The following is a 60,948-nucleotide window of genomic DNA, read 5'->3' as shown; positions in this document are numbered from 1 at the left end:
TTCAAGCTAAGCAACAAGACAATAAATATAATTCAATATGATCTTTCAATTTTTTTCAGTCTTTGTTTTAGCATACAAGCCCCTGTATGACAGTATAACCCAAAATATTACCAAATGTCAAGTTCCATTACTAAGTTACAAAAACTAAGGAAAAACTAGATAGTTGTAATGCCTGAAATACCCCTGCAGGCAGCCAAAATTTCAAATGCCACATTTAGTTTACATTTCTATGCACAGAAGATTTCTTTCCTTTTCCAGGTTCAAGGGGCATAACTAAGATAAAACTATACAATGTTAACACTATTAAAACTGGAATTTCTTAATAAAAAAAATCAGACAATGTTACTAGAATTGTCAGACAGAAGGAAGGTAGATTTTGGATTAAGTAATATGTTTATGTACCACTTACACTGAGGGCAGACGACATGAAAATACATGAGAAACCGATATGTAATATATATCAGGAAATAGTTTCTCAAAATGGACAAAAATTCAAGCTATTATTATCAGTCTTTAACATATTATGGATCATACATGAAATTCTATCTTAGATTTTTTATTTCTATTGATTATTGATTGGAAATTGAGATGTTTAAAAATCTTCTCTAAGTTCAAGGGGCATAAAAGTACTGCATAACCATCTAATATTTGAATCTTGACAACTTGGGGGTAAGTCTAGTTTTGTTTGACCAACATGTTTGACACTTTTTTTTTTAAAGTTTCCCATTTCCTTTTAAAAATTGCTCCACCATTTTCTTTGCTTTTTTTAAGAGCATCAAGGCAATGCTCCCTTGAGGGGCATTTCTTCTGTAGATGCCCATCAAAATAACGGGAGAAGTATTTTTTTAATCTCATCTTCTTCATCCCGTGACCATCTGACCCTTTCAGCTACAAAAAAAAGAGTATAGTTACATTTTACCTATGGGTACTGAACATCTGTTCCTGGGGTCATATGTCTTAAATTATGCTTTTAAAATCTCATTCTTCTTGTCAAAAGGAGTATTTAACCATTTTAACACCCATGATTCCATTTCAATGCAAAAAACATATACAGGTACTTACATTTCTTCGCCTTTTTTCTAGACACAAAGTCTTCTTCAATGTCCATGTCTGAAAAAAGAGATATGATTTCAACCAAATTTGGATTTTGATTATGACAAACTAAAAAGGTTATGACAAAAGTCCACAAACTTTCCCAACAACCCTAGTATTAAAATTTTATGGGAATTAAAACTTTTTAGCAATCCAAACACCCACACTCTTAACTCTTGAAAATTATGATCTTTATAAATTTCTAGTACACTGAATGAAGTATTTAATAATTAACAACAAAAAAACCAATGATTAACATTACGTATAATTTTTTTTTATCAAAACATTAGGTATAAATTTAAAAATGCATCACCAAATTTAAGAATTAAAATTACCGGTATTCTATAAATTTAAAAAAAAAACATTGGAGCAGACCCCATTAACAAATTCAAAGAGATTTAATTAATTGCTGGGCAGATAATCCAGATACTTATGTTTAACTCTTACATTCTGTAAGATACTATCTTAACAAGCTATTTAAGCAAATGAATGTGAAATTTAAGTCAAGGTGTTTATTTGCACCTTACAAATGCTATAATTTTGAATGCAAATATTAAGTAAGTGCTCTGCTACTGTTCATGAATACACAATGAAAATGTTTCCTGTCTTAAGTTATCAACATTTTTTGATAAGACAACCTACAGAATTAACTTGTACATACCATCATCAACATTGTTTGATTGAACAGCAGTACTGTCAATATCTGCAAAACAATATAAATTACTAGTTTAATGAATAAACAAATTAATAACAATGTTAAAAATAATACATACTGTAAACCAAGAATTATCTGCATGCAATTAAATTCATAAAAAATCCTCTGCTCATCAGTATTTATTGTTACTTTTTATATGAAATAATGACAACATACAAAATTGTTACATATCTGGATTTTTAAAAAGAATTACACCGAATTACAGAATACCGGTAGAGTTTTCAATAGCTTGTTGTATTGCTCAATAGGGTATTCAATTTGGTCAGCAAGGTATCACACTAGGTTTAAATCTAATATTGTCAATGATATTTTAGATGTTGGAATTTTTAATTTTACATTCATTTTTGTAATACTGAATGGTTTATACAAATTTATATTACGGAAAACCATACGCACTTAGTTTCTGAGCAGTCTGACTTTTATCTTGATATACTCCCCATTGTCAAGTAATGTGGACTTTTACTACTAGAGTATGGTTTCATTTATTAGAGGGTATACGTATTCATTGTCAAATGTTTCTTGACGAACCTGATTCAACACACTAACATAAATCAAATAAAAATTTCTCAACTTGTGTTTTCACATACAATATACATGTCAGAAATAATGAGTTCACTAATTTTGTCATCCAAGCATAAAATCATTATTTTAGTGTGACAACTTATTTACAAATAAAAAAATACCATATGAACTCTTTATGATTTCTCTAGTAGCAGTTGCTATGAATAATATAATGATTAACATACAATTGAACCATGCTATATCAAATTTTTACATCTTGAATACCATAGATATGTCAAAGCGAGTTGAAAGTCCCAATATGTATGTAATTTGTCTTCAATATGTTACACCCTCCAGTATCTTGAGAGTTTTACTTGGTCCCATCGAGTTTGAGATAATGAGGATTGACTGGATCAATGTAATTACCTTGCTGTTCTTGATCTTGATCGCAAGTATTCCAAGTTCTACAAAGAATGAACACTTTACATAATACACTTTAATAATGTATTTCTACACAAACATGAAATTGTTTTAAAATAAGAATAATAGAATAGAATAAACTGAATCTCAGAAAGCTTCCGGTTTTGAAATTTTCCAACAACATTGTATTCTTGTATAAAACATCAGCTTTGCTATGTCTAGACGTTCAATCATCCCTGATGTTTGTCGATACACAAGATTATGAACCTTTTGTGTGTGTCCGAGGTGATTGAATATCCATTTCATTTCTGTATCATTCAGATTCAGGGCCTAAACAAAAATTAGAAATTACTCTTTGAAATAATTGAATTTTAAAATGCTTCTTTTATCAGAATCAGGTGGAGATGATATAAATAACATTTCAAATGAAAAAAAAAAATGAAATAAAACCTGGGCAATTGTTGCAATGTGTTTTCTTAAGTTATTAGCGTAAATTCTCTCTGGAAATCTCAATCCAACTTCACTTCTGAATTTCACTTGATGGAGTGAATCCCCGGCTCGAACAACAGTCCGACCTGTATAACCAATAATCATGATCACTGACAAGGTAGACAGTTATTTGTACATTGACGTATGTCTTTGGATTGTTTGTTCCTATTTTTGTTCATTAAAATAAAACTATAGTTATCACTCACCAGTATTGGCAAACATGTAGTTATTCTCTGGTCTTATGTTTGCTCTTTGTCTGGCAACTGGGTTACTCAGATATTCAAGCACTTTCTTTGTTTCATTTGGAATTAAGACAGGTACACCTCTACCCGTCTGCATGAAAAAGATTGTCCAATTAAAATATGCACGATTCATTTGCTAATCAAAAGTAATTTAAGGTGGTATGAGACATCTGTCGATATTAATGTTGATTAAAGTACTATGCAATTGAAAAATTTCACGGGTTTAGAATTTTCAAATTTTACAATATTTAACCATAAAATAGCTTTTAAAAATATTTGAAAAGGTAGAAATTGTAAAACCCAAACCAGGATTCGAACTCATGATTTACAGTTTGTAGTAAACCCTCTAACCCACTGCGCTACGGAGTTAGGTGACCATTTTGGGAAAGAAAATACTTGCATAATTTCACTTTATTTTATTGTTTATTTCGATGAACAATACGTCACAACATGGAAGTGTCCCATACCACCTTAAGGTACATGGCAAACTTGTTGATGAAAATCAAGTATGTATAACATATATTGACTTCCACATGCAGCATCATGCAGTTATGCTGTGATCCATGTTACAAGCAGAATGAAACACACATAGTTGTACAAAATACATTCTTTAGCAAGACAGATAATTATTAAAGCCAGAGGCCCAGGGGCCACATCGCTCAGCTGAGCAACCACCACTCTGAACAAATCACCTTCATGGTACCAGAAAAAAAATATTTTTAATATATAGTAATTAAAGTATATATTCTTTAAAAAGATCTTTAAAATGTTCTGCACACTCATATTCTATTCATTATAAACACGAAATTCCTTTTGTTTCAGTTTTTTAGAAGAAGACTTTGAAAGAATTCCTATGGAATAATTCAACCCCCCCCCCCCCAAATCATGATTTGAACAAACTTGAATGTAACCTACCTAACTACACAAGTTACAGCTTTTCTGGCCCATTGGTTTTTGAGTTGAAGATCGATTTCCTACAGATTTAAATTTTCCCTATATATTACTATTTAAAAATTTGATAACCCCTAAATTGTGGCCCATTCCTACTCCTGGGGATCATGATTTGGTCAAACTTGCATCTACACTACCTCAGTATGCTTTTACACAAGTAACAGAATTTCTGACTTATTGGTTTTTGAGAAGAAGATTTTAAAAAGAATTTTCTCTATATAATTTGACTCCCCCCACCTCATTGTGGCCCCATCCTACATGTACCCCTGTGGATCCTGATTTCAACAAACTTGAATCTACACTTCCTGAGGATGATTCAATATCCTGATATGATATATTCCTATGTCACAGCTTTTCAGGCCAATTGATTTTTGAGAAGAAGATTTTTATAATGTTTCTCTATATATTCCTATGCAAGAATTCGACCCCCAATTGTAGTCCAACCATACCCCCGGGGACCATGATTTGAACAAACTTCAATGTACACTATCTGAGGATGCTTCCACACAAGTTTTAGTTTTTCTGGCCGAGTGACTTCTGAGAAGATTTTTTAAAAATGCCAACATATTCTTAATTATTCTTAATTATGTTCCCCTGAAAAAGGGCATGGCCCTTCATTTGAACATATTTGAAACCACAAACTTTATGCTTTGTGCCAAGTTTGGTTGAAATTGGCCATGTGAAAAGCTTACAACGACGACAAGACAAATTTTGATCAGAAAAGCTCACTTCAGCCTTCAGCTGAGGTGAGTTAAAAATTGTTAATAGAGTAGTTACTTTGCAAAAAAAAAAAAAACCCAAGTTAATTGCTCACTTTGCTTAGATAATTGCTTACATCGCCGATGCAGTTAAAAAGCAGTTTTACCTAAACTGACTGGCGTTTCTTCTACAGAATATCATCAAGATATCCTGGAGTTTATCTTATCCCCCGACAGAAGTAAAAAGTGGATAAAATGTCATCGACTTCATCAACAGATAGAAGCGATTCGTATTACAACCATTCAATTCGGTTGGATGAAGTTATTAAGTCTCAAAAATCTAAAGGAAAACGAGTGACTTTTGATACTGCACAGGATCAAATATATGTTTTACCTCCCGAAGACCGGAGGAGTCCGTGGATGTTCGTGGCCGTAGACCGTGTAAGAACTATGTGTAAATTGAGAAAATTGTTATGGACCTATATCAAACAACAGAGAACTTGAATTTCGTATGTGTGTATTTCACTGTATTCATCGATTAAAATTATTAAACATAACAAAATATTATGTTGTTTATAGTGTGCAAATTCTAATTCAAATTAAAAATGTATTTGCTATTAACAAAATGTTCTGCTTTTCCCGATTTTTTTTTTTATTAAAGTCAGGTATAATATCATGTATTTTAGTGTGTAGTTAAAAAACTGAGTTATTAAACATCAGGGAGTTCAAAGTGACGTCATAAAAAACTATGACTTCATAAGAATCCGTACATTACTGTCATCGATTTCTAGAACTTTCTAGAAAAGCCAGCTATATTTTACCACCTTAAACTAATTAGTATGCGTTCTAGAACATTCTGTATTTTGATTTGTCCAATCAGGGTAGGCCACTCATCAGGGTAGGATCTACTGGTAATAAACAAGGGTAGAGTCAAGATGTAACTGCAGATTAAAGGATGTTTTAATTCACAATGGATTTGTTTAAACACATAAGGAATGACTGTAACGGGGAGGTGCACTACCGGACCATAGCGGAGATCGAGATCGGGCGGATCTCCCAACTAGACGTCCGAGGAATGCGGGCGGCACACCAGCAGCAGCAGCCCCCGCCATCGGCAGAGCAGCAGCCCCAAGCAGCGGCAGACCCTCCAGCCCCCCAGTCACCGCCTGCCCAGGCCAGTCCCCTCAGGAGGAGGAGGAGGAGAAGGGAGCACCCTTACAGGCCGCCGGCAATTATCCCCGTTCCTCTCAGGGATATGACACCACCCCCATCGCCAGCCATCCTCCCCGTGCCACGACCTAGCCGCCAGCGGCAAACGGCTAGAATGTCGACTAGCCAGCTGCCGAGGATTCTACATCAGTAGATCAGTAGGGCTTTTTAAAGCCAACCCCCACGGCCCTTTTAAGGGCCACCAGATTTTTAGAAAAGATGCCTCTATTATAGCAGAGAAACGAATTGTTTGTTTTGTCTAAATGTTTTTTGTTTTTCATTCGATTTCATTGTTTAATCATTGTTTCATTGATCTTACTTTTTTTTTTCAGCGAACCCTGAGACTCTTGGTGTTATTTTGTATGATATATTTATAGATTACTTGTTAAGATATGACAAATAGTCTGTACATATGTCATAGGAAGATACCAACATTTCTTCAATTGTTTAATGTTTTGTTTTTTTTTTTAGAGAGAATTATTTCAACTTTATCTTATTTTTTTTTTCAGCGAACCCTGAGACTCTTGATGTTTCTTTGTATGATGTATCTATAGGTTGCTTGTTTTTACAAAATAACAGACAACCTGTAGATATGTCATACGAAGACACTAAAATTCTTCGTTTGTTTGTTTCAATGTTTTTTAGCGGCTCTTCAGTTCCAGTCATAGCAGTATCACAGGGACGTCTTTTTGATTATGTCTTTGTGGATCATCATGTGGACATTGTTATGAATAAATACAGTACCCAAATGATGATCCAGAAAGGGACCATATCACATCAGCGGATCAACATATCAACGGATGAAAGAAAAGAAATTGGTGATGTCTTTGTTTAATATTATGTGTGATTAATTGAAAAATTAAGTTCAATGATTATGTATAATATTCTACAATGGGACCATATCACAACAGCAGATCAAAAATATACCAGAGAAAAATTTGTGATATTTTTGTGAGTACAATATGAGATCAATTGAAGAATAAGTTCATTGATCTCATATTATATTCCACAAAGTGACCAAAGAATCAGCAATACACTAGTGGAGGAAAAAATGTAGCATCTATGTTAGCTACTTCAAATTTTTAAAACACCAGTTCACAATTTTGTTTTCATTTTTTTTACACATGTAATATGATTTTTGGTATATAAATATCAATTCACATATTCTTTTTATATCAATTACTTTTTTAAAGAAAAAATAAATTGATTTCATATTTTTTGATAAATTTATTGAACTATAACACAATCACAAATGCATACATAAGTGAGAATCTATTATATATACACTTATAATTTTTTAACAACAATTAACAGTTTAAATATTCACAATTAAACGTCACATGATGTCACCCCGTACCGAATTTTGCCCTTAATTGGTAGGCTCTTCTTTAGGGATTACAAGCGCCTCCAAATAAATTTTCCTGCTGAGATTCCTCAGAGTTGTCATGCTCATAAACAGGTAGTCTCTCAACCATGTAGCTACATCCTTAAGGCACTCACGTAGTATGGTTTGAAAATGAAAGGACTCGGAATTTTTTTCCTGAGGTAGATAGATTTTCCACTCATTATGTTCGAATGAAGCAATTATATCTCTTTGAACGCACTCATTCATCAAGCAGACTTCTTTAATGTACTCTTCTCCATTGCGCACTACATCATCGGTGGTCCACTGGCGGTGCTTTTCTATCCCTTTCTGAAGAGAGCGCACGGTCTTCATTTCCTTTAGTTCCATTGCATTTATTTGTGTTGAAAAAAAGAGCGCCATACGGCTAGGTGGTTTACTGGCGTTCAATTTCTCGAAGACTATATCCTCCGCTGCCATAAGACTTTCTACAAGACCCAAATATTCCTGTCTCAGGCTTCTTAGGATGGTTTTTTCTTCTTCCTCGGTTTTAATGTAAGGCTCAAAAAGCGGTGGCGTAGAAGTTCGTAGAGATGGAACACATTTCCCCTCCGTTGGCTACTTCCATAATTTCCATGTTGTTTGAAATGTCAGAACAAGATGGATGAAATAAAACTGGCGATGCGCTCATTTATATAAGATATTAAATTTCTAATATTAGATTATGATATCATTATGACATCGTACCTTGTAATCAAACCGTTTTTGATTTAATAATAGTAACTCCTTAAACAGTAGTGTGATATCATTTTAAAAATAAATCCAATGCAATTTTATGATAATAAATCAGATATCCAATCATAGATCAGATATATTATATTTCTTAAATGCTACAGAAAAAACATATATTTTTTTTTTAATTAGAATGAACACAACGAAACATCAACAACAATATTAAAACATATTTTGCCAGAAACATTGACAAGTTTGTCCTTGATTTCTTTTAGCTTTACGGTAAGTCTCTCTAAACCACTCAGCTACATAATGATCCCGTTGAAGGGGGGATAACCTCGACGTCTTTGGGAATGGAAAAAGCCAGTCTAAAGCATTCATGTTCCCTCGATGGCGTTGTTGTAAATAATACACACAATATTGTCCACAGACGTCCGTAGAGTAATCCTGATAACGATTCCGATTGTAGTCCCATTGTTGAGCATGTCGAGCTATAAAATCTCTAATTTCATGGTGTAAGGGGGGTAATCCGTATGAATCAAAGTATTCAATGATGGGAGTATTCAAATAAAGGCACACCCAATGCATTCCTGGTCGATCGTGAGGATCTGTATTCACGACGATCGCTTTCTCGTACGGTCTTTTTTGATGGGGAATTAAATCTCTGGGATAGACGCCCGCAAAAGAACTGCCTAAGGATTGTGATAACACGGCTCGTAACTGCCCTGTATCCATAAGTTTGTCTTTTTTTGTCGTTTTAGTAATCTATGTTCACTTCTCGCTGTTTGTTGATTTCCAACAAATTGTCAAATTCGGCATACACTAAACAGTTAAGCGTTTCGGCTGTGTTTTCTGCAAATTGAACTTCGATTCTCAAGTTCCCCGTTTCGATCAGATGAAACTTATCGAGCTGCGCTTCCTGGTCTTTAGTGAAATCAACACACCAAAGTATGTATCCCTTTTTATACTCTTCCAAGGTAATGTCCGGAGCCCAATCTTCCCCTAATTTTCCGAGCCCTTGATACAGACTCAAGTAAGATCTCAGGTACAGATTGTTCTCAAAATCGGGCTCAAATGGTCTGGTGCTCATACTCTCGCCGTTGATGCTGATTTCTAACTTTTTCACTTTAGCGTTTTTGAAATTAAAGGGGTTTTTGGTTGAATCTCCGTTAAAGGCAGCATTGGCTACAAACCCCAACACCACTCGTTTCGGCATCTGTCCTTGAAAGAGATGATCGCTAATTTTAGATTGAGTGCCCGTGGGGATAGTGAATGTTTTTACTTCGACCCGTCTTAGGGGATATTTTGCTGTTTCAGCATTCAGGCGCTGATTGATGGCATTTAACTCGGTTGGAGTAGGCTTGATTTTTCTCACCAACAACAACATATTCTCAATTTTTACTTTTCCACTGCTTAAGGCGGCCGTCATCATGTAGAAATCAGATTTCGCGCGATTGAATCTCAAGCGAAGGTCTACTCCGTTAGGTAGAAATTTATCTTGTTGAAACAAATCAATATAGAGTCGATCCATTAAAATAATTTTTTTACTGTCGTCTACGGCCTTGTGACGTTTACTTAACCCTACATTTCCGGATCCTGCAGGGTAACTCAAGACCAGGTCCGCTGCATCTATCTCAATTTCTTTGGCATCCTCATCATCCTCTTTTGCCCTAACATCAAATGTGTTAGTCGTAAGTTCAGCGGCAGCATAATTAAGATCTTCCATGTGTTCAGCGGTATCTTTCTCCCACAGACTTCATTTGCTTGGTTAGAGTTCTCGGTTTGTATGAGAGCAATTTCTCCAGGTAGGCTTTGTACGGATAGGTATCCGTTCCGGGGGAAATGACTTTTCCATTGAGACTCACGTCGATTTCCGTGAACAGAGAATGTAAGATATTATTGACGGGAGTCGAGGCTCCCGTTAAATTAGTACCATCGGATTTGGTGAATTTACAACAGAGTTGTAGATAGGTTTGTGAGAGATCGAGATATTCATCTCCCTGTCCTTTAATATCAAATTCAATAGGGGCCGTATCAGACTGCAGGGTACTGGAAACAGGGTAATATTCTACCCATTTTGATTCTTCTAAAGCTACGTTCGTGGCAGGGACTTGAAACAGTTCTAAACTGTCCATCCCACACACTCATGATTCTCGGTGCATCATCCAGAAGGGGGGTTGATGTGTGACTAACGATACAATGGGTAAAAATGTGTAGGGTAAGGTTGGGGACCGCCTTTTTATAGGTTCAATCAAAGATATCTGCCGTTCGAGATTTTTTAGCTGCGGGTGTCTTAGTTCTTTTTCTTTTGTGGGGGCCTCCCCGGGCCAGAACAATCCCTTGCTTGGGGGTAAGTTTTTCTTTTTCATAGTCCTTCCGGTCCTATAAACGGCCTGTAAACCGCGAGACTTTACGACTTGTTTTAAAGATCCTTTTTGGTTTAAGACATCGAAGCCTGCCTGGGCAGCGCTCTGTAAAGCCTGTTGCGTTCCCGTTTTCACTAAGTCATGTGCACCTTTACGTAAAAAGCGAGGGGCTTGTTGAACTCCCTTTTTCATGAGGGCCTTAGTGCCGTGTTGCAAGGCAACACGGCACTAAGTGAGGCAAGTGTTTAGCTCCCGTTCTGATTAGTTTAGTGGCGAAACCTTTACCTCTTTGTCCTAAGATCTTATTGACGGTATTATCGATAGCAGTTCCCACTTTTCTCCTGACGTCAGGCATCAGTGTCTTATTAAGTACAGATCCGACGATAGGAGCACGGAGGATGGGTAGATTTCGTCTCAGTTGTTGTTCCACGGCATGGACCCCTACGTTTCCAAGTGTTTGGGTACCGTGCCGCCTAAGCCCTTGCATAAATGTTCCTTTATTATTAAGGCTGTCTATGGCGGCATTCCCGGTGACCAAATTACCATGTTTAGCAGCCGTTTTTCAAGCATTTGTAACAAAACCACTTCCTTTCTGACGATGTTTAATTTTTTTTACCAACCCCCCTGCCAAATCGCCGAGAAGGGGAGTCACGGCACTCCCGACTAGGGGCAGTCCTAGTTTTAAAAGTGGTCCCAAAAATCCGTGTCCTCGTTGACGTAATAATCCGCGATGATAATCCATGACGACTGAGGAAGTTGTTTAATGATTCCTTTTTTTATACTTTTTTCTTCTAAGTCTCGACTTTTTTCCCCCTCCTCCTCCTCCTCATCTTCCTCTCCCTTTCCCAAGCTGAGAGCCTACGGCACTCGCAATGAGTGAAGCAACGATGGGTAAAAAGAATCCACGTCCTCTCTGGCGTCTTCTTCGCCGCGGTGATTGGGGGTACACCATGTTTTTTTTTAAATGTTAAGAATGGTGCGTTTCGAGTCCTTATATAGAGAGGTTTAGTAGTGATGAAAGAAGGTGTAAAAACATTCTATGCAACACATTATACAGGTAACAACAGCAACCAAGATGGAAAAAGTCAAGCTATAGGGATCCATCTGTTTCAATAAAGTTTTTTAAAATGAAGTTTTAAGATGCTTTTTCCACTTATAAAGGGCATCACGATGCCTAACGGAGTTCTGATCTGTATTTCGATGGTATCGAAATGCTTCTTACTCAATTTCAAATATTCGGCCCTCACAGGCTCCCATTTAGCTTGCATGTGATCGTGAGTACTGTGAGTTACGGGAACGACTCTTAGTAATTTCAAAGCATTAGACCCCACCATCTGAGGTTCTACCACATCGCAATACACGTACATCTGTTTCAAATTCTCGTACAAATCGATCGTGTTTGGAGCTAAATAGGTCACATTGATCCACTTTGTCATGCTCTCATCATTTGTGTTGAAGGCCTTTGTTCCAAACCCCAATTTTAAAGCTAGAGATACTGGGAAGCGAACACTAAAGGGGTTTTTAGTTCGGAGCAGCTCTCCGTTGTACTGATATTCAATCCGATCAAAATTTTCGTAGTACACTAGTTTCATGTTACTCTTCTGTTCTGGATGACCCATGGTTTCCCAGATTCTTTTCAAGCTTAAACTAAGACCCTCATTGATTTCAGAGATTAACGCCTTGGGGTGTACATAAGGACCAGAACGAAATTGAATTCGAAAAATTTTCACTCTTTTATTTTTAATTTCCTCAATTTTAACTTTTCGTCTTGCAGCTCTCTCATCGCGTGCCAAATAAGAATATTTCCAGTCTACTAGTGGGTCAAGTTTAGACAGACGTGTAGTATTCATTTCTTTCATCTGAAAACGATTGATTTTAAAAATGTCGGGATCATCCACAAATGCCTTGAAGTTTTGTGTGACTAAAATATCAAAATAGGATTCGTTTGATAAAATGTTTTTAACAGAACTCCCGTACATCATTTCAGTCAAACCCATTTGCCATTCTCCATCTGTTAAATCGACTGTCTGAGGTAACAACGTTTTAAACTGAGCTACCGTATTTTGTGGAAAAGCCTCCATCGACCCATCACTGGGTAAGGTCAAATAGAACCCATCACTTCCAGCCATATTGATAATTACAATGAAACAATTATTTTCTAAACCCCTCTATTTATACCTTTATTTAGTTTGACAATAATATACCCTCCAATATTCATCTATTTTTTTTTTTTTTTTTTTTAAACCTAGAAATATTTAGTCATTTTTAAAAAAAAATTATATTCTGAACCATAACTACATATCAAAATTTGACATTAATAACCACACTTTTTTATACACATATATTTATTTCAAAACAGAAAAAACAAAGAACACATTCTTTAATATTTTTTGAATGACAAAAAATCACTAATTATGCTGTTTTGTTTTTGTTTTTAGCCAGTCACACACTCTTGGATCTCCCCCGCTTTACTTTAATCGGAAATGGTCTCCGCATGTAAGGCACACAGGAGTCCACAAAATCATAACCTTTGGTAATCGTCTCATGAAAGTCTTTAGAACTTTTTGAAATCATCTGTCCAGTCTCCCTCGATAAGAGTCCATGCAGGTTCGTGGTTTTTTGAAGGGTGAAACACATTCCATTGACATTTGACTTTCCATCGAAATTGTTCATATTTACTTTTGCCAATCATCCGGAAATATCTTTTTCCAGCGGGAATCGGAATTCTTTTGTATAAGTAGATTTTTCTCTCTTCCTGAGGAACGTGAGGATTCTGCATGAAATCATGTAAACAATTCTGTTTAGTAGACATCCATTCTCCCTTAAGGACTCCCTGAGGATCTATAATTTTCCACCGGTACTGTATTTCATTCATCTTAGGTGTGTCTCAGATCACAAAAAACCATGCAGCTTGATCTCAGCGCTCACGCTAATAATAAGTCAGTGACTAGTGCTGCACTTCATATTTAAGATGGAAAAATGATCACGTGACTTTTTTTCATGCAGATTCTGGTTTGAGTTGGAGAGTAGGACTGGGCATAATGTAACCCACGGTGGAACTAAGACAAATCATCCAATATTCTCGATTAGAGTCATGTAAGACTAACATGACGATACAAGCGATTATTAATATCAGGCAGATCAGAAGTTGAGCAAAATACACAATTTCAGCTCTAGGAATCTTTTCACCAAACATTTTCCATTGATCACTCATTTGGGAAGTAGGAGATCTGTTTGAGGAATCCATGAGTCAAAGCTAGGAGGATATCCTTTCCAACGCACTTTGATTTCAGTTATGATTTTTTTTCCTACTCGCCGCTTTTTATAGTCTAATATTTCCTCCACTTCATATACATCGTCTTTTTTTATGACTTTTTGCATTTCTGATTCGTAAAATGTTCCTTCTAATTCTTCTCCATGAGAGTCTTGTATTTTATATCTGTATGGAACAGCTTCCTGGACTCGACGAGAAATCGTAAATAACTCTCTGGTCCAGTTAGGCAGATATCCCTTTTCAAAAGTGCGTTTAGCTTTACTGATGCGCACTCTGTCACCTTTGTGAAATTTAGGAGTATAGAAAGTTGTAGATGAATTTTTTTTATACAGATTTTTCCACACTTGTAATACATTAGAGGCATTCACATCAGCTGGAGCTCTTTTTATACTGCGATGATACGAGTGATTGTAGGCGAACACAAGATCCGGTAAGATGTCAAGATATCGGCGAGTTTTATGACGGGTGAAATATCTCCACATGCGAGCTTTAAGTGTGCGTTGAAAGCGCTCCACGATACTTGCTTTTGTTTCTGCATTGCGAGTGGTAAAGAAATGAATGGATTTAAAAGCGCGTAAAAACTCCTTGTTTGTGAATTCCCTCCCCTTGTCCGACTGAATGCGAACGGGTTGTCGCCCGTCTTGTTTACTGATCTGTTGTAATCCTCGTATCATTTCCTTCCCAGTTTTTTGCTTTAATGGCACCACCCAAGCATATTTTGAGAGTACATCGATAGCACACAGTAAAAAGGTATTACCCTCGTTCTCTTTCTTTAACTGTGATACATCTGCTAAGTCTAATTGCCATTGCTCATCGATACCGGTCACTCGAGTTTGTTGTCGCTTAAATTTCCGACGAATGGGTTTATGCAGAGTATATGTTTCTTGTTCTTTTAACCATTTTCTAATATCCGTAAGTGATATAGGATACCCCTTAGCACGTACTTGACGGTATAGGGCTTGTACGCCTCCATATCCAGTCTTAGGATCATAATAAATCTCTCGTAATATGTCTTCTAATTTTTTTTTCTTTTTCTTCATTTCTTGCCCAATTTATCCCAATTTAAGATTTGTGCGTTTCCTCTCTTTTTTACTGTCTTTGATACTTTTGGCGTCATAAAGAAGGGAGAAGCTTGTGGTGTAGTAAACGTAAAAGCTTCCTGAAACCCAGTATCGTCGTCATTATCGTCTTTTTCATCTTGAAGGGGTTTAGGGGTACTGATTTTTCCAGGCTTTTGCATGGCTTTTATAATGTTTGGATTCTGTAGGTAATCCGTCGGCACATTGGTTTCTTTCAAGGCTTGAGCAAATTCGTCAATGCCGATCGGAGAGCGAAATGCTCTACGGGATTTAGTTCTCATTGTATTAGTTACCAGATCAACGATATTAGACTGGGGTATGCGTTTTCCTCGATAACTTATTTCTCCATCGGAGTTCCATTTTAAGACTTTAGTTTTTTTGAGGTGATCTAATAGAAGTCCTGCTCTCTTTTGCATCTGTTTGCTTACACTTTTCATCACCTGTTCTTCTAGTTCTGAGGAACTTGGGTCAGCAGCAACATCAGCAGCAGCCCCATCATCTTCGACTGCCTCTTTATCTTTTTCTGCGCTAGGTAATGGTGTTGTAAATGTCCTCTCCTTTCCTTGATCACGGGCTTGTTGTAAATAATTCCGATAACGATGTAATTGATGACCATAGAGGGCTACTTTTTCTTCTGGGTTTAAATCTTCTCTCCCTTGAATATGGTCTAACTGATGTCCTAAGCCAATGGTAGCTTGAAATTCGGGAGATTTAGGCAATTTACCTTTCAATTCTAGTAACATTGCTTCCGGAACTAACACCATTTTACGACTCATGATTTCAAGACAGTAAACTGAGGATTAGGGGAATGACTGGGAAAACACCTCCTTTTTGATTCAATAATAAAGTTCGTCTGCGTTTCTGTACTGACTGTGGTTGAACGAGGCGCCTCAAGATGTGTTTCTGAGGCGCGAGTTTTATCTTCTGAGACGACTTTAGTGGTACATTACCTTTTAAGAGGTTGTAAGCAATCTCACAAATCTTTAAAATACAGTCATTAGAACAATGCTTTAAAACGTCATTTTTTAATTTTGATGAATATTTAGGCATCGATAATAATTGTAATATCGGTAAATGAGGTTTTAGTCGAGATTCACAACTGCAGGCTTTGTTCTTTTTCTTTTTCTTCTGGTTTGAACCCATCTTTGTTCACAATGATAGCTATATCTAGCTTGTGAGGGTTTTTATACTTTTTTAAGGAGGGGCATAGCCAAGATGAGTAGTTTTTTCGTGTTGATCTCTGGATTTTTTCAGTTTAAATTCCATGGGACAGTAGCGACATTCATATTTTCCTTTCTTGTTCTTCTTATCTGGGTCTTGTAACGGACTGAAACCTGTCACTTTACTAAACAATGAGGAATATCTCGGGATGTGATGAACAAGAACTTTAATTCTGGGAAACACACTGGATTGAATATCAGGCGTTCTTTGACTCCCTATTGGCCCTGCCATCGCTCTATTCATTTTCATTTGAGCCATGGCTAATGTGGTATTGGGGGAAGGCTGGGTCAAAGGAACTTGTTCAGGAGGCTTTTTCTGTCTTGGAGGAAGTTTTACAATCAGTTTTTGTCCTTTCCGAGAGGTTTTCCTGGGAGATCTCTTTTTTCTAGGAGCTTTCCTTTTGCGTGAGGAAACCTTCCCTATGTCTACCATCCACTGGGGTAACTGTCTCAGTTTAGGAGCCTTGGAATTGAGTACTTTTCCTATCACACTCTTGAGTCGTCGTCCTTGGGTTTTTTTTCTTGGTTTAGCTGTTCGGGCTTTGGCCAAATTCCATTTCAATAAATGACGAATGATGACTCCTCCAATAAATCCAGCCCCACCTCGTTTCAGAATAGCTCTTATTCTATTATCATCATTGACCTTTTTATTGGCAATGACCCTTAAATCCTCACGATGTTTATCAATGAAACGCTGTGTCTGTTTATTGATAGGAATGACTCCTTTCAATAAATTTTTAGCCCCGGTTAAAAACCATTTCATTAAGGCTTTTCGCCCCAGCTCAATAATTTCCGCGCGTTTCTCAGGATCTCGTTCATGTTGTAAGCGCCGTAATGTGTGTAGTAACTTCTTTCCAGTCATGATTTCAAATGATTCTGGGTATATGTAAACTCTAATATTTATACTCTAGGCATATACACTGTAAGGGTCTGAAACATGTGACTTCTCAGGCGTAATTCATCGGGGGTCTGAGGGCTTAAATCCACAATCAGGTACCCGTGGGGTATTCGAGTGGCATCATGATAGGCCGAGATTAAATGTGGCATGCTTAAATCCACAATCAGGTACCCGTGGGGTATTCGAGTGGCATCATGATAGGCCGAGATTAAATGTGGCATATCTAATTGTCGACTCAACACGACAATTTGAGACTTGTCTCTAGGATTTTTAAACAAGACTAAATAATGAGCGTTTAAACTAATAGTGCGATGTTGAGCTGCTCGATCAAATACATTTTGAGTAATGTAAATAACACTAGTATTCCGATGATGGGCTTTTCTTGTAAACCAATCCACAATAGATTCGATAGCCCTGCCTCCCATCATATCATCAAAAATTAAGAGGTGTCGAGTCTCGATATCTGCTACCAATTTCTCATCATCTTCGGGAATATTGCGTATAAACTTTACGCGATGTTGTAAGAGATTCGTAGGCTGGTTGCCATTCTCGATAACACCAGATGATTTTTTCGGGGGATGGGGAGATCCAATGAGTATTTTCTACTAGCTTTTTAACAAATTCAGTTTTTCCCGACTTAGAAGGGCCTGCTACCACCATGGTAAATTCATGTTTCAGTTGAAACAATGTTTCCACAGTCTATTTCAAAAGCATAATTCTTTGGGCCCCCTGACATAAACTTGATAATGTGACCCCCGTCTAATTCATCAGTCCATCCTCCTAAACTGTTGACAGTTGTAGGATTAAACTCCCCCTGTTCATGTTGATAAATGATACTGTCTGTATCGAAATATAACACACGTTCTCCCAGTTTTTCCAATGTCTCATACAAATGTAATCGTGCATGAGCCGTGGTGAAACAGGCTAACACCACGTTACCAAAGGGACATTCTTCCACGAATTCTTTTTTCTCCTCATAATTGATCAATATCATGTCAGAGTTAGGATCCTCCAAATTTTGTAAGAGTTCTACCCCTTTGACCTCTAAGCTGGTATCTTGTAATAATTGTTGAAATTCTGCTTCCTCTGTCAGGTATCGAGATTTCGGTAGCTGGATTCTTTGAGCGAATTTCCCCCACAGACAGTTTAAAAACAGTTTAGCTATAGTGCGTTTGACTGGGTTTTTCTCGACTTCTAGCAAATCTAACATGATACCTTCCCTTTGGTAAATATCATGTATGTATGCTTGTTTCTGTTCTTTACTTTCACAGTCGGGTGGAAATCCTGAAGCTTCTTGATTGATTTTAAGAAAGGTGTCGATATAAGCTTTGAACAAGGTCTCACTGCTTTGAGGGAAATGCCAGATTTCGTAAATGTGATCAAATTTCAACCGCTTTCTGTAGTTCTGTGGTTACCCATGTTCCCGTCAGACACCGATCTGAATCCGATTGTTGACATCTGTACTCGGGGTCTAGAGCCAATCGTTGTTTTGCACAGGTCCGACATAAAGGAAACAGTAATTTACCCCCTGTGCGATAGGGTAAGACGGGATGATACAGACCATGTGGGGGTAAGACGCGACATTTGATCAGTCCGAAGTAAGATCTCACATCTCCGAAATTTTCGGTCAGGATTTCGGGGTGGCCCACGGGGAAAGGTTTGTATTTCAAAACGTAAGGATACAGAGAACAAACATCTACATATCGCATATCTCCCTCTGTACAAAACAAACGAGTAGCATTGGTACGACCGCCGTACAAACTATCTCGGGGATTTAAAGGATCTTGAAAGTCTAAATGCTCTAAAAATGTCTGTAACTCTTCCTGGTTTTTCAGTTGTTGGTCAAATTCGTGCTCCCAGATACTGACAACATTGTAACCTTCATCTCGTAATGCTTTTTCCCGTCGTAGAGTCTGCTCGTAGACTGTAGCATAAGTCCTATCAAAGTGATGAGGATGAATGTCTGTGACCCTATCTGGATAACATATAGGGCAGCCATGCCAGTAACAACCGTGGAATTCATACACAGTGTTGTTGACCTCATCGTAGCCATCTACTGTAAAATTCCCGAGTCTGACCTCCCCTCCGTTTTTGGCATGTCGAATAGACTTTTCCCGACCCTCCCAGGCCAACCAACGACATGCTTTAATGGAATACTGTCGAGCGGGATGGTATCCCAGATTAGGAATGATAGCTATGGTGTGTTCAGGCATGAAACTCCGTCGGTAAGCGAGATTTGCAGTGCTGGCAAAGGTTATAGCTTCTTGAAAAGGATTCACACGGACAAGGGTTTGAATAGTTGTTCTAAACTGAGCACAACAAGGTCTTAAAATATCCACATCTGAAATACAATAGGCTAGGAATTCTTCTTGAAAATTAAACACATTTCCCTGCTGTTTCTCATACCAAGCGTAGAAAGCTTTGCGTCCCGAGGTACTCATGTCGTCTGGATTGTAGAAAGCGGGTGAGGGATAGACTCCTACATAATTCTGGTTCCGTTCGGTATTGAAAAAATGAGGAAAATATCCTTTTTTTAGTTCCCGGAAGCCGAAAGCAGAAGGCATTTTAGACAATGCAAAAGGCAAAAAGTTGTAAGAATCTATGAATTTTACCCCACAAATTTCCATAGATAATATTTACTTCCGTTCATGATGACAGAGGGTTTGATACAGGCTTTGTGAACTATATAATTCAAGATAAATTGCCCGTCATACCCTTTAAAATTGTGAGCGATAACAATAGCCCCTTCGTGCACTAACTGTGATACGTTGTTAACCTTGCATTCAGGTTGTAATAGCCACTCTACAAAATGTTTTAAGGTATCTGGTCCTCGAAAGACATGTTGACGGGGTCCTAAAGCCTGACAATTGGTACAGGGTTCGTTAACAGGTAAGTGATCGCAGTGTTGACAGACACGATGGGCCACACATAAATTCGGGATATGAATACCATGTTCTTGTGTGCATTCGAAATCGAAATAAATGTACAGCTGTAATTTGTCTTTTTTCTTTTTCTTTTAGGGTTTCTTCTGAACGTAACATTGGTGGTCCTTGTCAACAATTTTCTTACAGATCTTGCATTTTTTCTGGCCTCCACATTTGTGATTTGCTAACAATTTTTTAGCCATCCAGGACTGACAGTGCTGGCATCGATCCATCATACTGCAAACAGTGGTGCTAGTCTTAGAACTGTACGGTTTTAAGTGACTCTGGTAACATGTCATGCTCTTAAAAAAACCATGACATTCGGAACATTCGATGCAGCTGCCGTCCGGGGGGCAGGGGGTCTCGCTCAGACAAAAAGAGCAGCAATATTGACAAGTGGTACGATGTTCTTCAATGTGGCTGTATCCTACATCACAATCATCACAGTAATACTGGTGTTCACTAATCCCAGGCATAGAGAGTATAGTATCATAATGCCCTTGATCTAACAACACGTTTAAGCACTTGCCGTTTCCATATCCCTTGTATATTGGCTCTAATTTTAATGTAGAACTGTTTGCTTGGAATTGAAATATCTTCAAGCGGAATTCAGGGTACAACACCCCCTGTAAATTCCCCTGCTCTAGAGGTCCACAAGAAGATAGAGTTGAATCACACCCGGCAAGTTCCATCAGCTCTAGAGCTTGTTTCTTTTGAACTGCACTTCTACAATCGGCTTCTTGTATCCGCTTCCATTGTTTTTGCCAGGCGTTAAAAGCTCCGGGGTCCTGTGGTTTTTTACTGTGTAGACGAGCAACTACAATAGCGCGAGGTAAACATAAAGAATCTGTGTTCTGAATACTCAGAATGGACTTTTTCCCTTTTTTGAATTTCTCCTTGTTTGTATATAGGTGTTTTTTCTTATTTCCACCACTTCCTTGAGGATACTGGACATGAACAAAATCAAACTGAACAGCTCCGTCCGTCATGGTGAAATCTCTTTTAGATTGTTGTACCCCTTTTATTTTAGCGAGTAATCCCTCAGCATTTAGATGCTTGCATTGAGTAAATTCATACCAAATGTCAGAATCTAAGGAGGGGTGTCGTATGTTTAATCGCAAATAATCGTCGGGGTCACAACGCATTTGTTCTTTTACTTCGTTTAACATCTCACTTATCACATTCCGAACGAAGGGAGAATGATCTTTCTGAGGTATTGGTTTAAAATTCACATTGTATACATTTTCTTGGACCTTAAATTTACGTGAACGACGACCTCGATCCAGTCTGATCTGATAGTACTTGGATTTTTCTCTCGTTTGGGCCAATTTCTTTTTCCGTTGAAGATTTCTTCTAAAAAGCCGTAAATGCTGAAGTATTTGGTTGTTTTCTTTTCTTAGTTTTAAACGTTCTTGCTTCAATCGATATTCTCTCAAACGGCGTTGCTCGCGGAGAAGACTCTTTTTAATAGATGTGAGCGTCATGATCAATTCTCTTCAAGTGCTTCGATCGAACACGCTTTTTATACATAAAGGGAAATGAAAACAGATTTATTTTTAGAAATGAATATATGCTATTTTAAACAATTGTTTTTTAAACAATATATATGCTATTTCATTATTTAATTAGATATTGCATAGGATCTATTAATAAGATAAAAAATTGTTAATTTTAGAAGAAAAAATTAGCTATTTTTAGAGCCGCGTGCAGCAAATATGGAAAAAAATGATAGCCAATTTTAGAAATGTGCTATTTTTAAAATATCTATTGCATCGGATCTATTTAGTATATAGCAAAAATGCTATTTTAAGAAAAAATTGCTATTTTTAGAGCCTCGTGCACAAGACTGCATAAGATTTATAAAGTAGCACATCGCTGCTTTTTCCCTCAGTCTTGCTCTGACATTAAACAGACATGGCGCAGAAACAACTAGACCGCTTTGATAGTCCAGACCCTGTCTCTGCCAGTTTAAATTATAATCATCCTACCACACTTAGGGAATCTATGAATTATTATCAGTCTATCACGGAATCGCAGGATGCAACGGATCTTGAACTGGCATGCTTGGATCAAGAAAAACCAGCTACTAAAGAAGATCTTGCTCTGCTCATGGCCACCCTAGATGGGAGCATCAACAATCTGATGAATCTCGCCAACGAAATCAGTGAAACCAGGAAAATTATTACCAATGATCTACAGGCTCTAAGCGAACAAGTAGGTGAAATAAAAAATGAGACCAGGAATACGACACCTGTCACATCAAAAATCCCGACCAGGAAAACAAATCCCTGTTATATCTGCGGAGAACTAGGGCATTGGGCACCTGAATGTCCACAAAAGCAGGATCCTCCTAAAAAAAGCAAAGACAAAGATCCCTGCTATATTTGTCAAAACCTTGGACATTGGGCCTCCGAATGCCCTGAAAAAGAAAATAATCCACCAGCCGGTGACAAGAAAAAAACCTCGAGCCCTAGAAAACCGAATCTGAAAAGAGATAATACCATAATTACCTCTCGCAAAGAAAAAGTGACAGTATTTTGACTTTTTGTGTAATTGAACTATTTCAGTGTTATTTCATGTAAATTTGAATTGTTTCAGTGTTATTTCATACTTGTTTTTATTTTCATACATTTCTCAATAAACCAATGTTCACTGTTTATTCGCTTTTTTATTATTTCATTATGCAAGGAGGGAAAAATCATTGAATAAATCGGGATCTATGATGCGCCAACTATAAACATCGATCAAGTGCTTACTTTAGATTGGTCACCCCGCATTATTAGCTTAAAATCTCAGGGAGCTAGATTTTCAGCCGCATCGCTGGCCGGGTCAACTCTGAAAAGTGCACTCAGTTGACCCGGCCAGCGAGGCGGCTTATACTACTTTTAACTTGTATAAGACATCGGATCCAATTATCGACGAACGCCGTTACGTCATAGACGCCAAAATGTGAATCTCCTTGTCCAAGTCGTTACAATCTTTTTACTGTTCTGTCTCTGTGACAGAAAGTTTTCAACTAGTTTATTCGTTTCATGATTTTTTTTAATAAACCAGGTAAAAAGCTACAAAAGAACAACATCTTATTTAACAGCTGTCCTATAAATTCACACATATACTGTTGATGACAAGAATGGCGTTCCATACAAATAAAAAATTGGAAATTACTTGGACTAGGAAAACTGACAAATCCTACATTAACTTTGACTTATATGTAATTTTTAACATTCTGACAGTCTAATATGGTGAAATATATGGGAACAATACTCAAACCTGCACAAGGAAAGATAGTACCAAAATAATATATTGACATCATTGCTGACCGGTAATTTCTTGATAAGTAAATTTCAGGCACGTAGCATCGTTTTTGAAAGTGGGGGGGCCAGACTCATCCAAAAAATCTTGACAAGCAAAAAAAAAAAAAAAAGAGAAGTAAAAAGTTTCTCAAAATCTTCAAAATCCTAATCCGTGGGGGGGGGGGGGGGGGGGGGGGCTGGCGAACTATATAACTTCAATTTCACTCCTCATTTCCTTATTTTCATATCAATTTTTTACATAATCCCAAAAAAGTGGGGGGGCCTACTCCATTTTTATTCCATTTTTTATATGTAAATTTTAAAAAAATTCTTGCTGCGAGAAAAAGTGGGGGGCCAGGCCCCCCCTGATGCTACGTGCCTGAATTTTACAAAGAAAAAACTACCATGTAAGGTATTCATAAGCTTAAACAACTGAGTAGCACATATATAACAACAAAAACATACTTTGTATTGGTCAACAAGCTTCAAAATGGAACGTTTCTTGTTTAGTGTGCTGGCACGTGGTGCATCACAAAAGGGAAATAATTTTAGCTCGCATGTATGGAGCGCAATAATTGTTATACATGAATTCCACTACACACAATATAGGTAAAAGTACCCTACTTATTTTTAGCATTACAAGCTTTAGCAGTATTATTAATGAACATTATCAGAAAAGAAATAACAAGAAAGATACCTGCAATATCGTCCTGTATTGTATTTGGAACTGTTTCATGTCCCTCTATGATGACTCTTTCACTACCTATAGGTTCTTAATTTTGTAATTTCAGTGAAAGTCTTTTTTCCCCTCTTTTTTACTTCTTTTTTTCCTCAATTGTGATCTTCTTACTTTGCACATAGTTTTGTGTTCCCGGACTTTTTACAGCCTTTTTTTGTCTTTCTATGTACAACCTCTTTACAAAGTTCACTGTCTTTGTGTAGACTGCTGTTAAAGGCACTTCCTTTAGGTGGAAATCGAGGGCTATAAAAGCATCTCACTTTGGAATAGATAAGTGGCATTCTGCAAAAGTGAAAGTTTTTCTCTACATTGGACTGCCAATGCTTTTAGCGACATTGGACCTCTCTTAGCTGAAGGAAGATCAACGAGTTGTGAGGCATCATCTCCATCGGAATCACGAAAGTGTGTTGCATCAAAGCTGTCATTTTCCACTTTGTGCCTCGGATAGAATATGTATATGAATTTTGACATAAAATTTTATACATATAGCAGTAAATATAAAGCTTGTAATTTTATGGAATACTTACTTGTGTCTCATTTTTTCTTAACTGTCTGAAAAATCATCCAACTCATAAAAAAACTTGCATGCAAAATTTTAGTTACCACTCCTGAAAACAAAAATTTTAACTTTCTCTGATCTACATGTATTTAATTAAATTCTGCTTCTGATTGGATGGTATTTTTTTAAAAAATATTTTATAAGGAATTCCGCCTACGTAACTCTAAGGTAAAAAACGTTACGTTTGAATTTTGTACAATTTAATGCATTTTTAATAGCTAAAAATTAAATTATAAGGGATGAATTAGATTGCTACCCAATTTATACGAATATAAGATGAGTTGGAACAGTTTGCATGTTTTTGTATACTGCTTCGCTGTTTATAAAGGGTAAACTACCCTAACCCATTCTATATTTAAATTGAGTAGCTAGCGTTGGATTCATTCCTTTATTTAAATGAAACAAACAAATTCATGTGCATGCATTTAACAAATTCAAAAAATAAAAAAAATGTTCAATTAATATTCAAACTAAGATCTACTTGAACATCATTGCTAGTAAATACTGACGTACCAGGTTTGATTGTCATTCCTGATACGTTGTTGTTTCTTCGCTGCTCTACAAATTAATATTTTAATACTTTTGTTCTGTCTCTCCAGACCATTATTTGTATTCACCAAGAGCCCTGATCCATATCTTTCTGACCAGACCCAGCGCTATACTTTACTTGATTTTTAATAATGTTTAAACTGTTATCCAAATTTAACACGTTAAAGTTTATTTATCTAGAAAATGTATGAGTTTCTCAAAATTACCATCGCGTGCTTTGATCACTGGTTACAGTTTACCAATCTTAACATATCCTGCTCTCCATTCGAATTAAGTTGCAGGACTGTACACGTAGGATAACGTTAAAAAAGTGTCAAGCCTGAAATACTTAGAATAAGTAATTTAAAACGGTAGAAGATGTACTTAAGGTATCCCACTCCTCAATGTTCTTGTATCAAGAATTTCTTGAGAAGTATTCTATTGAAATCTGTAGACAAAACACACTTAAATAATACAAAGATAATGGGAGGTCAGTGTTCATCCCTCTGAGTTATGGTCAATTGAATTTGACCTTTTTGCACCTAAAATGCGATTTCAGCCTGATTAGGATTTGTTGTCAGAATTTTTGATTAAGCAAACTCTTTTCTTAAAATGTTTTCAATTATGTACAATGGTCACACTGAATAGAGGGATTACGAAAAAAAAATTGCATGAAGCTGCATAAATGTTTGTATGACCTTTTTGCACTTAAAATAGGCAATTTTTATAATAGTTACAATTTGATTTGAAATAAAAACATTTTGAATATCAAGAATTTTAGAAGATTAATCCAGTTTGCCTACATATGTATTCAGTATCATTTTGACATAATAAAACATGGGGGTCAGTGAGTTCAAATTTAAGATACATGGCTTCAAAGGTAAAATTATTGCCAAAGGACTATATATGGTTTGAGCCTAAAATGGCCCCCTTAAATGAACATTGTCATTTTACTGTAATTTTTTGTTTTATTTGTACATATAAACATTTCAAGTTTTTTTCATAATTTTCATTTTGATTTTTAGTGCCCACAATTTAAAAATATGACATCATAAAGTTGACCTTTTCCCGCCATTTTCGCATTTTAAGCATAAAACGGCTTGTTTTTAAGCAGTTTTTCTTTAAGGAAACATTGAGCGACTGCTTGAACAAACAAAATATTCTCACCAAAGATGTATCTCTCCAGAACTTATGAGTGACAAAAAGTTCGTTCTTGTTCAAAGAGTCGCTCTATATTTCCCATTCGAAAAAAGATAAGGAAAATGTCAATTTTTAACTGATTTTGATTGAATTATGAAAATAGCTTCACTTCTGACGTCATATACTGCCAGTGAGTGCTTGTAAATCAAATAAATAGGTGAAAAACACATTTTATCTCAACGCTTTTATAAAATAACACAACAAATTAATGTACCTAAATCACTTTAAAATTAGCGAATTATGGGGGGCCAAATTTCCCTAATATCATATATAGTTCTTTGGCTTTAAAAAATTCAGACATTTTCTATATATTTGCATGATTTTATGCTAAACGTCAAAATTTAGTTAAGTACAAGTGATAGAGAACCTATAGAACATGTCACAAACCTATCAAATGTTAAAAATGAGAATAATGAATAAAGTATAATAAAAAGAAAAGTATATTGAAAATTCATAAAATTGCTTGTTTCTGTCATTTTCGACTAAAAAAACCTTCCGCACGAGAAAATAGTTCCCCCATAAAACTTGTTCGTTTCTTGAATTCAAATGGATTTTCTTTTCGAATGTTGTGTAATTATGAAATGATGACCTTTTTGTGAGGTTTAAATTAATAAAATCATATTCTTTTAAAGTATAATGAACATCTGCGCAATGAAATCAAAACATGAGGAGTGATATACCTTAAGGAATGCCGATATTAGAAGAAAAAAGGGAGATTTTGCAGGACATCAATAAAATGACAGTTTTTGATTATTTGATTTTTTAAATAGCAGGACAGAAAGGTAAGCAAACAGATGAAGCTTTTTTGTATGTCGGGCATACCCATGAAGAAATTGACACTGGGTTCAGCAAAATTGCAGATCAATTGAGACGAAACAAAGCTACTAAAATACCAATAATGATATCTTTGATACCCCATTCTCGCCAACTGAAAGGTTCTTATGATATAAAGAACTGGTTATCTCCATGTCTTAATTCTGCATACTAAACCCCGTCATTTTGGATTTTATAGAAATGATCAAAACCAAGTACACTATAGTTTCAGAATTCAAAGTCATAATATACCCGCACTGATGTATACTTTACTGTAATGAAAAAAACCCTGAGACTATCAAAAGGCCTCGAGGAAACCCTGAGTGGCACTGAGAAAACCCTGAAAGACCATGGGGTCGGCTCTGAAGAAACCCTGAGGTTTGCACTGAGGTCGGCACTGAGGGTACAGAGAAAGCCCCGAGAGACCCTGAGGCCGGCACTGAGGGTACTGAGGAAGCCCTGAGGTCGGCACTAAGGGTACTGAGGAAACCCTTAGAGATCCTGTTGTCACTTTTAATAGAAAAACGATCTAAAATATTCGATTTAAATAAAGTTAAAAAAGCGTATATAATTAATTTAATTTTATAATGATTATTTTTATTTTTATTTTGTCGAAATATCTTTTTAGCAACTCTGAGATTAAGTAAGAAAAGGAATTCATGTTGGAGTATGAGCCGTATTGTATTGTCTGATTATATTAAGGTTTTATTTCCAAACAAGACGCTTAATTTTTTGTTTAAACTACAACAAAGTTTTTTTTTCTTTTACAATAAGCATGGATACAAAAATATCTAACTTAAATAATGACATCTATTTCAATTTGACATCTGAATGAAATAGAACTTCCACTGTACTGTTTTTCTAAACACTGCATGTTACCTTCTTCTAAAACTTCCGTTGTGTAAATAAATTGTCAATTCAATTGTTTGCCCATGATGAGAAAACACTGGAAGTAACACAGAAAATACAAGATATACATGTACACACGCTAGTTTGCTGCATGTAATGAACAGGTGCCCGATGCAATATTGGAAATAAATTACAGTTGTGAAATTGTCACGAATTGATTCAGCTAGAATGCCAGTTGTGTATATCAATATGTAAAAAAAATATAAAAAAAAGAAAAGAAAAAATATAAAGTAGCAACCAATAATATCAAAGTTTTAACACAACAGATTGACATTGTTACATGTAGTGTAACAGGTGCCCAAGACAATGTTTGTAATAATTCACAATAATTGTTGAACAATTCAATACACAAATTGCCATTTTGAAGCCAGAACCTATGCCTCAGGAGTAGGAGTAGTGTGGGGCCACATTGGGGATTCAATTGTACAAAGGAAAACATTTTAATTATTAACAACAAAAAAATGTTAATTATTAAAAAAAATGTTATTATATATGTTTATACTTATATGCAAGCATTTTTATATACTGCTGGTTTAAAATTGTTTAAACTTTGGCCCCTGGAAAATGTTTGGGCCTGACAAAAGGTTCCTAGTTTGATGTAGGTTTATACCCTGTATATAAACAATTGTTAAGGGTCTTAAGCTTTTTGAGAACTGCGATGCTGAGTGTGATATGACTATAAAATCATCAGGTTAGAAAAGGGACTTGATTATAAATATAAGAATACCAGGGGAAAACAGATTTTTTCGTAGAGGATCTACATGTACTATTGTACATTGTCCAGATATTTTGCATTCTGACTCCATGAAGCTTCTCAGAAATGTATGAAAGTTTCAGAGAAAAAAACTTTGAAGAAAGAAAAAAAAACATCGATACTTAAAACAATTTGATCTGCTGAAAAATAAAAAACAATGAATGAGATCACCCAGAACTGTGTATGAATTGCCAAAGAAATTAGTCAAAACGAATGAAAGAGGAAACTATTATTGCTATTTGGTATTAGTATTTATATTTCTTATTTGTCGAATATTCGTCTGAACGATGGAAAGGACAGTATATTGAGCAAATTAGAAAAGGGAAAAAAAAATAATAAAATTATAACAAATAAATAGTAAATATACCGACGATTTCCTAAAGAAACACATTTTGATTATTAGTTTAACAATTTAAAAAAAATGCTTAAATCGGAGAAAAATATCGATATGTATGAATGGTATTACTCATGAAATACGCCCACTTAATTTTAAACCCAATCATTATAAACAATTTGAAATCTTTTGCGGTCGTCATAGGCATTGACCAATTTGAAAAAATTTCAGATTTTCTGTTATAAGTTCAAGATTTTTTTTTATATCTTGTAGTATGAATTTGAATTATTTCGACTCCGCATAACGTCTTTGGATTTTTTTTTCTAATCTCTGTTAACTTTTGAACAAGATGTTTTAGTGTTGATTTTGCTATTTAATATTCAATTCGTATGACAAACCATGAGAAAGTACACGGAAATAATGCGGAGTATGTTAATCTTTTATGATTTGTTGTGTGTCTGCGTTTACGTTTGTGAGCAAGCTACTGTCAATTCATGCATATCTTTTACAAATTTATGCTATGCTATGGTATGTGATTTTAATGATATGCTATGAGATTTATGCTATGCTATGAGATTTGCATGCTATGCTATGAGAAATTGAAATGAAGGGCTTAATGACATGGTATGATATGCTATGCTATGCTGTGATATTTGAACAAAATCGCCTCCATACACAGAAGAGTTCCACACATTTGAAGTAAAATAATAAGAAGCCAAAGTTTACCACAAATCTATAATGTAAACATTTATTTATTTTTCAAATAAAAACATTTAATACCGAGTTCAAAGAATTTTGTATGCTATGTTATGCTATGGTATGATATGACGGATGCGATTCTATGAGATTGTATGCTATGCTATGAGATTCCAATGCTATGCTATGAGATTCAATGCTATGCTATGATATGGTGTATGTTGTAAAAGATATGCTTGAACTGACTGTACCGTTAAACTCATACCGAATACTTTACAATGCAAGAAGGATAACTCTCTAAACTCAAACATACACTCTCTCTCTCTCTCTCTCTCTCTCTCTCTCTCTCTCTGTGTGTAAAAACAAATATGAATCTGTAAATATACAATGGTTAAATAAAGAATATGTCATTCAACAAACTTTTATAATCACATTCCTCAGTAAGTGCAAAGGTTTTTATCTGCGAGAATAGTCCACCATAATAACAGACTTCCTTTTCATGTTCAATAGTATTCGACTTTCACTACCTAGATGACATATATAGTACCGATCAGACCCATCCTAACACCAGAATAAACCCCAACGTAACCCCGTGTTTACTTTTGGGGTTTACTTGTGGTTTACTCTGTGTTTGCTTTTTCAAAATTTCGGTCCACTCGGGGTTTACTTTGGGTTTACTCGGACTTTGCTTTTGAGGTCAACTTCACGCACTGATCATCCTATTGCCGGTATTTCCTGCCCCTTGTACACTCCGAATACACATCGTCTGCTTTCAGGGGTATACTTCTGACCAGGTGTACTCTCTGTTTCCACTCTGGGTTTACTTTCGGGGTTTACTGTGTGTTCACTCTGGGTTTACTCTAGGTGTTTTTAGGTCCACTCTAGTAAACCCGGAGTAAACCCTGAAAGTAAACAGAGGGTTTTATTTGCGTTTTCTTTCTGTTAGGTTTGGTCTGCTCGATACTGTACGTTTGCAGTCGATTGCCCTCTTTCCTTTTTACTATCACTGCAATATCTTTTTACCAAATGAAGACAAATTAAAACTTTTCAATTTCAAAATATCGTTACACGTTCTTTTACTGCAAATAGTAAAATCAACACAAAGTCTTATAAATGTTTATTTATATCAAAAAATTAATCACAGTCTTCTTTGTATTGAGTTATGTATTTATGTATTAGTATTCTGTCTGATAACGGGGTGAATGTTGCATCACAATTGTAACAAATTGTCAATTAACATCTTGACTAAATAAAAAAAATAACAGCGGGATTTGTATTGTTAAAGCTCCATTATCATTTTAACATCGTTTTAATTGGATATTTTAATGGCACATTAGCGTTAAGTGTGTAATTAAAGTATTAAGTATCAACATCTAAAACTTTTTGAACACGCAAACATTTACCAGGTGCTGACTGATAAAAATGTTCTGAAGAAAGTACATCATTAGGTACATAAATATAAAACAAAAACTGTAATTAAATTACTCATGCATGAACAGACAAAAATAATCTAAAAAAGAGATGAACGACTAAAGGAAAAACTATTTACCAAGCAGCCAAGGACAATGTCGGGGAAAATGAAAAAATCTTATATCAATTGTTGTATCATTATACAAAGTGTAATGTAACATTTTAAACATGCATTTATTTATTTATTGAAACCGCACATGCCATAACCGACTTTATGTGTATACTACCTGTGTGATACACCCTCGTGCAGGTATGTTAAGGCTTCCTACAGCGATGTAAAGAAAATCATTTGTCTGTTCTTCATACAATACGACGGTATACTTAACTTTGACAAAACAATCCGTATTTCATTCCATAGTACTCAGGGGATGTATCGTTATGTTGATATTAAAACATTAATTAAAACTACGTGTTTCCTTTACATAGATGTTGCCGTTAATCGTAATGTAGACTATAGATCTCATTCATTTTGGTGGTAAGTATCAAAAAGTCGACAGATTATATGATTTCAGTATATGAATATAAGTATGTTTACAAGGTATTGATTTTAAAAAACTGTTTTCTTACTGATCAAATAAAGTATCTAGCATTGCTGGGAATATATCATCAGTGTGAGGATTGTAGCTTCTACAGTTATTTCTTTCTACCTGTAAAAATAGGCTGTTTTTTATTGACTCCACGGTTATAAAACAGGATAAAACCCAATCCGTTCCGATTAGGTATTTTTAATAAGAGAAACTCAATATAAGAGTTCATAAAAACCATACATGCAGTGTTATATATATATCACATATAGTCTAATGTGCAACTCCAAGAAGTATCAGTAAGATCTCTCACATATATATAAGGAGTAAACCTGAAAGGGTGGGAACGCGCAAAGATTTAGCATTATACGGTATCGTTTAAGACAAGAATTTATCTATGATATTAATTAGACGGAGAATCCAAACACGTCAACTTCACATAGAGTGAGGGCCTCAGTTGTTTTGGAGATCTTTACGAATCTTTTCCGTGGTAATGTCGTACAATCGATGACGACCAGCTGTGACGCGGTTCCGGGACCAGCAAAGAAACCACAAGGAGTGTTCACATCAAATTCGGTCAGCCCTACAGTGACGGTTACCTCCCGAAGTCGGTCTGATACATTTAAAAAAAAATTAAAAACAGATAAAAAACTAACAGAAACATTTAAAGAACTATGATGGTCAGAGTAAAAGTTGGTTATTCATTATATTACTCAGATGCATGTTGTATTTCTTAGAAAATTAATTACTTCACAACAGACACATTTGCAGCCAAGTAAAACTTAAATACTATAAAATTATGCTTGCAAAAATAATTTAAAATAACAGAATGGCAAATAAAACGTTTTTTTTCGTATATCATCGATTTTATATAAGTTTGGGGCATTTACAGCAAAGTAACGTGGACTGTGTCATGTCCATCTTTATATTATTATTTAGCAATGACGTTTCTCTATAAACCTACCCGATAACGTTTGGACACTTACCTCCTCCTGCGTCTATTCCTCTGTTGAGTATTCTGACAGATGTGATGGTATACACAGTCAGTAGATCCACCTTCCACCAAGGATTGGTGTCGCCATCCCCTGTGTCTTGTACACTGTTCTTGAAGAAGGTATGTACTTCTGTTACCATCTGCTGCCAACTCATCTCCATAGGTATGAAACGTTGAAGATTGTTCGGTAGGTTTACCCAATGCAAGTGCTAAGAGAACTGTCAACAATATTTGGTGATAGTGTTAATAAAATGCAAAGTAATACCGTTTATACCAAAACAAAGAAAAATTACTTGAAATAACTGTTCATTAAAATGCTGTCTCTATTATTTATGTCGAAACTAATTCGACTATTATTAATTGAAAATTTAGCTACTTTCCATTATAAACAGCTAATACTGAAATATCATGCGATTAATCTCCAACCGACTTTCGCAGCAAACATTAAGAAAGTAGTTTCCTCATGGTCTGAGTTGTCAAATTCTTTTATATTATTATTAAGTTTATTGTAATGAGTAAAGTCTGGTCTTCACAAAATATGAATTAAATGATATTGGTATTAGTTTGCATTGTTCATGGTTTAAGCTGATACAAAAATAAACCTAAAGCAAAACAGAAAACATTCGATCTAATTTCCATAATCGTTTTCTTCAAGACTAATTTGGCAGTAATGAAACAAAGGCAAAATGTATGTGGTAGTCAAAATAATTTGCATGATTTCTGTTGATTCGTTTTTAATTTTTTTTGTACGACAATTATATGACACACAATTTAAACATATTGAAAAGAGCTTTAAAATCACACCAGTTGTCATATGTCAAATTATGCGAACTCATAGAGATTTATTGCAAGCAGAATAACATGAGTATAAAGTAGTTAAGGACAATTAATATATTAGTATTATCATTCTTTGTTACTTGTAGCTCAAAACAATGACGCTTTTAATTTGTTAGGCTTCAATGCCCTTTGTGAGTAAGCATTAAATGGTAAAGGAATATTCGATAAATAAACAGTAAGTTGTGTCGTTTCTATTAAAGTCTCGTCATTATACATTTTCTGTGGTTGAACAAAGGCTTTTAGTAGTAAATGCTTTTAAATATCATACATAAAACATAGAAATAAGTGAGGCTGAAAAACAATTTGTGTTAGAAATTGATCAATACAACTGTTGTTTACATTATTTTTGTAAATACTTAATGATATCCCCCGCAAGCGTGGAAATATATATTTTACACATTAATATTTTTAAATGCTGTTTTTTTTCATTTTCAATATTCCACGTGATTCAAATTAATACACACCTCCGGTTTTGTCTTTCATCTTCTCAACTTCGTATCTGTTTTGTCTCGCTTTAAATGAAATGGTTCTTTGGGTAGTTGGATGTATAAAATAACTCTTTATTTCGAGCCATGTCTTGATACAAATCTTCCGTTTGAAACTTGTAAAACAAGCAAAGTTGCCCTGTCAATATACTGTTTCTTGACATAATTATCCATAATTAAATTGATACATGAATAGTTTTGACAGGTCTAAAACAGTTATTCCTGTGTAAATTGGTTTGTTAAGTAGCAATTTAACCTTCTTGTTTTTTATACCAACCAAGTGTTTGTTAAAAATAGTGAAATTTTCAGAACTTTGCTTGGCGACCCTTTTCCGTAAACCCTTTTGGTTATTGACCAATTTGAAGTTCATCCTATTTTATATATTTTCCATCGTTTTCCTAAGAAAGGGGGGATAAACTTTATAATTAGAGAAATGATTGTTGTCCTAATATAACAGAAATAAGTATAGTAAACGTGCATCTAATAGTTATAATTCATGGATTTAAACTTTAATCTACGGTCAATCTGTAGCGTCATAAATAGGTCAAACACATGTATGTTTGCAGTATATGCTAGTTTTCTACATAATGTGTGCTGAATGCATGAATTGCTCAGAACCCTAATATTGTCTTTTTAAGCTGAACACCGCTCGTAAATTGTCACCGCCACACAGGTACCTGGTATATGAACCCTTCGATTTCGTTACACCGGATTTCCAACTGAAACTCGTCGCTGACGTATAGTATTCCTTTCGTGGTCTTTGGATTTTATGCATTTAGTTCTTATTTTATGTGCATATTCAGTTTGTTATTATATTTGGACCAGTTAATTTGGTGATAGTATTCTCTTGGCATGAAAAAAGTGCGTAAAGCTTTATATTTTTTATTGCGATCGAGTAACAAGGCGAGGCAAAATGTATGTCCACACAGGTGAGACTTCTACAGCGAAATAGTTTAAACTGCGAAGAGGTCTGCAGCTTATAAAGTGGTTGTAGGGATAACGGTGGTAAGAGAGAAAAACGGCGCAAGTGCATATTTACGAGCAAGTGTTCAGCTTTAAGGAAATTGAGGAAATGTGTAATTCGGTGTCATATTTGAGTTGATTATGTACTTATTATCATTTTGTTTTATTGTAGCTTTTTACCGAATTCAGGAATAAGTCATTGATAAGCTATCTGTCTTCTTGAGGCAGAATAGTGACATCGTGCAATACAAATTAGTTATTATTTCGGAGTTATTCTAACTGTTTATATGTAAAATTTCACTGAAATAAACTTAAAAATATTTTTTTTATCTCTCAATTTTACTTAAAGCTTAATTACTTCATTTAATGGAACTACTGATCAGAATACTTGAATAATTAAGTTGTTGACATACACGAAATTGCGAATTCGAGGTAGTTTGAATTGACTCGAACGAGAAACACTAGCCTAAAAATTCGAAGTTGAAAACATTGAGATACTTGTGGTGGAATAAAAGTCTTAAGAAACATTATTTCGGAACGTTCTTGTATATGAACATAACAAAAGCGTTATGTTTTAATTGCGTTGTCAGGATGAACTCTTTTGATAGCTAACGTAATTTGCAATTTAATAAACTACAGAGTTATACGTTTTCCTTCATATTTGTAACTTTAATATTTGATAAAATCAATTTTATATCAATTTTTGGGAGTCGATATATTTATGTTGAAAAAAAATCGGATGGACAACCTGGGAACTACAGTGCCACCGACTGAAAAATTGTATACTTATTGCGAATGTAAACGTGCGCTAGTATTGGAATAATTCTGTGAACACAATTAGTACCATTAAATTCGCCATGCAATTTTCTACTGATATCGTCTCTTTTAAAGCACCATTACCAGCCCCGTAAAGAGAAGTGGTGCAGTTTTTTTTTTTACATGTAACTGGTGACTCTCGATCTCGCTGAAAATTGAACATTCATAATTTTCCGAGGTCGGTATAGCGTTCTCCGAAAAAAGTCTGAGGCAAGTAAGGAGACGATATCAGTAGTAAATTGCATGCACAATTTAATGATATTACCTTTTTTCACAGGAAAACTTCAGATATTTCGGACTTATCATTTTCTTCTTACTTATATTTACATAAGTTGGATCGATATTAAATGGCAATGATTTCGTTCCAATAATACGCAGCACAGTTAAGGCTGTCAATAAACTCCGTTCAGACGAAAAGTACGGGAAATGTGCATTATGACATCACAGTATATTACAAACCTCGAAAGTACTGATAACTCTTCTTATTAGTAAAATTAACTTATACTAATCTTTTAATTAAAAACAACAAATGCTATTACTTACAATTTTGATGTCCATTATATCGTACACACTGAAAAATAAGCGAGATGTCGTTCTCGCTGTACTACAAAATATGACGTCATATGCTTCAAAATGACGCATTAAGTTAAATCATTGAAGGCTATCGTGCAGTTTTATAGCGAAGAAAAATAAATGTCATACATTAACGGAAAAGTATAAATGACTATTTTGTTTTAAATTATAATTAGTAGAATGCTACCTATATAGTCTTATTTTCATTTTGTTGAAAGTGTGCATCGTATAAAGAAGCCACCCTGAAATATGCTATGTACAGTCATTGGACAAAAGTATTCGTTGCTGGCGTCAAAATGCCTTTGATGTTGTAAATTCGTCGCGGCTATTTTTGTATCGTGCTATTTATAGAAAGCACGTCGGGTTCGGAATTTCTTCCCATAAATACGTCATAGTTTTTAGATAACGTCAGAGTTTACAATTTTTGTCGGCTGTCAAAATAATCCATAAACAAAGCTTGGGAAAATGCCCCCTCGTAAGTTAGAGGAAATTCCGGTGGCAGTAAGAATGAAAGTTATAGAAGCTTACAAGACGGAGAAGGCAGAAATTGGGAGGTTGTTGGGAATACCTAGGACTACTATTGTTAGTATTATTAAAAAATTTGAAGTTCATGGAAGTGTGGAAAACAGGCATCGATCTGGGCGGAAGCCGAAGTTCTCCGTGCGCGATGAAGTCCAACTTTCAAGAATCATGAAAAGTAACAGGAGAGGGACACTGGATGACATAACGAGTGAAATAAATAATGCAAAGGATTCTACTTTCTGTTCAAAGACTGTCAGGAGAAAATTATTTAAAATGGGATATAATAGACGGGTGCAGAAAAAGAAGATGATCGTCAGAGTATGTAACAGGAAAAAACGCGTCTCGTGGTGCAGAGAAAGAAAAAACTGGACTGTTGATGATCACTGGACGAACTGGGTATTCAGTGATGAATGTCAGGTAGTAATAGGTGATAACAACCGTGTATATATCTGGCGAAAGACCGATGAAGTTGACAACCCCCATCTCGTGTGCGCGCCATCGAAGAGCAAACTGTCTGTTATGATATGGGGTTGTATTTGTTACGATGGTGTTGGAACATTGACCAGTGTAAATGGTAATATCAACTCCGAAAAATATATTGATATATTAGAAAACAATTTGTGGCCCGTTATTGTTCGACATTTTCCTCATGGAAATTATGTGTTTCAAGATGACAATGCCCCCGTTCATAGATCCCGATTACTCAGTGCATATATGGAAGAAAATAATATAAACACTACATCATGGCCAGCTCGGTCTCCCGATATCAATATCATTGAGAATATTTGGTTGAAACTTAAAAGACGCCTGCAATCTACAAGAAACACCATCGAGTCTAAAGACCAGCTGATCGCGGAAGTGACGCGATTCTGGCAAAACCTATCGGTAGAATATGTTCGTCAGCTGTATGCCACAATTCTAACCCGTCTTCTAGAAGTTATTAAAATGAAGGGCAATCTCACAAAATATTAAGGTAAGACAACGAATATTAAAATCAGGAGAGTAGTTTTTATTGAGTAGTTAATGTAAACAAATCGCCGCCATTTTGACGTCACCGACGAATACTTTTGTCCAATGACTGTAACTTAAAAACTTCTACGATCCTTGTAAAATCTAACAAATTAATTATTTTTTAATGAAATTAACCCTGTGACCTTCAAAATTATTCAACATATGCATTATAAATTACGGTTTCTACTAACAAATATTCTTATCTTAAAAAGTTCGCACCGTTTTTCAAAATCTACGATATAACATCAAGTTATTTCATAATTCAGTTGTGAATTTTGACATGATTATGCCCTTGCAATATTGAATTTTTTAAATGACCCCAAAACCACAAATACATCTGCTTGTACCATGCGACTGCCATATCACGTGACCACTATGAACATAAAATATTGTACTGTTATATATATATATTTTAGAAATATATTGCATTTGAGTGACTGTTATTGATTTTAAAAAGGACATGCCAGTTTAACTAAAGTATACGTGTTTTCATCACAGAAATTTGCCCATATTTTTATTGACCGCCTTAACTGTACTGCGTAATAAGGACTATAAAAGAGCAAAACTGTAGTTGTTTCACACCAATTAATGCAATTGTACGAAAATTTTGACAAGATATAACGCAAAATAATTTCATATTTCCTATGCAGCGTGTACAGGGGAAAAAATTCTATAGAACATCACTGTCATTTTAACGATAAAACATTATATCTATATGTTGATATGTGCCACTTTAGCACACTATAACTTTTGACACACATCAGTCGGGGGAGCAGACCCTATCGCTTTTTTAACCAATTAGCCCATCAACTTTCATTACTGTGTTACGTGCCTATATTCATTATAGGCAACAACTCGTATCACGGTATGCATGGTATGTAATGAATGTTACGTTGAGTAAATTCGGGTACTGCGTAAACAGCAAGTCGAATATTTGTACGAATACACATACACACTGACATTAGTAATAATATGGTTTTACATGTAGAACAAAAATAGAACGATAAATTATATTACACAATATGATGAGAATATTTACATTTATTTACATTGCATGCATTTGTATGAGCATAATTATCCTTTCAAGACATTTGCTAGTTTTAAAGGTATACATTAACTATACATACACATTTCATTTGATATGATAAGACAAATTACATGATCAAATTTTAAGTGAGAATACTCACATATGTACTATTTTAAACACAATATGTCATAAATTTAAGGAATATTGCATGACATTATCATGGATAATGTTCTCAAAACCTCTGAGCAATGGTATGTCTCACCCTGAAACCATAAGTTCCATTTCCCCTGTACACGGCATTGTTGTGCAGAACCTGGATGGGATCTGCTGCAGCTTCAAGCGGGAGTCTTCGATTGATGGCCATATTGTGCAGTCTTAGGCAGCATTCGATCATTTTGATGCATTTTTGGGCAGTGAACTGAAGACTTCCTCCAGTTTTATGCAAGCATCTATTCAAAATAAAAAGGAAAGTACGTTATGTTCACATGGATTAGTTATAATTAACATGTCAAGGATGAATCCCGAAGTGGATTTTATTCTTAATTAATTCAACCTATAAATGTACAAAAAAATAATGAACAAGCCTGAACTTGCACTTAAGAACCCCAAACGCCCTTTCCACTATGTTTCTGGTTGAGCAGTGGATGGGCTTGATTGTAATTTTCTTCTTTGATGCCTCTTGGTTCATTGAATTGGGTCAACAACCATTTCTTCAGGGGATATCCAGGGTCCACTCAAAGTTGAGGTACAGAGGAATTGGCCAATATGAAGGAATCATGAGTTGATCCGGGCCACTTCACAACAGCATTTGTAAAATTGAAAGGAATAAGCTTGATTAGTTGAACCTTAATTTATCATATCTGCTATTATTATAGTTCTTTTGATAGTGAGCAGGTGGGGGGGGGGGGTGTAATATGGCTTTCTTGGAGCTGACTAATGTAATTAAAACTAGATTTTTGTTCCGCTCCAAATACATCGCTACAGGTGCACAAAGATCTAATCTATGTTAGATTAGGAGTGGACAAGTGAATTGCTTTTGGTGTAATCTTTCTCAAAAATTATCATAAGAGTAAACGTTACCTGTAATGTAGATTTTAATATATATTTTTAGGCAGTAAGTATTTACCGAAGGTCGGCATCCACAACTCCTTGAACGTTGATGGAGGGAAAACCCTTGCGGCAGATGAAATTCGGTTCGTCATCTCCCGACATTCCCTGTATAGGTATCAAAGTACCATCTATAGTGCCAACAACGTTTGGGAAATGTGCAATTTTATAAAAGCCATCCTTTACTCTCTTCAGCTCATCTGCTGTAGTCGGGAAAATAATGTTATAAAGCTGTCGACATAAAGCTTGGCAGACAGAATGTAAAATCCTTGACGCTGATGGAACAGAAACCCCATGCAGGTCCGCCACTTCTGACAAGTAGTCCCCCTTGGCCAAAAAGCGAAGAGTGATCAACACCTGAGGAAAGAGAGAACACAATTGTTTAAGTGGGGTGTTACAGATAGGGAGGGGGAGAAATATGAAAGAATTCTGAAGCTCAGTTTTCTTTTATTAGGGGTTCTTCAAGACTTTTAAAAGTAAAATAGATTGAAGGGCTAAAAAAAACTTAAACATTTTTACACATATTTATCAATTTAATAGTAATTATAACTACCACCCACACCTCTACTTCATTCCCCAATTATTGATATTTTACTTAAACACTTTTCATAGCACAAACTTTTTTTTTCGGGGGGGGGGGGGTCTTGGAAATCAACTACCAAAAAAGTGGAATTATCAAAATATAGGCTATCATTTGACATAGATAGTTTAAGGCTGTGTAACCTACTTTGTTTGGAATATTTCTTTTTTAGCTGAGTAATGAGAATCAAGAATGATGCTTAAATATCATATAATAAACCATATTGCATGCATGATTTAAAGTATTAAACTCTTCTGTGTTCTTATATTTATGGTTATTAAATAGTGAAATAAATTGATAAAAATAATGAAATTGATAAAGGTATGATAGATCAATACTGACAGGTGCCTGTTTAATTATACTCAAAAATTGTCTTTTCAATGCCATATGGGGCGAAATTACAGAGGACTGAAAAAATTGCCAGTATAATTTCATTACGAACCGTAAACTCTCTATGAAAATGAGGTAAAGAAAGAAGTTTATATTATAAACTTACTTGGATGCAAACAGGAATCGCACATGATCTAAAAGGTTGGATGCTGAACAAGAAAACGGTATCGTGCAACCAAATCTACGTCCGTATATCTGTCGAGTGGATTAATTCGGTCCCGAAAAAAAATACATTCTCGTCTCAATACTCGATCGTTTTCAAAAAGCAGAAAAAAGGCAGCCATTTTTGTTGTCAATTAATAATCTTACGACAAAATATTTGCACTTAAGTTTTTATTTTTTCACTTAAGAGGGGGTATAAGCTCTCGTAAAGTTACGACAAATTTTACACTTAAGATTCATGTAAAAAAAATTTGTGAAAATGAACAAAAACTTAAGTTTTCACTTACGATACAAATTAATCGTAAGTTTTTTTTTTTGTGAAAAGAGCTACAGGTCTACAAAATCATGAATTCAGTTTTCTTTTGAGGTGTGTGGGAGTAAGGAAGATAATTTTTTAACGTTATATGCATTAACATCTATACATCCATTTTGGCCCTGCCCTAGAGTCAAAACCCATCCTTGAGGGGCCATGAAAATTAAAATTTCAGTAGAGGACTTCCTGGTAAACATAATTATTAGTCAGTTTTATATACAGATGTGTGAGAATAGAGAAGAAAAAGACTTTTTCAACATGGTATGCATTAACACTATAGGGCCTATTGCCATATTGCCCCCCCCCCTCCCCCTTCATGTCCTGAACCTAGATCCCCTGACCCAGGGGTCATGAATTAGAAAAGAAGATTTTCTAAGATTTAATACATTTTTACTATTTGGCCATATTGGCCCCACCTTAGAGCCTGAACCCCTGACCAAGGGGTCATGAATTTCACAATTATGATAGAGGGCCTAATGGACATCATAATCATGCATTTAGTTTTTAACAAAGACATATGGGAATAGAAAAGAAGATTTTCTAAGATTTAATACATTTTTACTATTTGGCTATATTGGCTCCACCCTAGAGCCAAAACCCCCGAGCGAGGGGCAATAAATTTCTTAATTTTAGTAAAGGGCTTCATGGACATCATATCCATGCAACCAGTTTTTTCCTCACATGCGTGGGAGTAGAGAAGATTTTTGAAAATTTTGGGGGTTTTTCACATTTGGCCCCGCCCAGGGGTGGAAGAGCCATGGATTTCACACTTTTGATTCTTCTTACCATAGAGATGCTTCACACCAAAAATAGTAACAATTGGCCTGATTCTTTTCAAGAAGAAATTAAACATGTAAAATTGTTTACGCACGACGCCGGACAAAAGCCAATAGGTCACCTGAGTGACTCAGATGACATAAAAAGTGTCTTTAAATGTCCTTTATAGGGATTTTTTTCTATGTTATATTAAAAATGGTACTGATAGGAGGAAGATGAGCGGTAGCCATATGACGGTCGTTATTTTCTTTCAATCTGAATTCAATTCCATCGTGAGGGCAAAAATATGTTAAACCTGTCATTCCTTGATTAACAGAAAAAGGATCATAAACTTTCTCTCATGGTTTTTTTAACCCAGTTACAGGACTTCGCGGGGGTGTTGATGAAGCATATGGAATCTGAGTTGCATGTAATTCCGTGAAATCACAAATCTTATGTACACCCAGATAGCAAGCTTATGTTGGCCCAACGTTGGCTTATGGTTGTAAGGTTGGCTACATATCGCTGTTGGTTGAACGACGTTGGACCAACATTGGACCAACCTTGTATTTATCACTGTTGGTGCATTGGCATCGTTCCAATATTGGATCAACGTAGTTCATCCAACGTTGGAACATAAACATTGTGCCAACATTGGGCCAATATCAAATTGATCTCGGTGGGCGCGAATACACTGCACCGATGTCGGGCCGACGGACTAAAATGTGTGAAATGTGTAAAATATAACGGTTACTATAAATATAAATGTATTCAAATGAATTTCAGATTTAGAATTTTAGTTAATTTTTTAAAAATGTACATGACTATATTATGTGTGTCCATCATGAAGCATTTTACTTGTCTACACTTTGAATGAAATGCAGCATCAATGCATAGTAACTTTTCTGAACTCGTGAATGAAACATTACCGCCAAAAGAACTGTGATGTCATTTTTGACAAATCCATCAGAGTAACTTGATCTTATGCTATCATCATGGCTGCCTGTAGGAATAATGTAAGTATGCAGATGTTCTTTTACAGATTTTTATCATATATGGGTGATTATTATACAATAATGTTCTCAATACTTTTAAATGAAAATTTGAAAGCAAATTAAAGGCAATTTTTTGTACAGACATCCTCCTGCTGATGTTCAAACTCGGTGACATGGCTGTCTCCTATATTATTTGTGAAGATGAATAGAACCATGCAGTTTATCGGCTCAAGTTAAGGAACATCTAAGGTAACTGAATTTAATATTATGATAATATTCAATATTTAGGGTAGGGATTAAAGGCACAGTTTTTTATCAATGATGTGAGATGATCAGAATATGTCATGGCAAAATGATATAATTATCCTCAATGCAGCTTTATTAAATACTTCTCTCGTATGTTTGTATGATAAATCATCGGCATGATATGCTGATAATATTAGATCAGAAGCTGTGGGTCTTACACGGATCTAAAGAAGGTCGGATATATCAAGACCCCCCCCCCCCCCCGCGCCCCTGGCCTCCTCCCCGGAAAATTCAAATTGACTTATTCACAGTAAAAAAGCAGTAATGTTGGAAAAAAATTTCTGATACACATATTAAAACTGTGCACAGTAAAATAGACCCCCTTCCCGCAAACAAATTTATTTGTTTTAAATCGTTATATATTGAGGATTTTTTCTGCATTATTATTTTTATAATGTAAATGCAATTCTATTTATATCAATTTATTTTTTTCCATTTTATATGATTATTTTTTAAATTTACAGCAGCATTTTGCAGAAACGGGCTTTTGAAGTTATCAACGAGGTCAGAACTAGAGAACTAAAGTGGAACTGAACTAAACATAGTGACCAAACGCATTTACTGTGATTCGTTATTCATCTGATTGGGAAAGGGGATGAAAATAGGAGTAAAGAAAACAAATGAAGAAGATTGAAGGGATGTGGAAGTATATAGATCGACTATAAAAAACCATTTGAAAATTTGAATATTGATTATATTTCTGTGAGAAAACAATAAAGATTAGACTTACTGTTAATCTTTGTGAGATTGTTTTATAAGGACTAAGTTTGGGGAATATTGGTTGGATTAAATCGTTGCCCCAACATTGGGCCAACATTAAAACTGTCAATCTACTGACAATGGGCCAACGTCACGCCAGCGTGTTGGTGCAATGCTGCGCCGATGAGCAAAATTACATTGGGCCGATGTTATTTTCCAACATCGGGCCCACATAAATGATAACATCGGGCCAACGCTGGGCCAATATAAGCTTGCTATCTGGGCATATACATATTCAAATATCTAAGAAACGAAACGTTGATCAAAAACAAATAAAAAAAACTGAAAACACTTTTTTATCCAGAAATTAGTTTGTGCTACGTAGATTTACACATTGATGACGTCATGACTAAAAGTTGAATGTCGTGTGATTTTGATCGGAAAGCATTGTAATTCAAATTCAAAATTTAACGAATCTAAGAACTCTAATAAAGTATTGTGGTGTGATTTATTTAGAATTGAACATAAGAATACTGGGGGAGATGTTTTATCAATCATTTGCTAAAAGGTATGTAAATTTGCTTTTATTTCTCGGCTAGGCTTTCCTCTGTCGTTGTTTACGGTGTAAAATTCCGACTAGAACAACACTACCCCGTATATATTGAACTTGAAATTAGGCCAGCATTTTTTTTTATTTTTAGATTTACGAAATATTTTTAAAACAGTTTCGGTAGGAGGAGGAAAAAAAAATAAAAATAAAAGATTGAAAAATCTCTGTCGGGGAAAAAAAATAAAAATAAAACAGATTTGTTTCCGTTATTTTTTTTATTTTGTTTTTTGCTTTTTTAAAGCATTTCTGGTCACAACTGGGTGGCCCATTTGCAAACAGGTTTTGCAAATGGGTCTTACAATCCCATGCTTCCTCTTCAAGGATTCTATTTCTGGGGTTGAGGTTGGCTCAATATCTCCACAATGGAAGCAAATTCCATCAAATAGCTGTGTTTTTCCTGCAAAAGATTGTCAATTTTAAAACCACAACTTTTAATGCACATGATGCATGTTTCTTATAATATCTAGCTTGGTCAAAAATTGTTGTTTGTCACTGGATTTTAGTAATGATTAACAGTGTTCATTTTCAAATAATTTCAAAAAGATACATTTTATACCTGCATAGTATGTTGTCTCTATTGGCGCCTGGCAATTAATCCCTTCTCGCACTACAATCTTATCCTGAAATTCTCCACCAGGGAACAGCGGACTTCCACAGATGTACAGTAGTTCTTCCTGAAGTCTAATAAGAGCCCTCTCCTCAGCAGCGCTAAGCTTTCTGGAGGAATATACAACTCTACGCTTGCCACACTCGCAACAAACAACAAAATCTCTGACTTTGGCTACAAAAAAATAAAAATACTTAAAGAATATGTCTTAATCAAATACCTCTGCTTATAACTTAATAATTATAATTGCATGCACATCAATAAAGAAATAATTTACATAAATCAATTTCTTAATCTCATTGACAGTTCAATGCAAAAGTTAACATAAAAGTTTAATATCTGCGTTTTAGATAATTTTATTTTTGTAAATTTTTTTTTTAATAATGTCAAATACTCACTCGCAACCAAGAGATTTTTCAGTTGTTTGTCTCGCTCAGTTGTTGTCACCTTTTCCTGCAGACTAGGACGATCTTTATCTGTAGTCGGTGTACCATATGTCTCTTCATTAGACTTAAACACACCATCTTCTTTCAAGACAGGATCAGGTATGAAATGGAGATCTTTCAGCATCTCCTGGGAAAGGCGTGGGGGGTTCAAAGTGCAGTATGCACAGTCAGCTTCTGTACACTTCTTAATCTGTAAATATACAAAAAATGTCTCAATTTGGTACATTACAAATGAAAATGAAACTTTTGAAAACAATGCTTAGCAAACTGTAACAGAATTGTTAAAACTCATTTAACAAACACAAATCACTTGTATGAAATATGATACCTGGTAGCTGTAGTGCCTTGATTGTGCATGTTTCGCTAGGAATGCATCTATCTTTTCTGATTTCAACATCCTCAAATTGGAGACGTGTTCAGGTTTCACTTCATCATCAATCAGAAGAAAGATGTTGTAGAGATCAACCATCATGTCTTCCTGTGCAGCATCATGAACGACAACACTTTCCCCCTTCCATTTCAGCCTGGAGAATCTTTCTTTCAAAATTTCAATTGGTACTGACATAGCTTTCTTGTATTCCTTCTTTAAACATGCATTTTTAGTTGCAGCATTTCTTAGTTTTGACAAAGAGGTAAATGATTTTGTCTGCATTTCAAGTCCAGGAATCATTCGTCCACGCTGAAGAGCAACATTTTGAAGAGCTATATTTAGAGTAGACATGCATCGCTCAGCTGGATTGTAGTAACTTGCTGATGGAGCTGTTCTGATGCAAGCAAAAAAGTCCAAGTCCAATGCAATAAATTCAAGAAGACAACACAACTGCACAGATCTGTACGTGGTTCTATGATCAGGACCGCCATCAGTTATTCTCAATAGAATAGGTTTTTCCATGTCAACATCATTGTGTGAAAAATACTTTCGCACTATGGAAATTGATTCAGTGCTGTGTCACAAAGGAGATGATGGTTCGAACACCTTTTCTTTTACAGTAACATGTACTGTTCCATTGTAAAAGCTGTCTTTGGAATAGGGTCTGTAAGTCTCGTTTGGTTTCACTTTCGCTTTACCACTTCCGGGTACCTCTACTCGGTAAACAAATAGAGAAATAATATGGTATATTGTTTTGCCATCGGTTGCACACACAAGACCGGTAAAAAGTTGCAGTGCAATTTATACCGATTTCCGACCGACGTCAGGGAAAGGAAACGATGGGTTGAACGATGTAGGTAAGTAATCATAACAAAATATATATCTGAAAAGTCAAAGAGAGTTGCAGACGTCAACAGGTCAAAACTACCGAACAAAAAAACCCTATTAAATTGATTAAAAGGTTTAAATAAATGATTGATTAAAGATTTCATTTGAGTTTAATGCACAATTAAGAATACTTGAGCCTAAACATTTTACTTATCGTTAAAACACGTAATTTTAGGAGAGCAGACAGAGATTATAATCCAAATGACAGGATTTGCAGCTGCCATTTTCTCGATGGCAAGAAAGAGAATGGACCAACTATATTCAGTTATAGTAAAAACTTTGGATGTTTTCCAGATGTAGCCATACCAAAAAGGTATCAGAAAATCCGCAGTTCCACAAAATACAAATATTTCATTACCAGTTATACTACATACATGTATGATTACATTTAGGAGACAGATTGTGTTATCATATATTATATGTATTTATAAAACATGTTTACATGTAAACTGTAATGCAAAAGATAAATGTGAAGATATAATGTCAGATTTAAGTACATGCAGGTTATCCATCTACAATGAATATGCACATGAATATTGTATGTTTATAATGATCTGATTGAACATTCATTTTACATACTGGTGCGTGCATTAAAAAAATATTTTACTGAAAATTCACAAGAAGAAAATGCAATACTATAGCAGCATCAAGTGAAAAGGCAGATCATGTAATATGCTAGTCTCTTATTTCTTCATAGACGCAAAATTATGAAACCTGCTGTAGAGGAAATATCTGCTTCAAACATAGATGTGGGAGCTGAGGCTGAAGTTGAGGCCAATTCCAATATTACTGTACCAGACAGCATAACTGTACTTCATGATCACGAGTATGCAACTTGAAGTCCTCAACATAATAAAGGTACCGACATGGTGTAAAATGTGTTAACACAACCAGATACAAATGCATGTACAATGTATATATACGTTTAGTACTTTTACATTAAACAGAAAATGTGATACTCCTTTATCGGTGTTTTTATGCTTCCAAGCAAAGTGTTTCTATGTGTTTGTATATTTATAAACATGTATACTAGGGACTTTATATATTGTAAACAGTTGTTATTCTTCCAGCATCCCTTAAACATATGGAAGAGGAATTAGTAAAGTTGCAGCAAGAAATTAACATGCTGAAGCTTAAAAAACCGTCCATGACAATTGGGAACATAATTAATGACCCTGAAAAGGTATGTTACAATGAAAACTATAGATTTTTGCAGTACATGTATAAAGATTTCCTTATTGGCTTGCATATTTGAAAACTTTATTCAACAGTATTTTAATAACATAAATGTGATTGTTGTTGTTGGTTTCTTTTTGTACAGATGCTGCTGTATACATCATTTTCTGCAGATACCTTTTACATTTTGGAGAACCTCGTGGAGAGAATGGGCCCGTTCAATTATTATGGTGGTTGGACTGTGGTGAACTTTAGTGTCAGCGATCAGTTGTTGATGACATTAATGAAGTTACGACTCAACTGCAGGGACCTTGATTTAGCAGAGAGGTTCAACACTAGTCGTGCTACTGTGTCCAATATTATCAACACATTTGTGCATGCCCTGCATGAAATTTTGTTTGAAGGGGTCATGAAAGCTGTCGGAATACCAAGTCAACTGAAATGCCAAGGATCCATGCCAAAGTCATTTGAAGAATTTTCATCGGCTAGAATTGCAATGGACGCCACAGAAGTGACACAAGACATCCCAACAGATATGAATAGCCAGTCACTGGCATACAGTAACTACAAGAGTCACCACACAGTAAAGGCTTTAACTTGTGTTGCACCTAATGCTGCTCTTGTGTTCTGTTCCGATCTTTATCCTGGATCAACCTCAGACTCCGCAATAGTGGACCATTGTGGCATATTAGAGAAGCTGCAAGCTGGTGATATGATCCTGGCTGACAAAGGATTCAACATTTTTGACAAACTTCCAAATGGTGTCACCCTAAATATCCCGCCTTTCCTCACTAGCAAATCACATTTCACTAAGGAAGAAGCTCAACTGTGCTATAAAATAGGCAGAAGCAGAATCCATGTGGAGCGGGCAAATGAAAGAATAAAGAACTTTGAAATTCTGAGCCATATTCCGTCACAGTATAGACACCTATCCACTAAAATATTTCAACTTTGTGTGGCCCTTGTTAATTTACAGGCTCCCCTTTTGAAAGAGATTGCAGAAAAGTATGACATTGAAGAACCTATTCAGTAGGTCAATGCTTATGTTAATAAATGCATATCTAGAATTTGCAACCCTCTAGTTAACACAGTGTACTATATTTTCTATGCATATGTACATGTGAGATAATAAAGTTAAGATTCTTTGTTTAATTAATTCTATTGGTATAGCATCGTCGCAAACAAAAGCCAATATGTACATCATGTCATAAGAAAAAAACTATGCAAACTCTGTATCGTGGCTTGTGGTTTGATTAACAAAAGTTACTGAACCATTTTCTCATTTATTTTATTTATTTATTATACCACAGACATGCAGACAAAGAATAACAGACAAAATGAATCATAAACTTGGCAGAAACACTTTATAATAAAACTCGATCATGTTCAAGATGTTTGATGACCATGATGCATCTTTCTCGATACGAACAACTTGAATGTCTGCCTGAGTCCACACTACTAAGTCACAGCACTGTGTTCCTGTCAGGTACAACTGTCCTTGGATCTGGTGCCAATAATCATGTTGTGTTCTGAGGTGAAGTGAATTATCACTTGGATTACAATCTAGAAATGGGAAGTGTCATTTCATATATTAGTTACATGTAGAATAGCAGTGACAGCATGTAAATAAGAGGTTTAGTCATAAAAGTACTTCAATATTCAGAATGAAGTGCAAGTTATTGAAATGTTACCATGAACATTTTTGATAATATTTCATCAATGAATCTTCAATAAAGCTCAAATAGGACACATACATGTATATTTTCATATAAGTACATTTGTATTACAATATATTTATTAATAAATGTGCACAATTCAAGATTAAATCCCCATACAATATAAATTTATAGGTTTTTTAGCTAGCTTACCAAGAAAGAAATCCTTCACATTTGAACAAGCTTCTTTGATTGTCATTGATCTGGCAGAAAATGGACATTTCACCTCAACAATGTCAGGTGACAGCAATGTTGAGTTCTTTTCTTGTTGATGGACTCGTTCAGTGATGTTCTTTGGATTTCCTTGAACAAAGCCATCTGGAGAGGCTCCAAGTAGCCCAGACTCATGAAGCCAAATTCCTACAACAATATTTAATAATGGTTATTCAAATTATTAAAGGAATTGCATGCAGTGCTGTATTTAGTTTTTAGTACTTTTAGATGATGTGTCTTAAACATATAAAGGCGGGGATTGTCGTCAATAATTAGGTTATCTAGAATTAATGGTAAATAATGTTTTAACATATTTTTTAACAATTTATAATTGCACAAATATAATGACAATTTCAAACAAACTCAATAAACTATTAAATCCTTAAAAAAAAATTACCTGTCTCTAAAACATTCACTTCAAAGACCTTGCAGTATTCTTGTATTGCAGTCTTCTCATGGGCAAGTCCCCATTGGATTGGTGCTCTTTTTTTCCAAGTTGTATGCACTCAGTAGTCTTTTTTTCAAGGACATGTTTAACCTAAAATATTTTGAAATGATCTAAATCTTGTTATTTTAAAAAACATACTCTAAAATAAAATAAAGCTACTGTAGTTTTATCATTTATTGAATAGCACAATATGGTGTCAATTTTATTTTTATTTTTTTCAAGTAGATCATTAAAATGAAGAAATCATCGAAGTAAGATATATGGCTTTTTCAAATATGTTCAGGGCTACTGTTGAAGAATTTACATCATATTCTCAATAGTGTGTGATTTTAAAAATTCAGAAAAACTGATATCTTTAAACTAAGTATCTTTAAATATTTAGTAATGCATCTTTACTAATGAGGTTTTTTGAAAATCATACCTGTTTTTTCGAACAGCTGCAACAATCTGTCCAAAATTGGATGCTGTGAAACGCAGCTTGCGAACTTTGGCCCACAAGGTATTTTCCCTCTGCCCTATTGTGGTCCATGCAGTCTGGATAATTTGCTCTGGGGACATTGAAAGCTTCTCCCTATAATCATGGTTTTTAATTAGATAGTGATTCTGTTAGAAGATATATTTAAGGGAAAAAGCTGATATATGTATCATGGGCTTGATTAGAATATTATTGATACAGTGCAATATAAAAGTGCTGTCAAAATATTAGGTTTAAACATGCCTTAAAAAGGATTCCTTGCATTCAGCATCCAAGAAATCTTTACTTTGAAATAGTTCTTGTATCAAGACAACAGGACTATCTTCAGTTGTGGGTTCTTTTGACAGAATCCAGTGCATTGCTGTACAAATAAATTAAATCAGAAATATTTTGGTCTGAAATAAAATTCACAAAGTGCATGTTTCTGCTTGGCATTAACTTATGAGAATATTGTTAAATAAGAACCTTCGGTTTTTGTTCGTTGACATTTGACATTACAAATATTGAAATTAAATATACTGCAAGCATTTGTGTCAATACAAATATGCTTGTCTGATTCATTTTTAGTAAATTGTTATAACAGCCATGGCTTAATACAACCAAAAAATAACACTAATATCAAAGTACATTTAATATCAAAATTCCAGATACACAAAAAAGTATCTTATAATGATAAATCTGAAAAAAAAAAAAAAGTCAACACCCCCCCCCCCCAACAAATCAAGTTATAAAAAAAAAAGACAATGAATACATCCAACGTGAGAACATATTAAAAGGGAAGAAATTGAACATGAACTGGGAGAACCTGTAAATCTGCCTAATTGGCTAAGTTGATTATAAAAATATAATCGGTCTTCATCCGTCACCACACGTTTTAAGGCTCTATAAGTGTGTGTGTGATATTAGATATATAAATATCCACAATTTTTACTTAAATCAAGTATTTTTTGTTGAAACATTGCTTTGAAAATAAAAAAAAACTACATGTACCTGTATCCTGGTTGTTTTGGTGGAAATAATTCCTCCATGGTTGTTGTCATCTTTGGCTGTGCTGACTTTGGATGTTTTAACCAACTGCATTTTATGTCGGTTTTGCTTGCCTTCTTATATCTGCAATTTATAAAGAATTATGGTAAAAAATATTTGATGGAAAAACAACTGAATATACAGCAATTATGAGAAATGCATGTTGCATTTTATAATGATATCTGAAGAATTTTCACTCATTATTTACTAACTTGAGTTGACATCTAATACACATGATCAAAAGTGAACAGATTGTCCAATGATTTTCAAACATTAACCACATTTTACAATAATATATTGATATACCAGAACACTTGCCCATAAAGGAGAGTTGCTGCCACATGATGACACTTATACCTCCCCATAGGACACTCGCATGATGATGACTCCACCACACCGTTATCTTCAGATTCAAGGAATATCTATTGCAATGCATTATAACATTAAAAAGAGATACAATACATGTACATGTACCTACACTTGTCAACAGACGAAAAATTTAATCTTTCTCAATCTGTTGTAATTCATACACACAATCTAATCATACACGTGTGCTACAATAGAATTATCCAATAATCAGATATATAGGTATGTCTGTGCTTGCTTGCAGATTTGTTTATGCATTTACGATAACGTTAGAAAAATGGTTTGTTTTGTTTTCAAGTATGATTACATCATTTAAGGAGCAATCTTTCGAAATGTTAATGATTTTTTTTATCAAAAGAGTAAAAGATATGTTAAAGCCTATACTAATTCTCTTTTAAGATGTAGGCTATGCCTGTCCACTTCTCAAAAGAGAATAAGCCTATACGTGAGTAACAAATCAACAACGCACCTGAACTTTGTATGATGTGTCCCTCATTGATGCTTGAACATTGGCAGTAATGACACGCAACTCGTCAAACGCGAAACGGAGAACCCTCTGAGACTCAACTGCAGCTTCACTTTTCCTTTTAATCTTTGTTAAACCCTCGACATAGTTTGCCCAATACAATATCGATAACGCCATATCGCTCGAGGTACCCGGAAGTTAATAATCTCGTCAAATCTCGTTGGTCAGCTGACGAGACTTACAGACCCTATTTACTGGAACATCAACAACAAAACAAACACTTGGAACAATTCCAGCCACATGGAAATCATGATCAAGGGCCAAGTTTTGCCTAGGATCTGAAACTAGTCCTCCATGATGTGCTCTGACACCAGTTAACACTGCTTGCCCTGGTTCACCAATTGGAACAATAGCTTTGTCATCCAGGCTCTGTAAAACAACATGGTCTCTCCATTTGCAGGCAAAATCTTTTAATAAGTAAAACTGATGTTTTCCATAAGGTAGGTCAGCATGCTGGACTCTCAGAAGTCTTTGTTGAACCGCAAACTTTACGTTGAATTTTCCTGTATAATTTTGGGCAGAATTGTGCAATGTGCATCGGATTTGAAGGACAAAAGTTTAATCTAATCCAAGAAGTCGAAGGTGCTGGGGTTCCTTCAGGTAAGCGTTTGATAATCTGGTTTCGCAAGTCTTCTACAGACATAGCAAAGGGCATATACTGGGTGTCTGTATGCCTCCTTTCATGAACCACCGACTTTTCATCCAAGAATTTCCCTAGTTCACTCCAGAATGGCTCAAGTCTGGGATCACATTATTCTTACGAAGATCAAAGATCAACTCTGTGTCGTCTAGTTCCAGTAAAATTTTACTAGTACGCAGGTCAATTTGTGCCGTTTGCTTATTTTCAGGTGTGTACTCATAGTCTGTAAGAAATTGATACATGTTTCTCAAAATTGATTTACTTCCCCCTGAATGCTTATGGTATTTGAGAATAAAGTCTTTCTGCATTTGTCTTGTAGCATATTTAGGTATACTTTCTCTTATTTTGTTCACAATCCCAATTTCCATAGATGTCGACTGCTGAGTGTCCTCTTCATTTACTTTCCACACTAAATTCACATTTCCCAGATAGTTACCATATCTGTAGGTAAACAATGAAATGTCAAAAGATAAGTACAAGTTATCATACCACTTCCTTCGCTCAGTTTTGTCCTCTGGTTCGAAGTCGATCAAGTCTTTTGCCGTGTAAGTTCTTCAAAAAATCATCAAGTTTCTTGTATTCATCCTTCACATCCTTCACCTTTCCAACTTTTTTGAGACTCCAGTTGTCTTTAAAACTTCTCACAGGCTCTGATTTTCTTAGATTCTGTGCAGTTCTCTCCTTCATTCCAGACATATATGACAAGTATTTCTGCAGGCCTGTTACAAGATCCTTGACAGCTGTGTAGAATGATGCAAAATCCTTGCACAAGATCCATGGAATAAGCAGAAGCTCTGCAAGGTTTTCTGTCTTTTCCTTTAGTTCAGAGGTCACCAACTGTAAAATATATTTTACGAAATTTTTATTGTAAAGTTTAATCATCATTTTATTATAGTCAATGAATTTTTTCTGTCTTTTTTCACATTTCAATAGTCATTGCATTTTCATTTAAAAAAGAACCAATACACATTTATTTGAGTAAAAAACTCAAATAAATGTGTATTGGTTCTTTTTTAAATGAGAAAAAACTCTATCATTACACTGTACACATTCATAAACGCAAACAAACTTTTAATAATATTTTAAATGAAGTATCATTGTTATACTAATAATACAATAATATGGATTATAATTACAGTATCATGAATTATAGAATAACATGTGGATGGACTATGCAAGCTTACTTTAATTAAGTCATATATCCTCAAAACTGTTACGTACCTGTGGAGCTTTTTGATGTTGTTTCTTTATGTTTCTGTATCCAGTAAGTTCCTTAAACATGGCAGGGATGTTAACACTACGATCCTTCAGTTTGTCAATGAATGGGTCTAAAAACCACATGGTGTTTGTTATTGTGTTAACAACATCCCTGCCAATGTTTTCTATTTGGTGAGAAGAGAATCCAACTTTTCTTTTCTTTAATGACTCAATGACATTATTAAACAGTCTGTCTTTTTCCGTGTTTTCCTCAATGAACAATCAACATAAAACATGTACATTTTCTACTTTCGGTTTAAAGGGAAAATAAAAATAAACAGCTCGTACATAAATCCATTCTCTTACGATCAATGTACCGGTACTACATACATTCGACAATACGTGTTTGTTTTTTATAAGCACGTTACATTAATACAATTTAATTTATCAATCAAAGTTTTATGCATATATTGCGATTTTAATTAACCAAGTACTAAATGAAAATGATTAAATAACGTACCTTAGAGGAGGGTATTTGTCATAGCGTCTCCTTGCATCCATCAAGATTTGGAAAGCATTAACAGGATTTTTTGCATCTGATCTCTCATTCCCTTTCTTTACTAAATGCACGATAATGCTTTTGAAGTTGAATTGTTTTAAAACCTCTATTGGCGTGTTTAAGGATGTTTGAAATGTGGCAGAGTCCTCTGTTAGTCCGCTGACAACGTGATCTATCATCATGCAGTCAATTGAATCTGTGTCCAGGACAGTATTAATCAAGTTGCCAACTGTATCCTCTTCCTTAGCTTCACGAATTGTGTTAAATGTGTATTTGTTTTCGATGCATCGAAAGTTTAACTTAAAAAATGATTGCACATGTCCAGTGCTGGCAGCAGCCATTTTGACCTTTTGGTACACATAAAAATGTTACGTAATTATTGATGCTGCTTTTGATCGGAGGAACTCGGACCTTTTCCTTCACAACGTTTTTTATGATCGGAAACACCTCGGTCCATTTTCTTAAACGTGATATGCATTAAAATACGATATTTTTATTCTTACATAGAAAAAAAATTCAAATCGGCGGAAAAAATAAAAATAAAAGCTAGCTTTAGGTCTTTTATTTTTTTCCCCATTTTTTAAAAAACACAGTCGGCGGGTTTGTAAATCGAAATTTAAAAAAATGCTGGCCTTATCGTTAGTTTGATCAATGCTTAAATTGAAAAGTGCTGCTAGAATCCCATGTTATGTGTTGTTTTGATGCAATTTGCCGTTTTCCGTGCAAACATAAAAGTTGGGAAGGTTTTACTAGAACCGGATAAATAACTTTTTAATAAGGACAAACATAGGATTCTAGCAGCGGTTTTGATTAAACTGAGATGTTTTGCTTTCACTTGGTATGCTTATTTATTTTGGAAACCGCGGGGTAGTGTTGTTCTATCTCATTCTATGTTAAGGAACATACGTAAGCTATTTATAGTTGTCACGTGATAATGTAACAATGTGGCAGTAATGTACTACCCGATTTTATTGCACTGACATCTTTTTAAAGGATAATACTAAGTTTTTGATCTTATTTAAAATAATTATTTAATTTCACGATTTTGAATATAAGAGTCAAAATATGACGCTTAATTGTCCATATGCTTACTTAACACCCCCGCGTTTTTGCTTTCTTCTTTAATTTCAGAGGGTCTACGCTTAGGCGTAGAGGCAGCAGGTAAGTCAGGAGAAAATCTCTCTCTAACCCCTTTTCTTTTTCTTTGGCTCAGGAGGGGCTACCTCTTGATATTGATCTATCTGATCAATGAGATCTTGATTTTGACCTGTTTGATCTTGTCGATATAAATCTACTTGCTCCTGAACCCAATCAGGTAAGTCTTTCCTTAGGGGAGGGGTTTTTACAAAATCTTTTATATTTAATTTCTGCGTTATTTTCTTTGATTTACGCTTTTTAGGTTGAGCAATTCTCTCTTTACTCAGATTCCATTTCAACAAGTGACGAATGATCGCCCCTCCTAAAAATCCAGCTCCTCCTCGTTTCAAGATCGCTTTTAATCTATTATCATCATCTTCTCAATGTTTATCGATAAAACGTTGAGTTTGCTTATCGATAGGAATAGTCCCGTTCAGCAAATTCTTTGCACCAATGAGAAACCATTTCAATAAAGTCTTACGACTTAACTCGATGGTCTCTTGTCTCTTTACTGGATCTTTTTCTCCCTGCAAAAGTTTCAGGAGTCTCAAAATTTTCTTTTGTCTTGCCATGGTGTTCCAAGTCAAAATGATGTAAATCGTACATCACCTTTATTTATATTTTTCGTGGCATATACACCACTAAATTCTCAAACATTTGACTTCTCAATCTCAATTCGTCGGGAGTCTGTGGACTTAAATCCACTAACATATATCCGTGAGGGATGCGAGTAGCATCTAAATAGACAGACATTAAATTAGGCATATTTATTTGTCGACTCAAAACGGTGATTTGAGATTTGTCTCTGGGATTTTTAAACAAAACCATGTAATGAGTATTCAAACTAATCGTCCGGTGTTGGACGGCTCGATCAAACACATTTTGAGTAATGTAAATCAGACTGGTGTTACAGTGATGAGCTTTGCGAGTAAACCAATCGACGATGGCTTTCCCTCCCATCATATCATCAAAAATTAAATGGTGACGAATGCTGACATCACTTACTAATTCCTCCTCGTTTTCTGGTATATCGCGAATATACTAAACTTCACCCCGTAAACTTTCGTAGGCCGGTTGCCATTCTCGATAACACCAAACAATTCTCTCCGGGGGAGGGGAGATCCAATGCTTATTTAATATTACCTTTTTTACAAATTCTCTTTTCCCCGATTTAGAAGGACCCGCTACGACCATAGTAAATTCGTGTTTTAATTGAAAGGGAGAGAGTAACTCTTAAGAATACATGTTGGTGTATGAGGGAAGTGTGACTGGTGTTTCATATTTGATTTCTATTTGCATTATAATAAATAGCATCTTTTCGTAAAATATGGGAGGCCCTGAAAAGGGCCGTTGGTTTTTCTCGGCTAGATGGACTTAGCCTTTAGCTGCCTTGGACTGCTGGGCTCTCCCTAAAACTCCCCCCGGAATGGACACATCGGGCAGGAATTGATACTCTGGTAGACCCCTACAACACAGACACAACAAACTGTCATCGTCCCACAGTTCTGACACTGGACTTGCAGGTGTTCTTTTTCCCCATAGCATATTACACATTCCCCTCTCTCTTCTTTCTCAGCTTTTCTGCTCCAACTCGGGATGATCGTTAAATGGCTCCTGGCATCTACGGGGTGCCGGCTGTGCTGGTACAGCTCCAGGAAAATATCTGATTCTGGGGATGGCGATCAGGAAGGAGGACGAAGTGGCGTTGAAGGGGTTTTAGGAGGCCCAGGAAACGTCCTTACCATGGGCGGTGGAGAGGGAGGCGACTCGATAATCGGGATGAAATCTGCGAACAGATTTCTGGCTCGTCCAAAAGGTAAGGGTCGCGGACGGACAAACGCCGACTTCTCAGAGGGAATGGGAGGTCTGGCGTACGGTTCCCTCCGATCAGCTCCTCGTCCTACGGATCTGGGAGGGGGTGGAGCTCTCCTCCGAATCCTGGCATGGAGCTCTGGAGCGGGCTGCAGAGGGGGATTCGCCACTGAAAATGGTTCTGGTGTTCTGGGTGGTCGATCGTCAGGGCAGTCCATAGGCAAGGCAAATTGATAGTCTTGCATTGTCACATACAGGGATCTGTCACACTGTAACCTATTGGGCGAGTACGGAGGAGGCGATGGTGCAGTTTGTTTAGTGGGGCTGTCCGTCAGAGAATAAGGCTCCGAACCATCAGGGCTGGCCGGTGACTCTGGGCTGGCTCCTCGTCTGTTGAAGTTAGGCGGCGGCGGTCTAGGAGGAGGAACCAATCTTCTCTGAACGTTGGGTTGCAGCTTCCCGACTAAAATCGGCCTTGGTGGTAAAAAACTCCCCAACCTCAAAACTGTCCACAGGATTCTCCTCAGACTCCGTCATATGGAGAGCACGAAAACTCACTCTCTCGTACGTCTGCTGGGGCGCATTTCACTGGTAGTCCCAGAGTTCCAGGACTTGGCGGATGAACAGGAGTGGGTAACTGACACTAACAGGAATAAACGAAGACATCTTTTCTAACGATCGCTGAATGTACTAGATAAACCGTGAAAGAAAAGGATTATTTCTTCAATGTAAATACGTTTTTTAACTTTAACTGTTTTCATTCAGCTATTCATTATTGTTTCGTTCTAATTGCATGTTTTCATTCAATAAAATTGTTTTCTCTCTATACTGTCTTGTTTTACCTTATTTTGACCTCCATTTTGAATTTGACCCCAAAAGTACACTCAGTTGACCCCCCCCCTCCCTATCGAGGCGTCTTATACTACTTACACACCTCAGTTGCGTAAAAGACATTTTGTCAGAAATAGTGATTTCCCCGAATGTTTAATTACAGCCATTTTAAAGTTGTCACTAATTCTCACTTTGTACCAATCATTTTTAAGGAAAGTTTTCACTTTTCGAAAACATTGTACTGCTGGGTTTAGATCCGGGGAATAAGTTGGTAGGAACAAGTATTCTGCTCCAATTGTGGAAAGCCAGTTCCTTAAAATCCTCTCTGCGGCATGGTGGTGTATAGGGGCATTATCTACCGCTAGCACGTCACCCCCCTGGATAGCCCTCTCCCCATCGTCTGTGAAGCTATTGACCGCTTCACCCACAAAATCAACGTATTGTGTGGTGTCTGATGGCCCATCAAGAATATTAACATATTTAACACCCGTAATGCCTACTAAATAGTTAACTGTATAATTAGGAGTCCTGCTGTATCGGGTCATTTCTACGCACTTTGAATCCCATACAGAATGACCGTAAAATGGTTGGCCGTCCGCAAGTCTTACATTGTATTCCCATTTCGTCCATGAACTCCAGCCTGAAGGGATATTTGTTAAAAACATAATTCAAAAATTGTTGGGTATACTGAAGATTTTGTAAAGTAAATCTGTTTTTGTTGAAGAGACAAATTTTTTAAATGTCATTGACAGATCTTTTCGAATGGTTTTGCTAATTGTTGAAATACTGATGCTTGTAATTGTGTTGGAATGTTTGAGCAATTCATTTCGAATTGTTTGAAGTTGAATAGAAGGTCTCTCGTTTTTTAATGCCTTGATAAATTCACGATCTTCATTTCCAATTTTCCGATCTTTTGTGTTCATTGATTTACGAGGAGCAATGGAAAAGTTTTATTATATTTCGCCCAGAGATTTGAAACAGTCGATTTTGAAATTTTACACTTTTTTGCTAAATTTGCGCCTAAACCACGAGGAAATTTGAAATCCCCCACTGAAGCACCGCCATTAACCAAGTCGCATATCACCGCATTTCTCATGTCTCTAAAAAGAGATTTTCCATTAATACTCAATCTCCCTTGTTTGCTTAAGGATTCCATTTTAAAAAAGACTGTACATGCATATCTAAAAGAAGAAAAAAATATATTTAAAAAGACGAGAAAATTATGCTTTTATATACATGTATATCTATCTTCTTTTCAAATAAAATGCTAGCCTTTTAGTACGTCAATTTTAAAAATATATCTATTCTTTTAACCGACACCAATCTACACCCTTCATAATTATAATTTATAATTAATTTCATCTAATAGATCCATAGACTACATGTACATGTAAAGCAT

The 60,948-nt window shown here is 35.5% G+C and overlaps 7 protein-coding genes and 1 long non-coding RNA gene across 13 annotated transcripts; 2 read left to right on the top strand and 6 right to left on the bottom strand.

Annotated features, from left to right (window-relative positions):
* Positions 1–9,148: 9,148 nt before the first annotated feature.
* On the bottom strand, positions 9,149–10,117 carry LOC105338868 (uncharacterized protein F54H12.2). The gene has a single exon (XM_011444148.3). The coding sequence runs from the start codon at positions 10,115–10,117 to the stop codon at positions 9,149–9,151; it is 969 nt and encodes a 322-aa protein (XP_011442450.3).
* A 4-nt stretch (positions 10,118–10,121) lies between these two features.
* LOC117685542 (uncharacterized protein F54H12.2-like) lies at positions 10,122–10,526 on the bottom strand. Its single transcript, XM_034459977.2, has one exon. It carries the CDS (start codon positions 10,524–10,526, stop codon positions 10,122–10,124), a length of 405 nt encoding a protein of 134 aa, XP_034315868.2.
* An 8,081-nt stretch (positions 10,527–18,607) lies between these two features.
* On the bottom strand, positions 18,608–19,792 carry LOC136276042 (uncharacterized). The gene has a single exon (XM_066086761.1). It carries the CDS (start codon positions 19,790–19,792, stop codon positions 18,608–18,610), a length of 1,185 nt encoding a protein of 394 aa, XP_065942833.1.
* Positions 19,793–20,244: 452 nt separating this feature from the next.
* LOC136276038 (uncharacterized) lies at positions 20,245–21,141 on the bottom strand. The gene has a single exon (XM_066086758.1). The coding sequence runs from the start codon at positions 21,139–21,141 to the stop codon at positions 20,245–20,247; it is 897 nt and encodes a 298-aa protein (XP_065942830.1).
* A 21,826-nt stretch (positions 21,142–42,967) lies between these two features.
* Positions 42,968–44,544, top strand: LOC117680940 (uncharacterized). The gene is made up of 3 exons (XR_010709176.1): positions 42,968–43,523; positions 43,644–43,751; positions 44,273–44,544. It is a non-coding gene; the product is annotated as an uncharacterized lncRNA (long non-coding RNA).
* A 778-nt stretch (positions 44,545–45,322) lies between these two features.
* On the bottom strand, positions 45,323–47,100 carry LOC136273930 (uncharacterized). Its single transcript, XM_066079658.1, has 4 exons — positions 46,499–47,100; positions 46,123–46,360; positions 45,674–45,898; positions 45,323–45,514 (listed from the first exon to the last, which is right to left on the bottom strand). Exons 1-4 carry the CDS (start codon positions 47,060–47,062, stop codon positions 45,333–45,335), a joined length of 1,209 nt encoding a protein of 402 aa, XP_065935730.1. The 5' UTR covers positions 47,063–47,100; the 3' UTR covers positions 45,323–45,332.
* Positions 47,101–47,202: 102 nt separating this feature from the next.
* Positions 47,203–49,731, top strand: LOC105347234 (uncharacterized). Of its 2 annotated transcripts, XM_034453124.2 has the most exons (5): positions 47,203–47,397; positions 47,604–47,741; positions 48,126–48,286; positions 48,499–48,611; positions 48,750–49,731. In XM_034453124.2, exons 4-5 carry the CDS (start codon positions 48,513–48,515, stop codon positions 49,635–49,637), a joined length of 987 nt encoding a protein of 328 aa, XP_034309015.2. In that variant the 5' UTR covers positions 47,203–47,397; positions 47,604–47,741; positions 48,126–48,286; positions 48,499–48,512; the 3' UTR covers positions 49,638–49,731. The 2 variants fall into 2 exon arrangements, with proteins under 2 accessions (XP_034309015.2, XP_065926941.1); XM_066070869.1 differs by lacking the exon at positions 47,203–47,397 and having other exon boundaries at positions 47,404–47,741.
* A 145-nt stretch (positions 49,732–49,876) lies between these two features.
* LOC117690063 (uncharacterized) lies at positions 49,877–55,501 on the bottom strand. Of its 5 annotated transcripts, XM_066070875.1 has the most exons (10): positions 55,235–55,500; positions 53,317–54,850; positions 52,800–52,903; positions 52,446–52,565; positions 52,261–52,337; positions 51,695–51,816; positions 51,402–51,547; positions 50,930–51,070; positions 50,473–50,679; positions 49,877–50,167 (listed from the first exon to the last, which is right to left on the bottom strand). In XM_066070875.1, exons 2-8 carry the CDS (start codon positions 53,488–53,490, stop codon positions 50,986–50,988), a joined length of 828 nt encoding a protein of 275 aa, XP_065926947.1. In that variant the 5' UTR covers positions 53,491–54,850; positions 55,235–55,500; the 3' UTR covers positions 49,877–50,167; positions 50,473–50,679; positions 50,930–50,985. The 5 variants fall into 5 exon arrangements, 4 of the variants coding, with proteins under 4 accessions (XP_065926947.1, XP_065926957.1, XP_065926952.1 ...); XR_010709175.1 differs by lacking the exon at positions 52,261–52,337 and having other exon boundaries at positions 52,788–52,903; positions 55,235–55,501; XM_066070885.1 differs by lacking the exon at positions 52,261–52,337 and having other exon boundaries at positions 52,440–52,565; positions 55,235–55,501.
* Positions 55,502–60,948: the final 5,447 nt, after the last annotated feature.

The sequence above is a fragment of the Magallana gigas genome, chromosome 1, assembly GCF_963853765.1.
Source record: "Magallana gigas chromosome 1, xbMagGiga1.1, whole genome shotgun sequence".
Taxonomy (NCBI): domain Eukaryota; kingdom Metazoa; phylum Mollusca; class Bivalvia; order Ostreida; family Ostreidae; genus Magallana; species Magallana gigas.
The sequence above is the reverse complement of the archived record's forward strand: the minus strand, read 5'-3'. Positions and strand labels throughout refer to the sequence as shown.

Bases quoted from the DNA above. Each gene is read 5' to 3' on its own strand.
- LOC105338868 (XM_011444148.3), bottom strand. From the start codon at position 10,117: ATGGAAGATCTTAATTATGCTGCCGCTGAACTTACGACTAACACATTT.
- LOC117685542 (XM_034459977.2), bottom strand. From the start codon at position 10,526: ATGGACAGTTTAGAACTGTTTCAAGTCCCTGCCACGAACGTAGCTTTA.
- LOC136276042 (XM_066086761.1), bottom strand. From the start codon at position 19,792: ATGCCTTCTGCTTTCGGCTTCCGGGAACTAAAAAAAGGATATTTTCCT.
- LOC136276038 (XM_066086758.1), bottom strand. From the start codon at position 21,141: ATGACGGACGGAGCTGTTCAGTTTGATTTTGTTCATGTCCAGTATCCT.
- LOC136273930 (XM_066079658.1), bottom strand. From the start codon at position 47,062: ATGGAAAAACCTATTCTATTGAGAATAACTGATGGCGGTCCTGATCAT. The intron at 46,361-46,498 runs GTATCATATTTC...GTATATTTACAG, and splicing joins CAAGGCACTACAGCTACCAG to ATTAAGAAGTGTACAGAAGC. The intron at 45,899-46,122 runs GTGAGTATTTGA...ATTTTTTTGTAG, and splicing joins GAAAAATCTCTTGGTTGCGA to CCAAAGTCAGAGATTTTGTT.
- LOC105347234 (XM_034453124.2), top strand. From the start codon at position 48,513: ATGGAAGAGGAATTAGTAAAGTTGCAGCAAGAAATTAACATGCTGAAG. The intron at 48,612-48,749 runs GTATGTTACAAT...CTTTTTGTACAG, and splicing joins TAATTAATGACCCTGAAAAG to ATGCTGCTGTATACATCATT.
- LOC117690063 (XM_066070875.1), bottom strand. From the start codon at position 53,490: ATGGCGTTATCGATATTGTATTGGGCAAACTATGTCGAGGGTTTAACA. The intron at 52,904-53,316 runs GTGCGTTGTTGA...GCATTGCAATAG, and splicing joins ACACATCATACAAAGTTCAG to ATATTCCTTGAATCTGAAGA. The intron at 51,817-52,260 runs GTTCTCCCAGTT...TTATTTGTACAG, and splicing joins CCAATTAGGCAGATTTACAG to CAATGCACTGGATTCTGTCA.